This window comes from Quercus lobata, chromosome 9 (genome assembly GCF_001633185.2).
Source record: "Quercus lobata isolate SW786 chromosome 9, ValleyOak3.0 Primary Assembly, whole genome shotgun sequence".
Classification (NCBI taxonomy): domain Eukaryota; kingdom Viridiplantae; phylum Streptophyta; class Magnoliopsida; order Fagales; family Fagaceae; genus Quercus; species Quercus lobata.
This window is the reverse complement of record NC_044912.1, coordinates 30,829,968-30,902,056: the sequence shown is the minus strand read 5'-3', so window position 1 is coordinate 30,902,056 and position 72,089 is coordinate 30,829,968. Positions and strand designations below refer to the sequence as shown.

General features: G+C 34.7%; 3 protein-coding genes and 1 pseudogene across 3 annotated transcripts; 3 read left to right on the top strand and 1 right to left on the bottom strand.

The window, feature by feature from the left end:
• The first annotated feature begins 34,024 nt into the window (after window positions 1–34,024).
• LOC115961570 lies at window positions 34,025–35,392 on the top strand (annotated as a pseudogene).
• A 4,004-nt stretch (window positions 35,393–39,396) lies between these two features.
• On the bottom strand, window positions 39,397–58,693 carry LOC115962313 (wall-associated receptor kinase 1-like). Its single transcript, XM_031081225.1, has 3 exons — window positions 57,766–58,693; window positions 57,210–57,407; window positions 39,397–40,932 (listed from the first exon to the last, which is right to left on the bottom strand). Exons 1-3 carry the CDS (start codon window positions 58,166–58,168, stop codon window positions 39,719–39,721), a joined length of 1,815 nt encoding a protein of 604 aa, XP_030937085.1. The 5' UTR covers window positions 58,169–58,693; the 3' UTR covers window positions 39,397–39,718.
• LOC115961569 (wall-associated receptor kinase 1-like) lies at window positions 58,352–64,767 on the top strand. Its single transcript, XM_031080530.1, has 4 exons — window positions 58,352–58,420; window positions 58,553–58,691; window positions 63,782–64,582; window positions 64,703–64,767. Exons 1-4 carry the CDS (start codon window positions 58,352–58,354, stop codon window positions 64,765–64,767), a joined length of 1,074 nt encoding a protein of 357 aa, XP_030936390.1.
• A 988-nt stretch (window positions 64,768–65,755) lies between these two features.
• Window positions 65,756–66,241, top strand: LOC115961568 (wall-associated receptor kinase 3-like). Its single transcript, XM_031080529.1, has one exon. It carries the CDS (start codon window positions 65,756–65,758, stop codon window positions 66,239–66,241), a length of 486 nt encoding a protein of 161 aa, XP_030936389.1.
• The last annotated feature ends 5,848 nt before the right edge of the window (window positions 66,242–72,089 follow it).

Sequence of the window (72,089 nt, the reverse complement as noted above, 5' to 3'; positions counted from 1 at the left end):
TATGAGATATTCATGTTAGGGGGAGTTTTATGTTTTGTTGGTACTTTATTTGTTTCTCGTTTCAAACTGCTTATTGATTTATATTTATGAGTTATTCATTGATATATGTCTTTATTTGTGTGTTGTTTGAAATCAAGAAGTTATTTGTTTACCTGTATTGTTTCCACACATGCGGTTATGCATTTTGTTTAGTGTTTCAGGAAATATACAGGTTGATTCAATTAAGCTGCTATCTACACTTGCAACTGATGGATAGTAGTTAGCATTGAATTTGCTTTATGAGCATTATTTTGTAAAGGGCTTTTTATTTTGTAAACTTTGAGCTTCTAATTGTGTTTTGTTACGGATTGCCAAAGGGGGAGTTTGTTAGGTTCTAAAGTTTAGGATTTTATGTATTTAGAACTCTAATTTGTATTGTTGGCAAACCATGATCAAAACAATGTGTTTAGAAGTGTTTAAGGCTAGCTCAAAGTTGTGCGTCTATGTAAAGTTGGAATCGAGTTAAAGCAGGAAAGGATTGTGCCTTTCAGCCTGGCTCGATCGATCGAAAGACGGGCTCGATCGATCGAAGCTCGGGCAGAATGTTTTTCTGCAGATTCGTCCAACTCAGGCCTAAGTATTTTAAAACGTTTTTAGGGTTTCTTATTTGTCCTAAGTATAAAAGGCAAACCCTAGCCACGTTTTAGTGTTGCTCATAATTGCGGTTTATGTAAATCTCTTGTGAGATCTAGAGAAGCTTTCCTTTACACAAACTTAGGGTTTTCAAGGAGAAGATTTATCTACGCCTTGATGATCAATTCAGTTGCTGCCATTGAAGCTTAAAGAAAATACAAGTGAGTGTGCTTGTATTTGGTGGTGAATCCAAGAAAGAAGGAGTTCGTGGATTCGGAGCTTGCATGTGGTCGTGTCAGTAAGTTCTACTGGTTGATAGCAATAAGAAGTCGAGCGTGGGGGCTTGTAAGTCTTATTGTATGAACTTCGATTCTTTCAAGATAGTGGATTCAAGTTTACCTTGAGGATAGCTAGGTCAAATCCTCCCCAGGTTTTTACCGGTTTGGTTTCCTAGGTGATCATATCTTGTGTTATTCATTTTCTGCTGCTTTGCATGATTTGATCTTTTATATTGTGATAAACCTAGACTTGTTTAATTGGACTAAGTAACAACTTGGCTAATTACCTAGGTTTAATCAATTGTTTAAGGGGTCTAAAAACTATCATGGAGTAATTAGGGTGGAACCGCCTTTTGTAATTAGGGTTTTTTAGTGTGGAGTCGGTTGTCGTGTTTCATATATAGAGAAAATATTGTAGCCGCATGTTGTATTGTATTCTTCCCTGAAAATAGTGAAATCCCTGCAACTCCGTGGACGTAGGCAAATTGCTGAACCACGTAAATATTGTCTTGTACGTGTGATTGTTTTTCTTTGGCGTGTGTTTTTTTTCTATTTTTTTTGTTTTTCACAGGTTGGGAATTTGGTGTAATTCCCTACAGAGTGGGCTAGCAAAGAGTTGATGGACCTGATTGAAGCAAGTCCCTTACCATCAACAATTCATCCACTCATTTGAAGAAGCTATGCCTCGTGGTCAAATAGATAGAATTTTCTTATATCAGTTTCTCTACAAAACTGAAACCGGGAGTTAGTCATTTTCCTTTAGCTTGCTTAGATCGTGTATACATAGGAGTAGTTATGTATTCTTTCATTCATTGGATTCATTTTTTCATCAATCAATAAAATCAGAGTTCTATTTAGAGAGAGAGAGAAAGTTCTAGAAATTTATAGAGTAGCATATGTGTTCATCCCAGCTACGGGTCTGGGTACCGTTGTGAGTGCAAGAAGGGTTACCGGGGGAACCCATACCTCAAATATGGTTGTCAAGGTATTCAATTTTGTTACTACTAATTTACAACAAATTTTTTCAGAAAAAATAAAACATATTTTGACGAATTTCTACTAGATTATGATGCCTCATTTTGGTGACAGAAAAATTGTTACAATTTTTTTAAAACAATTGTTTAAAGTTTAAACTGATAGATTGTGATTTATGCATAATAATAATAGTGGGTTTATGTATAAGTTTTGCACCGATTTTAGTCTCTAATATTACTATTGCGAGGCAATAGGTTCATTTTTGTTTCAGTCAATGCTTTTGGTTATAATTGTTTCTATTTCTTTTTTAATTTTTTGGATTAATTCTTCTTCTTTACTCTAAAATGAACTTTACAAATACAGATATTGACGAATGTAAAGAGCACAATAATTGCATGACCAAACAAAGATGTGTTAATAAAACCCGGGAGTTATGATTGTTTGTGCAAAAAAGGATACCATACGGACGAACCCGAAAGGGTATGTGTCCCTAATCAACCAGCTATTTCACTATCTAGTCCACCAACTGGTCAATCGTCACTAGCAATTTACCTCGCAGTTGGTGAGTATATTTACTGTATGTTTGTATTGTCGCCCTTTGATTCTCCTCACAGATCAAGATCCTGTGCAATAGTAAGTTAGTGCATGAGGTGCAATACCTTATCGATGGATGGGAGCAAAAATGAAATTTTACTTTTGCTGATGTATTGTATCTCGTCATCCACTCATATAGAGGATTCTATCATATCATCAAGTCGGATTAATCGATCATGATTAATGATTTGAAATCACTGCCATTTCCATATTTCATAAAAATATTTTCTGGGATTAATTTCTGGATATAAGGTCCTAGCATTACTCATAAACATTATGATTTTTTGAGATTTATTACATGCATTGGGTGCATGTATTTGTGTGGGGTCTACCCCGTTGTGTGAGAGGAGGGAGGCTATATATACATGCACTCATTGCATAGTAAATTTTCCTAATTAAAAAAGGTCACAGTGATTAAAAAATTCAATTAGGGTCTGATTAGTTAGAGAGATTTTAGGGGGTGGAGATGGAGGAGAGAAAAGTGGAGAGAAAATGAATTTTTAGAGTGTTTGGTAAAGGGATTTTTAGAAAGGAAAATTGGTAAGGCTCATGTGTTTTCTTCCCAGATTTACCAAATTTCAATCTTCCCAAATTGGAGAGAAAATCAGAAGGAAAACAAGGAGCTTTGTTCTTTTTATATTTTAGACAAAATTACCCCCAACACCAACTTTCAACTTATGGTTTTATCTTTTCTTTCATTTTTGGACTTTTTTTCTTTTTATTTTTATTTTCTTTATACAAGATAGAAATTCTATTCTAACCTAATCTAAATGTATATATGTGCAGATAAGTTTGAATTCAACTTGTGGTTGAGTTCTCCTCGCGTAGGAGCTTTCTCTCTCGACTAGTTAAGAGACTTCTCCCTCCCTTAGGTCCCTAAGGGCTTGTCTTTTCTTCTCTCTTTGTTTTAGGGTTCTAAATTGTCTACCATGGCAGAAGATGTGATTAACGGCTTGGAGAATATGAGGCTGACAACAGAAGAAGAAGAATTTATTACGATTTCGGATGAAGGTCGGAAGGAGGAAATTCAAAGCTGCTTTCTAAGTCTGCTTGGCAAGTTTCTTACTTGTAAACCATTCAATAAACGGGTAGCTCAGAACATGTTGAGACGAGCTTAGGCTTTGGAGCAGGGGGTACAGATTGTGGAAGTAGGTTCGAATCTATTCCAGTTCAAGTTCAGTAGAGAATTTGATATGGATAGAGTTCTCAAAAGGCGTCCCTGGTCCTTTGATAACCAAGTTCTTCTGCTACGAAGATGGCAACCTAGTATGACAGCGTTGAATGTCAAGTTTGATTCGGTGGCTCTCTGGGTTCAGATTTGGGGGGCACCCTTTGATATGTCATCACCTAAAGTAGTTTCTGAGATTGGTAGTCATTTGTGGGAGGTGGTGGAGGTAGAAAAGAGGAAAAATTTAGATGCTCAGAATTTGTTTATGTGAGTTAAGGTGGCAATCCCAACATCCAAACCTTTTCGATGGGGAGGTTTCATTGGAGGATCAGATGGACAACGTTCATAGGTTCATTTCAAATATGAACGTCTTCCTTTGTTTTGCCACGATCTCAAACACTGTGCCGAACACTTTGCATGAAGTAAGAATGGGGACGAGGTGGTTTGCCAATATGGGGAGTGGTTAAAATTTGCAAGAGGACATCCTCATTCTCCCTCGAGGATGGGCTCAACCATGAATAAGCACCCAATCAACGAAGCTAGGATTGAGGCATAGGTCAGGAATAATAGTCCATAGGTGCCAGCGACGGAGTACGAAACCATGAAGGAAAACCCTACTGAGGATGACTCACATGCAATTGGAAAGAACGTGAGATCAGGGATTTTCCCGGTTTGCAAGGAGAGTGTTTCCGAAACTGAAGGGATAATTATGGAAATTTTGGGACCACCTTCTTTGGTGAGAAACACAGAGGTGCCAAGTTCAAATGGGGAGAGTATCTCACATGATCTTGTTCCACAACACGTGGATGTTATGTTAGGCACATGGGAAGGAAGGAGCAAGCTGGGCTTCATGGTTTAAAACAAAAGCCCACTTGGACAAGGCTTATACGGATGAAGTGTGGGCTGAGGATAGAAAAAACAGAAACAAGCGCACATAAGCTAGGCAAGAGAAGGCTGCAATAAGCTGAGTTAGAATTAGATACAGAGAATAAAGGCAAGGTGGGGAAACGTGGGAGACATCAGGAAGAGGTTCAAAAGGATGAAATGGTGGGGGTGTAGAAGCACTCTTGCTGAGCACAATGAGGCTATTAATTTGGAACTGCTAAAGGCTTGGGAACTCTTGGACAGTTTGTAGCCTTCACAAGTTGGTGAGGGATCAAGCTCCCACAGAGTGTTTTTTAATGGAGACACATTTAGATAGAAAGGGTTTTGATAATCATTGTAGAGAACTACCGTTTCCGAACAAGTTTGTAGTGAAGAAGCCACATGGTGGAGGAGGTTTGGCTCTCATTTGGAAAGTAGAGGTTAAGATGGAGGTTATAAATTTTACGGATCACCATATTTTAGCAAGGGTGGTGGAGGAAGATGGTTTTGCATGGATGTTGACCTGTTTCTATGGATGGCCCAAAGCAAGCCAAAAACACAAATTGTGGGCCCTTTTTAATCATTTGTGCACCTTTGTTGATGGCCCATGGTGTTGCATAGGGGATTTTAATGCTAAACTACACTTCTTTGAGAAACAAAGTAAGTTTCCTCCTCCGTTTAAATAGATGGATGACTTTCGTAGTTTACTGGATGGTTGTAGCTTAGCAGACTTGGGTTTTGTGGGATATCCTTTCACGTGGAATAATAAAAGGCCAGGGTTGGAAAATACAAAGGAAAAGTTAGATAGAGTTGTGGCTAACACGGGTTAGAGGGAAAATTTTCAAGGAAGCTCAGTCACCCACCTCTTTTCCCATGCATCTAATCATCTGATCACTAGCTCTGAAATTGCAGATGACTCATTATTATTTTGTCAGGCTTCTCAAGAGGAAGTGCAGATTCATCTGGCCAGTGCATTAATTTTGAAAAATCATCTATGTACTTTAGTAACAACACGAATGTTGGACAAAGAGAAACCATAAAAACTATGTTGGTGGTGAAGGAGGTGGAAAGGTTTGAGTCTTATTTGGGGCTACCCATGCTTCTAGGTCGATCAAAATATCAAGCTTTCTCTTTTTTGAAGGATAGAGTCTAGAAAAAGATGCAATGATGGAAAGGGAAAATGTTATCAAGAGCGAGCAAAGAGGTGTTGATTAAGGCCGTAGCCCAATCCATTCCTACATATACGATGGGGGTATTTTTGTTACCTACTAAGCTTTGTAATGAACTCAATGCTTTGTATGCAAGATTTTGGTGGGGTCAAACAGGAGATGAAAGGAAAATCCATTGGAAGAATTGGGGAGGGCTGTTATCTCAGCCAAAAAAAAAAAAGGTGGAATGGGCTTTCGTGACTTGAAGGATTTTAATTTGGCTATGTTAGCCAAACAAGGGTGGAGGTTGATTCAAGAAAAGGAATCCTTGTTCTATAATTGCTTTAAGGCACAATACATCCCACGATTCAACTTTCTAGATGCCTCGGATGTCCCTAATAGCTCTTACATGTGGAAAAGCTTAATGGCACCCCAACCAATTCTAAAACAGGGATGTTGCTGAAGGGTGGGGGATGGGTCTGCAATTCAATTTACAGCTGACAAGTGGATACCGAATCAAGTCACAAACTGTGTACTTCATCCACTGATGGAAGAGGAATGGGATTGGTGGGTCTTAGACCTCATTATTGGAGGACAAACTCTTGGGACCGTGAGGTGGTTGAGTCTAAATTTCAGAGGTCAGATGCAAAAGCTATTCTTCACATCCCCTTAAGCCATAGACAAGTCCCTGATGTGTTATTTTGGCTACATACTAAGAGTGGTGATTACTCGGTGAAATCTGGATATCATACGGCAGGGCTAATCTCAAAGTAGGAAGCTGATAAGGGCGAAAGTTCAGGGGTGGTAATTGGAAGCTCGATTTGGGCGAAGTTGTGGAAACTTCAGATTCCAAACAAAATAAAAGTGTTCGGCTGGAGAGCTTGCCTTGATATTTTGCCTACTTGTGTGAATTTGGCATAGAGGAAAATCCTTAAGGATGACAGGTGTAGGGTGTGTTTACTGGCCAAGGAATCTAGATATCATGTATTGTGAGAATATGGGTTGGCCCAAGATATAAGGGCTGGTTGCCCAAGTCGCTTGCAGAAGGGAATGTCTAGGCATGATGTTATGATGTAGCTGGTTGAACACATGTAGCACCAATTGACTGATGAAGAGCTGGAACTATTTTGGGTCCAATGTTGATTATTTTGGAACCGATGAAACTCTGTAGTGCATGGGGGCATCATCCAAGATCTAGGCAGACTGAACCAACGAGCTAAAGATTATCTAGAGTAGTTTCGGGTGGCACAGATTCATTTGACCATTTCGGACACTATAGCTTCAGTGCAGGCATGGTGACGTCCATCAGGTTAATCATACAAATTGAATTTCGATGCCACGGTGTTCACCAATACAAGTTCCTCGAGGTTTGGGGTGATTATCCGAAACAATATGGGGGAGGTTATGGTTGCCATGTCAGCCAAAAGGCCTATGTGTCGGAGAGCTCTTGAGTTCGCTGTGGATGCTAGTTTTGAGGAGCTGGTGATAGAGGGTGATAATGCCATAGTCATGAAATCCATTGCCTCCCTATGGGCCTTATGGTCTAGATTGGGCAACATTTATGTGGATATCTGTTTGCTAGCTACAGGATGTAGATGTCAGTCCTTTAGTTGTGTTAAATGAAATGCTAATACTGTAGCCCACTCCTTTGCTCGCTATGTTAGGTTGATAAATGAGGATATTATTTGGATGGAGGAGTCTCCACCTCCAACCCTTGAGGCATTGTACTTGGACTCTATTTCTCTCAATGAATGAAAATGCTTGGTTCGGTTTCAAAACAAATGTATATGTGTGCGAAGCTCCATCTTGGAGACTTGAATCTCGATTCTTATCCCCCACACCCCACACCCTACCAGCACTTATACTTGTGGAGTGACCATTGCACCAAGGGTGTGTAGTAGTAACTTTTTTTTTTTTTTTTTTCTTTTTAAATGTTGTCTCTTTTTTTTTTCTTTTTTTGTTTTTTCGATGTTGTCTGAATCTCACGTTTCTTTTATTTCTTTCTTTTTAATTTTTTTTTTTTTTTGGTGCTCACCTGTTTCTTTTCTCACCAGTTTTGGCTTTTTCAGAAGAAAAAAAAAAATGTTTTGCATTCTTGAATTTTTTTTGTGCAATGTTTAAAAAAAAATAATAATAATAAAGTGTCCATTTGATCATACACTATTTTTTTAATAAATATATAATGTGCTACTTTTTTCTTTTCTTTTTTTATATCTAATAGGGATATAATGGTAAATTTATACAAACTTTTTTTTTCTCAACCAAATAAATTTGTTTTTCATCCCTCAACTTTTTCACTACCCCCAACCAAATACAAATGAAAAAACACTAAAATCTCTTCTATATTCTCACCTTTCCACTCTTCCAACCAAATGGACTCTTAAAGATTGTTCACTAAGGCTAAGCTTAGCAATCAACTGTACTACCTTTTTTTAAAGAAAAAGATATTAAGCTAATTAAACTTAAATGTTTGTGCTTTAAAGTTATTAATCTTTACTGTAATGCTTCAAAGTTTACTTAATTTCATCTCTCTATACATTCAAATTAAAATAAATTTTATGCTTATAAGTTTAAATTGTTATAACTAAAGATAAGATTGATTTAGTTCTGAAATTAAATTGAACTATGAAATTAACACAATTAATAATTAAGGCACAGAAGTAAATATGATGACAAAGAAATTGATTCAGACCGTAAGTATATAAAATTGGCCAACAAAAGGTCTCTAGTTAGTGATCGCTGCAGAACTATTCGGTTCAAATCTTTAATTAGTCAATCCATATGCTAAGCACTAATTAAAGTTAGACATTCTCTTTAACTTATTCTTCCTATCATACGCATTCACGACTATTTAATACATTTATAAACACTTCACTTTCTCTACCAAAAAAGAAACACAGATTTGCCCTACCAAAACGTCTACTGCTCAAAAAGGAGAAATATAATGACCCTTTTTTAGTCTTTTTTTTAACTCACATTGGACTTTTTGGAATTGATAGGCCAAAAACGAATTGACCCCTTGTGATAAATTAATTGATTAATTAGTCAAGTTTATTAATTAATCAAATTAACATGCAAAGCGCGTGGTAACACAAACAAATCACCAATAAACTAAATATGCAACGGAAAATAAATAACACGGTGATTTGTTTACGAATGGGGAAAACCTAACGGCAAAAACCCTACCAAGTGATTTTTAGGTCACCACTCCCGAAATTCCACTATTATCACAACAAGCGGTTACAAGTAAAGGAATCCCAGTACTTTATACCAACCTACAGTTGAATCCTTACTCCAATACCCAATTGGACTTGTTCTGTAGTGACAATTTCCCTTTTCGATGCACAGCTCCCAAGTACGTGACTAACCAATTGCGCGAATCCCAGTACGTGACTTCAATCACCAACTAGAGAAGGTTGTTGGCTTCATAGTTCTTCAGTTCATCCACACAATAAAGATCAAGAAGATGCTTGGTCACAAAGCCCTAAGGTGCACATATACAGCAACTTCTTCAGAAGAAATGAACAAGGGCGAAACTTTGTCTCCGGTTACAATTTGCTTGAACAAACTATTCTTAAAGCTTTTGCAACTTGTGAACACTTTGACATCCCTTAAAATAATCTTTTTATATGTTTAGGGTTATAAGAAAAGAAAGCCCAAACACATAAAATCATATTAGAGTCAAAATAGAACTGGAATTCTGTTTTTCATAAAGCTCGACAGATAGCTATCTGTCGAGGTGCTGTCAAGCAGCTGTCGAGCTTTAATGAACAACACTTCTTCAACTTGAATCTTGGATAGACTTGCATGTCTTCAACACTTGATCTTGAAATACAGTTTCTTAAAGTATTAAACACCTCCTAGATATACCCAAATACAAGTAAAGTGCGTTTTGTCAAAGGATAAGCCAATTACATAAAATAATGACATATGTTCCTAACAAGTGAATCACATATGTCCTAACAATCTCCCCCTTTGGCAATTCGTGACAAAACCACAATAAACAAATGAACATATGAGAGAAGTCATAAATCACTCAACTTATATTCACTTGTTGAATACAATAAAATCTATCCTAACACAAACTCTTGAAAAACTTTGCAAGAAGAGAGTTTATGGTAAGAAGACTTTGACAACCTGTATTTCTAAAACACTTTAAACAAAACTCATCAAGGCATCTTTGTGTGAAACAGAAATAATAGATTACATACAAGTAATAAGAAGCATGTGCATAAAGAGAGAAAAGAAACAACACATGTAAGGGTAGGTGAAAGACACATACATCACATATAAAAAGAAGATAAGTACAATGTATGTCAAAAATGGTCACAAGACCCATGTACAAGAAAAAAGATATCTAAAATAGAGAAAGAAAAAAAAAAAGATACATGTAATCCTCACTACATCCCTCAGATAACAACACTCCCCCTAACAAAATGTCCTATACTATCTCTCCCCCTAAGAATGACTACTCTCATATATCCAAAACTACTTTCTCTTTTTGTCACGAGTGACAAAAGGTAAGAGTGTCAAGTAGACATCTCATCGGTAAAGCTAGCATCTCCATCATCATCATCACCAGCATTATCATCATCATCCTTAGACTCAGACGCCTCTGGAGGAGGTAGTGGAGGAGAAGCCTCAGGGGTAAAACCGCCCATGGTCACTTGTTGTCGTGCAATACAACCGACACGAACGTTCACCTGATACGACTCCGTAGAGAGAGTATCAAGGCGAGCATCCATGCGCTGTAACTATGCCATGATGTCTCCTAGAGTCACATCGCCCGTAGAAGAGGAGGGTGCGGATGTGGATGGAGTAGAACGAGATAGAGTAGAACGGGAAGGAGGAGCTGCTGAATCTGACTGTCGAGACCTAAACTATACCTCGCTATGTTTAATGGTAGCATAGTCTGTGGCACACATGACAGGAAAATGGTCAGAAGAGGGAAAAGGAACAGAAAAATGGCATAGAATCCTCGTGATAGTCAAAGGGAAAATGAGCTTATCACGGGTAGTCGTATCTCTATATACATCTAAGATAGAAAGAATAAAGTGTGAAGGAAAATCTATAGTGAAGTGCTCTAACAAAGAAAGCAAAAATCGAGCACCAGGCTCTGTGATATAGTTATAGTGAGAGAGTGGGTGCAAAAAAAAAGTCATCACCATGTTCATGAATCTAGGCAAAAGGACGACATGGTGTAAACTGACAATCACCCCAATCTGCGGGATGCTCGCAGAAAGCGAAAATCATCTCATCTTTGGACACAGTCGTCAGACGCTCACAGCCGGGGTAGTTAGGATGCTCTACCCTCGGAACATGAAGCACATCCGTAACAAGCTGCGGTGTGACAACAATATCCGTACCTCAAACACGAGTAGAAAAGAGAGGTACTGAAAAATCGAAACCATGCATGTTGGAGTAAAACTTCTGGATCAACACGGTAGGATAAGTGACCGAGACGTCACACAGTGACTCCCATCCCTGACTGTGAATGATAGTGGGAAGGTTAGTGTCGGCTAAGTCCGCCAAAATTGCGTTCCGAATGAACACCTTGTTGAGAAAAGTTCTCCGAGAAGTCCTTTCGAGCATCCTCATCACTGAACCGAATGTGAGAAGGAGTAGGATTAGACGAAGACAATGCCCTAAAACGCAAAGGGTTCTGGGACGGAGCTGACTTACGCTTAGGTACCATAGACATGACTAACGTAAACAAGAGAGAGAGGGGGAAGAAAGAGACAATCAGAAAAGCTCCAAACAATTCAAAATATAGCAAAGTATATTGAAAAGAAAGTACGTATGCATAGGGAATACATGAACATGTGATATGCAAAAGAAATTGCATCATGGGCTCAGCCCAATCCAATCCTACCAGCACACACTCAATTGCACACATCTAAAATGCATGATGATATTGTTATTATGCTAATGTGATGCAATGCATGAGATTTTAAACTCATTTAATCATAAACCTATCCCAAAATTTCAACAATAACTCATCAATTTTGAAAAACCCCAAATTTTTCAAAAACCCTAAAACCTAGGTTTCAAAAACATGAATGCATGTAAATGAAGGAGATTAGAAGTTTACCAAGTGAAAGAAAACTTGAAAAAGCTTGAAAAATCACTTGGGAAGTGGTTTGAAGTGAGAGAGAAGGTGTTTGGGAGAGGAACAAGTGGGGACAGATCGAGAGAGATTGAATAAGTGAGAACTGGATCGCAAGGAACGAATATATAGCTCCTCAGTAATTCTCGACAGATAGAGGTGTCGAGCCATCTATCGAGAAGGTGTCGAGAAAAACAATGTCGACAGATACAGCTGTCGAGAAGGTGTTGAGAAACAAAGCAAAGACACAAGAAGAGAAGCTCGATCTGACAGTTTTTAAACCCCTTAAAACAATTTATTTAACCTAGGTAATTAGTCAAGATGTTACTTAGTCCAAATTCCAAGTCTAGGTTATCACAATCAAACAATCATATCATGCATAGCAGCAGAAAATAAATAAGACAATGATATGATCACCCAAGAAAACCAAACCGGTAAAAAACCTGGGGAGGATTTAACCTAACTATCCTCAAGGTAAAAAGCAAATCCACTAGAAAGAATCGAAGTTCATACAAAAGGACTTACAAGCACCCCTGCTTGACTTCCTAATGCTACCAACCAGTAGAACTTACTGACACGACCACGTGCAAACTCCGAATCCATGGACTCCTTCTTTCTTTGTCCTTTGCAAAACACAAACACCCCCGTTTGTGACTTTGAGATCTCACTCAAAGGTTTTGCAACACAAACTCTCCTGTTTGTGACTCCAAGACCACCCTTGAAGGTTTAGATCATCAACACCTTTGATGACAAGAGAAGGTAGCAACTTCTACAATACCGGATCTTGAGATTCTTCAAGGAATAGCACCGGTAGAAGACATAAGAGAGATTTTTAGGAACAAAACCCTAAATACAAAAGAGGCACACTCTTTTCTCTTTCAAAAGCCACACAAAAACGTGCTTAGGGTTTTCTTTATATAGTGGGAGAAGTAGATTAGAAACCCTAATCCTAAATGAGCTTGGACTGCTGTTTGGGTTTAATTAAAATTCTGCAGATACGACTTTCGATCGGTCGAGCCTTTCTTTCGATCGATCGAAACAGACAAATTATGAAATCTTCTTCCTGCAGCTTGTATGTTCTTGAATCTTGACTTGAATCACATTGAGCATTGTCTAATAAAATCTATAGACTCTAAGATCTATATCTAGACAAGTTTTTGTTCACGATTTGCCAATTGTTCTAAACATTTAGAACCTAACAAACTCCCCCTTTGGCAATTCGTGACAAAACTTTCATACAAAATGAAATGCTCAAATACAAGAACAACCCAATACAATAAAATGCCCAATTACATCACAAATCCCAATCTAAGACTCCTAACCTAGAAGTTGCAAGAAGAGGTAGAAGGTCTTGATCAGAATGCACCTGTCTTTCCTGAAACACTCAACAAACACATCACCGCATGTGTGGAAAGAAAGACATATAAACAATAATATAAACAGAATATAAAAAACAAAAGTAAATTCTAACTCTCCCCCTAAGTTAGATACATCAAAAAGTTTTTATATTCTCCCCCTAAATAAAACAAACAAGTCATCTCCCCCTTTTTGTCACGTATTGACAAAGACTACCTGATCAGAAGGTAGACAGAAAACATACGCAACAGAGTAAGAAAAAATAGAGACAACTCCCCCTATGAAGAGCAACAACTCCCCCTAAGAACCACAAAGGTTAAAAAAAATTTCTCCCCCTATAAAAATAGGAAGAACAAAACAAGTTTTGGGAAAAATAAAGGGGTTGGGGAAAAATAAAAAGACACAAACCAAGTTTAAAAAAAAAACTAAGTTAAGGATACAGATGAAAAAAAAAATTCTCTCTTTCAATAAAATGCAAACATGGCACTATATGACCCATAAACAATTGCATGAGTAGAGAAAATATTTGCACATTGATTATCCATCATATCTCTTAAGAAAATAATTTTCTACAATTCACACATAAAAATAGCATATACTAGAAAGTACATAATTCAAAAATTAATCAATCAATTTTTAAATCAAGTTAAGTACCCAATGTAGCAAAGTGTATGCATGTTATGTGTGAAAACAATGAGAGATATGACTGCAAAACTGCAAGATGGATACAAAAACAATGCAATGCATGTGAATCCTAAACACAAATGATGCATGGAAAAATCAACTTTTTGAAAAACAAAATAATTTAATGTAGAAACTCCTCAAAGCACAATATTTCATGAATGAAATGCATGAGTATGAGATTAAAAGTTTTTCAAAAACACTTGAATGCAACCCAGATTTTCCAAAAACAATTTTTTCAACCAATTGTCCTCAAAAACTCAAACATTAAGCACATTTTGCATCAAAATCAAGGAACTTTAATCTTGGATGGCCACAACAAGATCACACACAATATAATGTACCAAGTTTAATAAAGAGTAACTTGTGTAGTGTGTGCAACTAGCAAAAACTTGAGATACATGTGAGGTGATATGTGAATAGCAATCAATCACAAAGTCTACAAAATTCATCACAAAAAATTTAAAAGAGACTATCACCTAAAAAGTTACATCATATAACTCTCACATCTCCTAGAAAACAAGCTTGCAATCATGTAAGTTTCTTGATTTGCCTCATAATATACACACCAATTTTAAGTCATGTGAGTTTGGCATCAAGCCTAATAGTACACACCAATTTTAAGCATTAGGCAATTAAACCGAGGCTACACCTTATGTTCTTTTTATGCATGTGCTACACTTTCTCGAGCACAAAATCTTATGATATGCACTAAGGTGTTCATGATTGGCTAGTGAACAGTGGTGAGATGATTATTTATGCCTTTCTCAAAAGGTTCAAGTCCGACAATTAAAGACATGTGAATTCAAGATTAAGACAAAGTGATCAAAACCATAAACATCTTTCCCACACAACATGCACTACAAATCTTCAACTAGTAGAGTGCAATAAATAAGCTCATCAAAGCTAAACAAGGTACATAAGCTTGTTATGTAAAGATAATATGACCAATCCTTGATTATAAATCCAAGATGTGAATGTGAGAGACCGCGCCCCCGGCCCGTTTTTATGGGAAGTTGGGCCAAACCCATGTGAATGGGTGGAGTCGTGTTATTGCCTCTCAAAATGGAGGTTCGACTAGTTATATTTTCCCCTTTAGATTAAGGGTTTTACAATGGAGTCGCCACTTATTTAATTATTGGAATAAATAAGAAAACCAAAAATTGAAAAATTCCTCATTTTATTAATCTGTAATTCACTTTACATTGATCATAGGAAAATTACATGGCTTTAGTCCTAGATACAATCTAAGATAAAGTACATGGCTTTATTTCCTAGTTACAATCTAAAAATCGAAAATTACATGGATAAGAATTTGATCTACTAACCCTTGATCTAAGCTCGGAGGCTATGTTACAAGGTGGGAAAGTGTTAGGCACCCACCTTGCCCGGTAAAACCGGTCTTCTAGACTATGGTGACCAACATTCATATTACATCATCTAATATGTTAATCAATTTGTATGTTGAATTTAATGTGTGTGCATGTGATAAACCCTAATTCAATTTATTAAGCATGACGTTTGGATTAAAAAATGAACTCTAGTGAATGTGTGTGGATAGTGATAACCTAGATTCAAGGATTTGAAAGAATTACTAAACAAACATGTTTTTCATATTTTTGATGTGGATTTAAGATTTAGATCTAGTGATATGCATGAACATATGATGAACACCTAAGAACATGTGAAGAACACATAAGAACATTCAAACATATTCAAGAGAATTATCATGCTTTAATCTTAAATTTTCATCATGGTAACATAAACAAATAGTTAGGAAAGGGGATTATACCTTCATGCAAGATCCATATGGTGGAGGAGGGGTCTTTTGATGGAGGTCCTAGGGTGGAGGAAAAGAAGAGTTAGGAGAGGGAGAGTGAGTCTCACTCAATACCTTGAGTCTCAGGAAGACCAAGATATGACAAGACTACTCAACTTCACTAGAACTCAAGAGAGGAGAAGAGATGAGGTTTCTTGTCTTTGGAATGAAGGAGAGAGGGGTTTATATAGTAGTGGTGGAGGAAATATGAATGGAAGGCCATTTAATGAGAGTTGACAAGGAATCATGAACCTAGACCTCATTTTAACCTTTGGGAAAATCTGGTGCATTAAATGGAAAGATTGGTGGGAGTGAGGAGCAAGCCAAAATTCGGTTTTCCCGTAGCTGCTGTCACAGCCTATAGAGCCAACTTTGAAAAATCATATCTGCCTCAATTCTAATCGGAATTGTCTCATTCTTGTGCTCAAATTGAAGCCCCGGATGTCTAGTTTCTGGGAAAAATAACCTCATTCATAGATTCAAAATATTATGAGAGATATCAATGAAATGGTAAGCAGAGGTCATTTGTTAGAAAATGGTTTCAGCACAATTAACATTAATAGGTCCCCAAATTAGCTCCCAATTAACATTAAATGGCTCGAATCACTCCTATTTCAGACTTAATTGGCTCTAAATTTACTCTAATTAAAAGATAATTGCACAAATCACTCATTGAATAATTAATGTTTAACTATCTAGTTAATTAGGTGTATGCAACTCTACCATAAAATGTAGTCCTAACCAATCAAATTATGACACATCATCGATCTCAAATTGATTATATTTATAACCAATTGAAATCAATTGTTCATAATCACATATAGTCAGACTCAATTTGTAATAGTGCATCTCAACCATTAAAACTTGATTTGATAATAACTTTCAATCTAATAGTCCGATTAGGGCTCATGACGAGTTGATTTGATCGTTACAACATCAAGATCATTTTGGTGAAATGAGATTAAGGATCTAATGACCAGAATCAAGATGCATATTTCCAGTGTAAAATTACTCTTTTACCCTTCATGTGAGGTTAAATACGGGTTGCAAAATAGGGTGTCAACAGAATGCCCCTCATTGGAAGAGCTTGAAAAGCGAATGCCAATGTATGAAAGAGACACCTAACTTTGCAATCAGTATTTAACCGTGGTGAATGTATGATGCATGTAAATAAAAATGTAGACGATTATGTTCTGGATCAAAATGTGGACCGAATCTCGAGGGAGATTGCCGACATACCTCTTAGTGGGAGGATCAGGTCTAAACGTAGTTCATGCATGCAATTTTTTTTTTTTTTTTTTTTTTTTTTTTGTATGAGTACAAGATATGCTTACCTGGAGGACGACGGATTTGGGCTTTGGCTCATGCTTTCAGAGGACCAAAAGTTCTGGATCCTGGCTCATGTTTTTAGAGGCCTAGGATTTTTGGATCTTGGCTTATGTTTTTAGAGGACCAAGGGTTTTTGGGCTTTGGCTCATGCTTTCAGAGGACCAAAGGTTCCAGATCCTGGTTCATGTTTTCAGAGACCTAGGATTTTTGGATCTTGGTTCATGTTTTCAGAGGACCAAGGGTTTTTGGGCTTTGGCTCATGTTTTCAGAGGACCAAAGGTTCTGGATCCTGGCTTATGTTTTCAGAGGCCTAAGATTTTTGGATCTAGGCTCATGTTTTCAGAGGACCAAGGGTTTTTTGGGCTTTGGCTCATGCTTTCAAAGGACCAAAGGTTCTGGATCCTGGCTCATGTTTTCAGAGACCTAGGATTTTTGGATCTTGGCTCATGTTTTCAGAGGACCAAGGGTTTTTTGGGCTTTGGCTCATGTTTTCAGAGGACCAAAGGTTCTGGATCCTGGCTCATGTTTTCAGAGGCCTAGGATTTTTGGATCTTGGCTCATGTTTTCAGAGGACCAAGGGTTTTTTGGGCTTTGGCTCATGCTTTCAGAGGACCAAAGGTTCTGGATCCTGGCTCATGTTTTCAGAGACCTAGGATTTTTGGATCTTGGCTCATGTTTTCAGAGGACCAAGGGTTTTTTGGGGGGGCTTTGGCTCATGTTTTCAGAGGACCAAAGGTTCCGGATCCTAGCTCAAGTTTTCAGAAGCCTAGGATTTTTGGATCTTGGCTCATGTTTTTAGAGGACCAAGGGTTCTTTAGGCTTTAGCTCATGTTTTCAGAGGACCAAAGGTTCCAGATCCTGGTTCATGTTTTCAGAGGCCTAGGATTTTTGGATCTTGGCTCATGTTTTTAGAGGACCAAGGGTTTTTTGGGTTTTGACTCATGTTTTCAGAGGACCAAAGGTTCCGAATCCTGGCTCATGTTTTCAGAGACCTAGGATTTTTGAATCTTGGCTCATGCCGATGTGTGTGGCCTTTTACACTAGTACCTGCAAAATAAACGTTTTCAATTAGTAACGGAGTTATTCATTGAAAAGAAGTTGGCATACCTGGCGAATGCCCCTAGTTTTGGACATATTCCATGCTTCAATGAATGCTGAGGGTGGACAGTTGTCTTGATGTTGCACCACTGGAAAATGTGGAAGAAGATCATAGCTTTCTGTTCCTGGAGAAGAATTTAATGAAGTTTTTTTTTTTTTTTTGAAAAATTTGGAAATTTTGAATTTTTTCAAGGAATTGAAAATTTTGTTTGATGATTTTTTTTTTTTTTTTTTTTTTTTTTTTTTAAAGAAGTACGAGCCCAATGCCCCTAGTCCCAAGGCCCTTTTGAAAATTTCCTTCTTCTTTTTTTTTTTTTTTTTGGTTGAAAGAATTAGAAAGATTGATTTTTTTTTTTTTTTTTTGAAATATGAAGATTTGTTCATTATCAAAAAGTGAAGAAGATGAAGATGGAGTAAAAGTGATGAAGATTTATTCATGATGATGTTTTTTGAAAAACCTATCCTTTGAATGAGAACAACTTTGGTTGGGAGTTGATGCAGATTACTGGATAAGTCCTTGCTTAATTCCTGTAAAAAGATAATTTCAATTAGCAATGGATTTATTCATTGAAATGAATTGAAAGTATTTAGCCAATGCCCCTAGTTTGAGGCATATTCCATGCTTAAATTGAAGTTGAGTTCATTTGATGTTGCAACAATTGGGGAACATGAAAGAAGATCACGGTCCGTCATCATTGGTTCCTACAAAAAGGCTTTCTTTCTCTAGCTTGTTAGAAACCAATTATCATGAAAACTTGCATACAATATAAATAGGCCAATGCTCTAAGTTTAAACATGCTTAATGCAAAACAAATGAGTTTAGCCTAACATGCACCCAAACAATTTTGTCACATTATTTTGACTTTGTTCTCCAAGGTTGTTTGAGTGAAAGGGATCGAGCCTTTGCAAGGTTGCCTATGTACCTCTGTCACAGAGGATCAGGTCAAGACGTAGTTCAAGAGAACTGGATTTTGAAAAAGATTGATTTTTTTTTTTGAAAAAAAGCAAATTTCCATTTTTTTTTTGAACAAGATGTGATCCTTTGAACAACCATTTTGGAAAATCAATGTGTTTAAGAACCAAACAAATCTCTTTGATTAGGAAGGATCAAGATCATTAAACTCATGTAATCAAATTTCCTACATCCTTTTGAACATCGTCAGATTAAGTCTCCAAAGGCAATCAAGAAATGAAATGTGATAATATTTATGAATCACATTGTTGAGTGCAAACAAGGAGAGTGCTCCAGGTTTGGAAGTTCTTTTGAGGATTTGAGAATTTGAGAAATTTTGTCTTCGGACATATCATCCTGTGGGGTTTGACAATTTTAAGCATTTTTCCTTTTTAATTCAAGAGAAAGATATTATTAGAGTTTAAGATGCGCCTACAACTAGCAAGACTTCAAGGAGGTCTTTACTCATGGGTTGAAATGTAGGCCGAGTTCAGGTTATGAAATGAAGGATATAAAAAGGCTCAAAATTCCCTATGATGTTCCCCCAAGTATGCATTACTCAAAAATCAAGTATTGGAGGAGTTGTCACATTTCTTCTTTGTCATCTTCTCACTAGTCTTCATTGGTCACTTGTATCAACATTTGTTTTTATGCTCATTCATCTTGAATCATACCTCTAGACTTTTATCTTGTAAAATCCTTTTCTTTTTAGATTACATTTTCAAGTTTCCAATTTGCTAGGATTTTACCTTTTTTTTTTTCTTTTCTTTGGCCCTAGCTTTTGCCTAGGCCGCCCTTTTGGGTTTTCAGCCTAACGGGCTTTCTTTTCTTTTCTTTCCCTTTTGGCCCTAACTTTTGCCTAGACCGCCCTTTTGGGTTTTCAGCCTAGCAGGCTCCTTTTTTTTTTTTTGTCTTTCATCTCTTGATTGAATGAACTTTTGGGGACCTTTTGCCCTACTTGTATTTCTCAGCTTAATGATTTTTGGTCATTTTGATGCACTCTTTAGACTTCTTTATTGCCTCAATGCACTTGCACCTTTCTGTGCTTGATGAATCTTTTCCTTTTTTGATGAACTTTCTTTTGGACGAACCTTCTTTTGGATGAACCTTCTACTCTTCTTGGCATGATGAATTTCAGGTTCTTCAAACTTGATGCACATTTTGTTTTCTCTCACATTGATGGAATTTCATTTCTCTATCCTTGATTGAGTGAAAAATCCTTTTACTTTGATGATCTCTTATCTTTAACTAAATGAATTCTCTACTTGTCTTTCATGTCTTCTAGGAGCGCTTTATCAATTAGTTTCAAAACTACAAGGTCAACTCCTCCTTAACATGAGATTTAAGCATGCATACTTTGAATTTTCCCACCCTAGGTTTAGATTTTAGTGGGTTTATGCAAAAAAGAGGCTAAGTGTTTAAAGGCTCAAATGGGCTAGCAATGGATGATGAACATTCTAGGTCATAGGAAATAATTTGGTTTAACCAAAGATGGCCTCCTATCCCTAGTAATGCTTGCTTGTAGGCACAGTGATTCAAGCTCTTTTAATAAATTCATCTTAAAAGAAAAAGTATGAATGCTCTAATGATGTGAAACAAAAGACTTTTGAAAATTGGATCAAGTGCATGGATTCTCGAGATTTTTCAATGGATGGATTTTTTGATTGCCTTTTAAGACCATTTCTTCTTATATTCTAAGTCAAGTAGCAAAAGTCTTTACATGGATCAAATGAAATTAATCATTCCTTGGTACAAGTTGATTGCTCAAGCTTTTAAACATCAAGATTCTAAAAATGTTTTGTCCAAGGGATCCTCATGTACCATTTTGAAAAGGAGACTTCTTTTTTTTTCTTTTTTCTTTTTAATCTTGAAAGAAACAAAAAAAATTGGGTCTTTTTTTAAAAAGTCACTAGGAAGTTCAATGCCCCTAGTTCAAGGAATTTTTTTTTTTTAAATGACTTAAGGGCTCAATGCCCCTTGTCCAAAGGCTTTTTTCATTTGGAAATTTTTCTCTTTTTTTTGGGAAATTTGGAAATCTTGAATTGTTTTTTTTTATTATATATATACACAAACAAAGCTCATTAAATGCTACATGAAGAATTTGAATTCAAAGAAACATAGAAACATGGAATAAACAATCAAACTTTAAGCTTAACCATGATGTTGCAAACCAAATGCAGAGTGAGGCAAAGTTGGGCCACTTGCTTCCTCTTGGTCCATTTAGGATGCTTGAGGCTTGGTGTGCTTGAACCTTGATTATGATGAAATGGCTTGGGCTTTCACTTGGAAGGCTTGAACATTGATTATGATCTCTTGGTATCTGCTTGAAATGGCTTGGGCTTACACTTGGAAGGCATGCATCTTGTGAGCTTTTGGCCTTTGATGTTGATCATGAATATACACCTTTGATGGGCTCAAGTGTTGGGCTTAGACTCATTCAAGAAACAAATTGGGCTTCCATTTCAAGTAGAGTTCAATCTTAGGCTTTTGGGTTTGAGTTCATTCACAACATGCAATGCTCAAACAATCATGATGGGCTCAAGCGTTGGACTTGAGTCATCATGGTTCAAACAACGGCCAAACAAATGCGTAATGAAATGCAATTTACATGGACCGACCTAAAGGTAGGTTCTATGGGTCATTACAACATGGGTAGATAGTAGGTTAAAGGTCCCCACAAGCTAGGACGTCGTACCTCCCAACTTGTGACGCCAGGAGCGCCGCGTTGGTTCGAACGGTACAGTTTGTCCCTATAAACCACCATGGCATAACCATGATGATCCTTGTCGTGGTGGGTGGTAGGTTCACCGCTGGGTATGTGAGTCTCAGGAAGACCACAATCCACGGCTAATACTACCGGGCTTCCGGGCTAGCACACAAATAAAATGAATTTCATTCAAGCAAATGATGCATGACATGCAATATAATGACATATTAGATATATTATTTACAAAAAGTAATAAACAAACAATGACATGGTTGGCCACCATAACCTAATTGAAGCTTAGCCCTCAATATCCCTAGTGGAGTCGCCACTGTGAGAGACCGCACCCCCGGCCCGTTTTTATGGGATGTTGGGCCAAACCCATGTGAATGGGTGGAGTCGTGTTATTGCCTCTCAAAATGGAGATTCGACTAGTTATATTTTCCCCTTTACATTAAGGGTTTTACAATGGAGTTGCCACTTATTTAATTATTGGAATAAATAAGAAAACCAAAAATTGAAAAATTCCTCATTTTATTAATCTGTAATTCACTTTACATTGATCATAGGAAAATTACATGGCTTTAGTCCTAGATACAATCTAAGATAAAGTACATGGCTTTATTTCCTAGTTACAATCTAAAAATCAAAAATTACATGGATAAGCATTTGATCTACTAACCCTTGATCTAAACTCGGAGGCTATGTTACAAGGTGGGAAGGTGTTAGGCACCCACGTTGCCCGGTAAAACCGGTCTTCTAGACTATGGTGGCCAACATTCATATCACATCATCCAATATGTCAATCAATTTGTATGTTGAATTTAATGTGTGTGCATGTGATAAACCCTAATTCAATTTATTAAGCATGACGTTTGGATTAAAAAATGAACTCTAGTGAATGTGTGTGGATAGTGATAACCTAGATTCAAGGATTTGAAAGAATTACTAAACAAACATGTTTTTCATATTTTTGATGTGGATTTAAGATTTAGATCTAGTGATACGCATGAATATGTGATGAACACCTAAGAACATGTGAAGAACACATAAGAACATTCAAACATATTCAAGAGAATTATCATGCTTTAATCTTAAATTTTCATCATGGTAACATAAACAAACAGTTAGGAAAGGGGATTATACCTTCATGCAAGATCCATATGGTGGAGGAGGGGTCTTTTGATGGAGGTCCTAGGGTGGAGGAAAAGAAGAGTTAGGAGAGGGAGAGTGAGTCTCACTCAATACCTTGAGTCTCAGGAAGACCAAGATATGACAAGACTACTCAACTTCACTAGAACTCAAGAGAGGAGAAGAGATGAGGTTTCTTGTCTTTGGAATGAAGGAGATGGGGGTTTATATAGTAGTGGTGGAGGAAATATGAATGGAAGGCCATTTAATGAGTGTTGACAAGGAATTATGAACCTAGACCTCATTTTAGCCTTTGGGAAAATCTGATGCATTAAATGGAAAGATTGGTGGGAGTGAGGAGCAAGCCAAAATTCGGTTTTCCCGTAGCTGCTGTCACAGCCTATAGAGCCAACTTTGAAAAATCATATCTGCCTCAATTCTAATCGGAATTGTCTCATTCTTGTGCTCAAATTGAAGCCCCGGATGTCTAGTTTCTGGGAAAAATAACCTCATTCACAGATTCAAAATATTATGAGAGATATCAATGAAATGGTAAGCAGAGGTCATTTGTTAGAAAATGGTTTCAGCACAATTAACATTAATAGGTCCCCAAATTAGCTCCCAATTAACATTAAATGGCTCGAATCACTCCCATTTCAGACTTAATTGGCTCTAAATTTACTCTAATTAAAAGATAATTGCACAAATCACTCATTGAATAATTAATGTTTAACTATCTAGTTAATTAGGTGTATGCAACTCTACCATAAAATGTAGTCCTAACCAATCAAATTATGACACATCATCGATCTCAAATTGATTATATTTATAACCAATTGAAATCAATTGTTCATAATCACATATAGTCAGACTCAATTTGTAATAGTGCATCTCAACTATTAAAACTTGATTTGATGATAACTTTCAATCTAATAGTCCGATTAGGGCTCATGACGAGTTGATTTGATCGTTACAACATCAAGATCATTTTGGTGAAATGAGATTAAGGATCTAATGACCAGAATCAAGATGCATATTTCCAATGTGAAATTACCCTTTTACCCTTCATGTGAGGTTAAATACGGGTTGCAAAATAGGGTATCAACAGTGAAATACAGAACACAAAAATCTTTTTGGTTTTAAAAAAAATTTATGACCAAAAACAAAAAAAGCACATATTATACTAAATGAACAATGCAAATGCAATGCATGACAGTGCTTAACTAAGCTATAGTGGGTACACAAATAAGAAATATCAATTTCTTAATTAATCCATGAGTACATGTACAAACTAGTACATACTCACATAAAATTAGAAATAGCTTAGCACTTATAGAACACATACTATTCAAGTTTCTCCACAATGTCAAGCATGTTCTAAATCAAGAGAGAGATATCATAATTCATGTAATCCTCAAGAAAAATAAAACAAGACTCAAAATAAAATATTTTTCTCTTTTTGAAATTTTTCAATGTTTTTGGATTTTTTTTTTTAAAAAAAAACTAAAAAACAAAACAACAAAAACAAAACATGTCCACAAATAATTGAAAGAATTAAATCAAGGACAAGTCAGCAACACTCACCTTGGAGAATCTTTTCTCACCCATCTAGCACGAGTCTTCGGCTTTGTAGGTGAAAATTCGTGTGAAGCAGAGTGTATTTGAGGGATTACACTAATCTTCTGAGAAAAACTAAAATCCTGCAAATTCCTTTCACAAGCCAACAAGCTTAAATTTTTCAAAATAATATGAAACAATTTATATGGACTTATGGCAGGAGAAATATCATCACAAATCCTAGATTGAAACATACAATGCTTAAATTTCAGTTTATGACAATTAGGACGAATGTGACCAGAGACACCACAAAAGTGACAAACAGGAACAAATTTAGGAACATCAGTATTCCTAACAACAAATCTAGTCTCAGATTTTGGTTTTTACCTCAACAAAGAACAATTTGGTCTAATATGACCAACAACACCACAAAGGTGACAAATAGGCACAAAAACAGATTTATTATGCTCTCTAACAATAGGTTTAAACTTAGGTTTAGAAACTTCAGCGTCAACATCAAAATTTTTACCTTTGTCTAACCGAGCAAAATAAGTCTTTTCTTTATTATTCCTCTTGAAATGAGGGATATAAACTTTCTCAGTTTTAGGCTTAAGAGAAATAGAAACAATTCTGAAAGTTCAAAAACGTGTATACACACCCTTGAACGTTTAGACCCCCAAAATTCAACTTAACCAATTCAAGCAATATGTCATACAACTAGTGTGCGGAAACTTAACATATGCTATAATATGAAATTGGTTAAAAACTATCTAAGCCAACACAAAATAAAGTCCACAGCAGATAATAAAAAAGGCAAAGATAGAGAGGAAGGAAGATGCAAACACAAAGACAACACGCGATGTGTTATCGAAGAGGAAACCGAAGCCCTCGGCGTAAAACCTCTCCGCCGCCCTCCAAGCGGTAAACAATCCACTAGAAAATACAGTTGGGATACATGGACAGCAATAGACCCTCCAAGCCTAATCTACCCAGTGCACCTAAGCCCTCCAAGCTTCTTGCTCCAACGAGGTTGCGCCGAACCTTTTTCTTTTCTAGCTTCCCGGATTCTGCTACTAGACCGTAGCATCAACCAATGAAGATTGGTTCCTTCCTAACTGCTTCCCAGAAATCCAAACAGCGGTCTCACAATGATGATGATGGTGAGAAACAGGTTTGGTATAATGCCTCTCAAGGATTTGACAATGGAGAGGAAGAGAGTTGAGGAATTTGAAGAGACTCTAAGGTATAGATTGTGGGTGAATCAATCTTGTTTTTCTTTAGGGTTTCTCTCTCAAAATTCTCTCTGGAAGCTCTCTTTCAATCGTGGGTAAAAGGGGTATTTATATTGGAGTGGGAGAGGAATGTGAAACGTCAGGTTTTACAAAACAGGGGTGGCTCGCGGCTTGACCTCGCAGCTTGACCAAGTCGCGAGATCCAGTCGCGAGATAACCGTATGGCCAGTTGTCCTATTTTGTCCTGTAGTGCTCCAGCTTGCATGACTGTTCATCTTCCAGCATACTTGGCACGTGTGCTGCGTCTGGCGGCTTGCAGCCGCGAGTCTCTGTTTTCTTGCACACTCTTGAGCAATCTTCACTCTAACTCACTCACTACCCTTACATCAAACCCACCTAAATACAGGGTTACTAAATGCTGAATTACAAGCAAATTTGGTAGGAATAAAGCTAATTAGATGGTTGAATAAATTCAACCTTACAAATTCTGTTATCAATAGCAGACTTGGTACAAGTCAAATTTTCAATTTTAACTTTAGATTCAACTAACTCTTGTTCCAAGCTTTTCATCTTCTCATCTTGAGAGGAAATTTGATTTCTCAAAAATTCATTCTTTTTATTAGATTCATCTAATCTAACAACCAATTTATCTTTTCCAAGATTAGCCAATTTTAACTCTTCCTTGAATTTCTTAGCAATTTTCATAGATTTCAATAATTCCTTACGAAGAGTTTCACAGGCATCAATAAAATCAATAGAAGCATGAGCAGAAACATGATCAGAAAGACACTTCAAATTATCCATGACAACAGGGGTCAAGGATCAGCTCTTAGATCAAAAGATCTAAAACAAAAGAGCAACCTGCTCTGATACCACTTGTTAGTTTTTAGACCCCTTAAAACAATTGATTTAACCTAGGTAATTAGTCAAGTTGTTACTTAGTTCAAATTCCAAGTCTAGGTTATCACAATCAAACAATCATATCATGCATAGCAGCGGAAAATAAATAAGACAATGATATGATCACCTAGGAAAACCAAACCGGTAAAAAACCTGGAGAGGATTTAACCTAACTATTCTCAAGGTAAAAAGCAAATCCACTAGAAAGAATCGAAGTTCATACAAAAGGACTTACAAGCACCCCCGCTTGACTTCCTAATGCTACCAACCAGTAGAACTTAATGACATGACCACGTGCAAGCTCCGAATCCACGGACTCCTTCTTTCTTTGGCCTTTGCAAAACACAAACACCCCCGTTTGTGACTTTGAGATCCCACTCAAAGGTTTTGCAACACAAACTCTCCTGTTTATGACTCCAAGACCACCCTTGAAGGTTTAGATCATCAACACCTTTGATGACAAGAGAAGGTAGTAACTTCTACAATACCGGATCTTGAGATTCTTCAAGGAATAGCACCGGTAGAAGACATAAGAGAGATTTTTAGGAACAAAACCCTAAATACAAAAGAGGCACACTCTTTTCTCTTTCAAAAGCCACACAAAAACGTGCTTAGGGTTTCCTTTATATAGTGGGAGAAGTAGATTAGAAACCCTAATCCTAAATAGGCTTGGACTGCTGTTTGGGTTTAATTAAAATTCTGTAAATACGACTTTCGATCGGTCGAGCCTATCTTTCAATCGATCGAACCAGACAGATTATGAAATCTTCTTCCTGCAGCTTGTATGTTCTTGAATCTTGACTTGAATCACATTGAGCATTGTCTAATAAAACCTATAGACTCTAAGATCTATATCTAGACAAGTTTGTGTTCACGATTTGCCAATTGTTCTAAACATTTAAAACCTAACATGATCGATCTTCCAGCTGTCGAGAAGTTATTGAGGATCCAGGAACTTTCTCATTCAATCCACTAGTTGTTGAGAACCTGTTGAGATTGTTATAAGAATAGACCTTAAGAGCTCGACTGAAAGCCAGGTGTCGAGGAGGTATCGAGGAGGTGTCGAGATAGCTTAAAAACCGTTTTTCAAGAAGTGAAAAACACAGATATGAATGCAATCAAGCATGCAACTCAACCAAAACTCCATTCAACATTTTAAGCTCTCAAAATCATCTCTCAACAAAAAAATGTTAAGCACATAGATCCCAAAACACACACACATACACACACTAAACAAGTCTAACCAATTTTATATTTCAAAAACAAGTCAAGATAGTTTAGTGAGCATACATTAACACATGTAAAACCTTGTGATGACCAAATCACATTGTACCTGCACATGTATCAAGACTAACAATGAATATTGCGTGTTTTGTGTGAAAAACATCGCAAGATTGCATAAGTGTATACATGTTATGATGATTTGAGATATGAGAAAATCACTTTAACTCACACACAATCATAACTGTTTCATGGGGACTATCACCTTCGAGGTACATCCTATAACTCCCACATCTCCCAGAATACACACTTGCAACCATATTTAAAGCATTTTGATCTTTTTGCTTTTCATTTTCTTTGCATATTTTTATTTAGGCAAATCATGCATGGACATATAAGAGAGAGAAAAGAAAATACCCAATGATGGTAAGCATTTGACATTCCAATTTTGCTTTGTCGAAGCACACAAATGTCATTGACACTGCACTTTTGCTATGCCAAAGCATACAAGTGTCATATTATGATTGGTGGGCAACAGTGGTGAGATGGTTATTTATACCTTTCTCTTAGGATTTTCTAGTTTTTCCTGTCAAAAAGAGTGATACGAGTATTAAGTACAAGAGATCACTTAATCTTACTCATTACAAACAAGAGCCACAAAACTTACTTGCTTAGTTGTACATAGAGATGCTCATCTAGGCTACAAGAGATACAAAGTTTAGAAAACTTTGTTTCAATGGTCATCCAAGGTACACAAGTACCAATGTACACAAAACACACACTGTTTTTGTATTTTTCTTATTTTTCAATTTTTTATTTTATTTTTATATGAAAAATAAAACAAAACAAAACTGAAAAAATAATCAAACAAAAACATGTTAAACAAAGAAAAGTATAAAAACTAGATGCAAATGCATGAGGAAGAAGGAGGAAAGAAAGAGATCAATCCATGGAGATAACACCAATGTTTTGACGAAGGAATTTAAAATGTTTGCTGTCAAGAGGTTTGGTGAACAAGTCAGCCTTCTAAACATCGATGTGAATAAACTCAAGAGTGAGAATACCATCTTCGACAAGCTCCCTAATGAAGTGATGTCGAATCTCTATGTGTTTGGTTCGAGAATGTTGAACTGGATTCTTAGAGATGTTGATGGCACTGGTATTGTCACAATAGATGGTGAGATGCTCTTGACAAATACCATAATCATGGAGGAGTTTTTGCATCCATAGGAGTTGGGTGCAACAACTACCAGCAGCGATGTACTCAACTTCTGCAGTGGATAACGAGATGGAGTTCTACTTTTTGCTCATCCAAGAGACAAGATTGTTACCCACATAAAAACAACCCCCCCCCCTGAAGGACTCTTTCTATCATCAACATTCCCAACCTAATCAGTATTAGAATAACTAGCTAAGAAATCATTTGTGTCCTTGCTGTACCACACACTGAACTCAGCAGTGGTTTTGACATACTTTATAATTCTTTTTAAAGCAGTCATATGGGATTCTTTGGGATTTGCCTGATATCTAGCACACACTCCAACACTGTAACTAATGTCAGGTCTACTAGCAGTAAGATAAAGAAGACTACCTATCATGCTTCTATATAGAGAAGGATCTACACTTTTGCCTAACAAGTCCAAAGTGAGTTTAACATTGGGCTCATAGGGATTCTAACAGAACTAGTAGATTCCAAACCAAACTTTTTCACAAGATTCTTAGCATATTTAAATTGAGATAGGAATATACCTAAATCCTGTTGACGAATCTGCAATCCAAGGAAGTGAGTCAGCTCTCCAATCATGCTCATCTTGAACTCAGCTTGCATGAGTTTTGAGACGCCATGAGCAAGTTCATCCTTAGTTGACCCAAAGATGATATCATCAACATAGACTTGAGCAACTATCAACTCGCCATCTTCATTTTTGATGAAGAGAGTCTGATTAGCTTTTCCTTTTGTGTGATTAGCTTTTCCTTTTGTGAACCCATGTGACACCAAATATTGTGTGAGCCGATCATACCAAGCTCTAGAGGCTTGCTTTAAGCCATAAAGTGCCTTCTTGAGATACAATACATGGTCTGGAAAGTGGGGATCAATGAATCCTTTTGGTTGAGCCACATAGACATCTTCTTTAAGTCGTCCATTCAAGAAAGCAGTATTTACATCCATCTGATAGAGTTTGAACTTCAAATGACATGCTAAGGCAAGGAGATTTCTGATGGACTTCATATGAGCAACTGGGGAAAATGTCTCATCATAGTCTACTCCTTCCATTTGTAAGTATCCTTGAGCTACAAGCCGAGCTTTGCTGCGAATCACATTGCCCTCCTCATCGGTCTTATTGCGGAATATCCACTTTGTGCCGATGATCTGCTTGCCCTCCGGTCTAGATACTAAGGTCTAGACATCATTCCTCTGAAATTGAAGGAGTTCATCATGCATTGCTTCAACCCAACTTTCATCTTGAAGAGCTTCCTTAACTTTTGTGGGTTCAACTTGTGACAGATAACAAGAATAAGACATAAAGTTAGCAACACATTTATCAACTGTCTGTTTCCTTAATGTGAGTTCATTCATATTTCCCACAATAACTTCTGGAGGATGATTTAATTTAATACTGGATGAAGGTCCTTTCTCTTCATGAGATTTAGAATTTGGTGAAGTAGATATATCTGCAGAATCTTCCACAACACTAGGAGTACCGGGAGCACTTGGAGATGCAGGTTCTGTTCAACAATTTCTTCAACTTCCTTAGGCTCAGGAGAAAGGATTCCTTTGGAGAATTCCTCAATACCTTTCTTAGAACCGGAATCTAAAGACTCATCAATAACAACATTCACTATCTCCATTACCTTCATGGTTCTTTTGTTGTATACCCGATAAGCCTTACTTGTGGAGGAGTAGCCTAGAAATATACCTTCATCACTTCGGGAATCAAACTTTTCCACATTCTCTCTATCCTTGAGGATGAAACAAGTATTTCCAAAGATTCTGAAATACTTCACATTAGGCTTCCTACCTTTCCATAACTCATATGGAGTCTTCTTGGTACTAGGTTTGAAGTACACTTTATTAACCATATGACAGCCAATGTTAACTGCTTCTCCCCACAAGTTTCTAGCCACATCCTTGTTGTGTAACATGGCTCTGGCCATCTCCTGAATAACCCTGTTCTTCCTTTCTACTACACCATTCTGCTGAGGAGTAATAGGAGCAGAGAATTCTTGAGATATACCTGATCTTGTGCAAAAGGACTCCATATACGAGTTCTCAAATTCTTTACCATGGTCACTTCAAATTCGATCAATCTTCAAACTCTTTTCATTCTGCAGTCTTGTGCATAAAGCTTCAATGTGCTCAGGAGCATCAGACTTGGATAGTAGGAGAATGACCCAATTATACCTAATGAAGTCATCTACCACAACCATGATGTATCTCTTACCACAAAAAGATTCGATTCTAGTTGGACCCATCAAATCCAGATGTCGAAGCTCCAATGGTCTAGATGTAACTAATGTTTGAGTGCCTGGATGCTTAGCTTTCATCTATTTCCCAAGCTGATATGGTCCACACACTACATTGCTTATTCTACTAAGCTTTGGTATTCCCAGGACTAATTCATGCTTAGATACAATAGAGAGATGTTTGTAACTAGCATGTCCCATCCGTTGATGCCATAGATCTTCGTTTGGCAAACGAATGCTATTGCACACAATATCAGCATCAGGAACCAATCCATAACAGTTGTTTAGAGTACGAACACTACTTATGAGTTTCTTTCCAAACTCATCTATGACAAGACACTTTCCTTTTGAGAATAGCACCATAAAGTCTTGATCACATATCTGACTTATGCTCAACAGATTCACCCTCAAGCCTTCCACATATAGAACATTTGCAATGTCTGGCAGTCCAGGTAGAGAGATGATTCCCTTTCCTTTAATCTGTAACTTTCTCCCATCACCAAAAGTGACATTGCCACCTTTCTTAGACTCGAAAACCTTGAAGAGAGATCAGTCTCCAGTCATGTGTCTTGAGCAACTGCTGTCAAGGTACTATAAACGCATGTCCATCACTTTAAATGTGGACTTCATCATAAAACACATTTCGTGCTTAGATGACAGATCAATAGGAACAGTGCTTTCTCTCATGTGCCTTTTACGAGCTAAACCCTTAATTTTCACTCTTCTCAGACGAACTCCTTTGCGCATTTTCATTCTGAGACAGTCTAGTTTTTTCTTAGGAAAACTGAGATCTTTTAAAATGGTCATCACAAGTGAATTCAAATAACTTTTAGACTTGTACTTTCTAAAACACTTAAACAAGCAAAGATTAGAAAAACAATACGTATTTGAATTAAAAGATCTCTTCAAGCCAGTTGCAACCATGACAACAGGGGTCAATGGATCAACACAACAAAGATTAAAGCCAAATCAGAGTGTGCCTGCTCTGATACCACTTGATAGGCCAAAAACAAATTGATCCCTTGTGATAAATTAATTAAATAATTAGCCAAGTTTATTAATTAATCAAATTAACATGCAAAGCACGTGGTAGCACAAACAAATCACCAATAAACTAAATATGCAGCGGAAAATAAATAACACAGTGATTTGTTTACGAATGAGGAAAACCTAACGGTAAAAACCCCATTGGGTGATTTTTAGGTCACCACTCCCGAAATTTCACTATTATCACAACAAGTGATTACAAGTAAATGAATCCTAGTACCTTATACCAACCTACAGTTGAACCCTTACCCTAATACCCAATTGGACTTGTTCTGTAGTGACAATTTCCCTTTTCAATGCAAGGCTCCCAAATACGTGACTAACCAATTGCACGGATCCCAGTACGCGATTTCAATCACCAACTAGAGAAGGTTGCTGGCTACAAAGTTCTTCAGTTCATCCACACGATGAAGATCAAGAAGATGCTTGGTCACAAAACCTTAAGGTGCACATACACAGCAACTTCTTCAGAAGAATGAACAAGGGCGAAACTTTGTCTTCTGTCACAATTTGCTTGAACAAACTATTCTCAAAGCTTGTGCAACTTGTGAACACTTTGACGGCCCTTAAAATAATCTTTTTATATATCTAGGGTTAGAAGAAAAGAAAGCCCAAACACATAAAATCGGATTAGAGTCAAAACAAAATTGGAATTCTGTTTTTCATAAAGCTCGACAAATAGCTATTTGTCAAGGTGTTGTCGAACAGCTGTCGAGTTTTAATGAATAGCACTTCTTCAGCTTGAATCTTGGACAGACTTGCATGTCTTCAACACTTAATCTTGAAACACGGTTTCTTGAAATATTAAACGCATCCTAGATCTACCTAAATACAAGTAAAGTGCGTTTTGTCAAAGGATAAGCCAATTACATAAAACAGTGACATATGTTCCTAACAAGTGAATCACATATGTCCTAACAGGAATGCCATTGCCATATATGTTTGGTCACGTAACTCACGTTGTCTGCAGGAGAAATATCATCGTTATCCTTTTTCTACTTCTTTTTCTTTTTATAATCTTTATTATCCTTCTTCTCTGTTGGAAAAGACGGAAGCAAATGACTGTGTTTGAAAAAGAACTTACTAATGTTAAAATTTTGAGCTAGGGTAAAGTAATTTAATGTAATACTCCTTATTTTTCAATGTCTTTCTATTTGGAGAGAGAACTACTGTTGACCATGATTTTAAAAAAATAATACTAAATATTAGCCATTAATTGCGCACTAATTAGTTTTTTTTTTTTTTTTTTTGGTTAATGCTTTTAAGTATGAAAATACAAAACACTATTATATACTCTTTTTATCATTTTCCATATGGAAAAACACTTTCTCAAGTTTTTTTTTTTTTTTTGAGAATCGTTGTCCATTTATAATTGAATAGAATACGAGCTTCAGCCTTCGAAGGACATTAACATTATAGTTTTGTCAATCATTTTAAACGTTAAAACTTTTTTTGGTTAGGACTTTCATCGCAAAAGGTCTACAACTAAACTAGTTTCGGTATCTCTGGGTGCAAAAACAAAATACGCATTGCATCTTAGTACATATTAGTAGGAGTTTCAAATTTTTGATATATGTGCCTTGATATTTTTAATGAAATTATATATTCTTGGCTAATTGTCTTCTTCTCAACTAACAAAGGAACATTGTGGTTTTAAAAAAAAGGTGTCAATTCAAAACTTGGTTCACCAGTCTCATTTAATTGTCCATATTTTTAGTTTTGATTTAATTTGATATGAGCCGGATTTTAAAGCCACTAGTATGTGTGAGCCACCACCTACGCTATAGATGAACTTGGTCGAATCATCTTTATATGATATGTATGATAAATATTTAGACTTTTACTATGTTTGCCATCAAAAAGGCAATGGTATTAACAAAAGTATAAAATTAAAACGTTGTAATTGGTGAAAATGCATGTTTGAATGTGTGCAGGTATTAGCCTTATTAGCCTCTTAGTACTGCTTATGGTATGTTCTTGGATATATTAAAGATTGAAAAGAAGAAAGCTCATCAAACTCAAGGAAAAATTCTTCCAACAAAATGGTGGCTTACTATTAAAACAACAACTCTCTAATCACCAAAAGTCTGTTGAGACAACCAAAATCTTTACCATAGAAGAGCTCAAAAAGGCCACCAATAACTACGATGAAAGTAGAGTCCTTGGTCAAGGAGGCTATGGAATTGTGTATAGAGGAGTATTATCAAATAACACAATGGTTGCCATTAAGAAGTCCAAAATTGATGATCAGAGCCAAATCGAGCAATTCATAAATGAAACGATTGTGCTTACCCAAATTAACCATAGGAACATGGTTAAGCTATTTGGTTGTTGTTTGGAAACTGAAGTTCCCTTACTAGTTTACGAATTCATCACAAACGAGACTCTTTCTAACCACATTCATGATAAAGGCCTCTCAACCTTACTCTCATGGGAAAAACGTTTGAAAATTGCAACAGAAACTGCAAGAGCACTTGCATATTTGCATTCATCAGCTTCTATGCCAATTATACACAGATGTGAAAACTGCAAATATTCTATTGGATGATAACTACGCAGAAAAAGTGGCTGACTTAAGAGCTTCAAGGCTAGTTCCTCTCGATCAAACAGAATTGAACACATTGGTGCAAGGAATTTTGGGGTACTTGGACCTAGAATACATGCAAACTAGCCAACTAACAGAAAAAAGTGATGTATATAGATTTGGTGTTGTTATGGCAGAGTTATTGACAAGTAAGAAGGAACTTTCTTTTGATAGGCCAGAAATTGGTAGAAATCTAGCAATATCCTTTGTTTTTGCCATAAAAGAGGATCGTTTACTTCAAATTCTTGAAGATCACATTGTCAATGAGAATAATATTGAGCAACTAAAGGAATTTGCTAATCTTGCAAAAAGGTGCCTAAGTTTGAGAGGGGAGGATAGGTCTTCTATGAAAGAGGTGGTAGCGGAGCTAGAGAGATTGAGAATTATGGGAAAACATTCATTAGGAAACAATGATGTCTATGCAAAAAAGACTGAGTACTTTCTGAGTGCAACTAGTCACTCTTTCAATGTTGATGTTGAAACTAGTTGTTCTACTAGCACAACTGCTAAGTATGATAGCATCAAAAGCATCAAAGACCAAGTATTGAAACCTGTGGAAGATGGGAGATAATTACTTAGTTCTCGGTAATATATTGGTATCAATTGATAATTGAATTTGATATGGTATTATGATGATCCATGCAATTTTGAAGTAACTATTCAACTCATAAATTGGAAGTTTTAAAGTTGTTTGGAAGTGTAGTAATTTGCGTTTGTTTTGTGAGTTGTGTTTTGAGTCTTGACTGTTGGATGTAGTAATTATGAGAGAGGTTGTATGTTAAGATTTGTTATATATGTATTAATGGTAGAAATGTAGGAGTCCTAATCAAGTCTTTTGTATTGATTTTTAAATGGTTGTCATCATTTCGTTGAGCATAGCTTTCATTTATCCATTTCTTTTTCATTGTTGTGCCTCTGAAATTTCCCAATTTTTTGTTCCTTCCTCCTTTAGCCACATTAGAATTATTGATATATATCTCTTGATAAGCAAGAATCAATTAGACTATTTGATAGAAGTGGAGCTGCAATTGCATTTCTGTATGGAATTATTTTTGGGGTTTCTCTATTATATAAGATCCTTCCATTCTTTCTTATTTTCATTTGGATGTAAGAAACATGACTAATAAGGAATTTAGAAGTTAATTCACATACTCCCTCTATAATGCTATAGCTACAATATATTTTACTACCATTTTATAAACTATTGTTAAAGCAAATTTTTATTGGTTCTCATCTGAGCCTATTACTAACAACATTTTTTCACTTACTAATATTCACTCACCACATCAGTAGTTTGTAAAATAGTTTATAGCTCTAGCATTTTCCATCTCACAAATAGTGAATTTTTAGGGGAGAGGGAGAGAGAGAGGGATGGAAGAAGAAGCAGAAGATGATTCAAAAACCTATAAGAAGATTAGGGACAAAAAAGCTAATGTTTTTCTCCATAATAATTGGGCTCACAACTCACAACATTACCAAATCACATTACCAAGTCACACCATTCATGGCCTATATCTGTCTACATATGGATTATATGATTAATTAAAGCTCAAGTTTTTTCTTCTCACGAAATTAAGACTTACACAAAATGGACCTTGAAAGATACTTGTTCAATTAAAGGTTGATCTCATCACTTGGGCTTATTAAAATGACAAATCCGATGCATATATTTTGAAGACCCAATACCAAGTTGGTAAAATTTCCATTTGGTCACAACTATCAAAGGCAACCCAACTTGCCAAGTCCATTTCACCAGAATGCAAAAGGCATCACGGGAGTGGGCACTGAAGCACATGTGATCCATTGAAAAAGAAGCTAATTTGGTTCCTTGAGGAAAACCATATTTACAAAGGCAATTTCTCCATATTATAAGGTAAAAAGAGTAGAACCAAACCAAGTATAAAGTCGTTTCAACAATGATGTTTTTTAGAAAATGAGTCATTTTCCAAGAAGCATTTTCTATAAAATTATCTCATTTTTCAATGTTTGGTAACAATTTTAAATGAGTTGAAAAACAACCTCTTAACTTTCCTTATTTAGCTTGTTGTGAGATATAATTGTTTTCCAAAAAAAATTTAATGGAAAACAATCTCTAAAAATAAGCCATACTTTTTATATTGACCAAAGATAGTTTTCATTTGACTCATCTTTTTTTATGCTACCAAACACTGGAAAATAAGGAAAACTATCTTCACATAAGGTTTTCCATTGAAACAAACGAAGTGTAGCTAAACACTGGTTTATTCAGATACGTCTCATTTGTTCAATAGTTGGTTGCCGTTTGCCAAGGAAAAGTACGGAGAATAGTGGTAAAGCCAAAAAAAAATTCATGGGGGGGCCAAACTATCTTCTTTTTTTTCTTTTTTTTTCTTTTTTTTTTTGAGAAATAATTACAATATGCTGCTAATCTCACAGCTGGAACTCTTTCCCCCCTAGACCCCCAAGCACTTTGTGCATGAGAAGGTGTCAATTTAGCTACAAGGCCTTTAGCAGGGCCGAACTATCAAGACTGAAGAATACTTTATTTCATTAACTTTAAGTCAACAATTTATCTAAGAAAAAAAAAACTTTAATTCACCAAAATTGTGCATACTAAAGTAATTTATAATTGATTTTGAACTAATTCTTTTGACAATTGTGAGTAGTAAAGAAAAAACTAACCTCTAAATTGTATGAACAATGAAGTGTAACTACAGTTTAGAATTGGGTCAACAATGTTAGTATTCAATATTCACTATTCAGTTATTAATGTCACGATAAAAGTAGGTAATATGTATAATATCAATAATATATAAGAGCATTCTCATCAAGTGTGTCAAATGCCAAATATTTGGCATTTGGCACGCTAAACACCAAAAACCAACCCTCATCAACTCTTCCAAATCCTAAAAAATTTGACACATAGTTACAGTACCATCTCAAATATGAGATGATACGGATATCAATGCCAAAAATATTTTAGCTTATTTAATTCATTTTTCTCTCTCCTCCTATCAGATATCTCTCTCCGTCTACAACACACCTCTCTCTCTCTCTCTCTCTCTCTCTCTCTCTCTCTCTCTCTCTCTGGCATTCTCATCGCCCTCTCGCCATGCCAAGAGACAGAGACCGCCCAGGCTCGCCACTGATCACTGACCCACTTTGCAACGAAGAGGAACTCCAATGTGAAGAACATGGTGGTCGGAAGTGAAAACTTCCATTAGCGACGGTGACGGAGGCGGTTGTTCGGATTTGACTGTCGCTCTTGAAAGGTAACAAACACTGAAGGAGGAGAGAAAAAAAAAAAAATGTCTCAGTGTATGTCTAGCTTAAACCCACCCAAAATGTCTCGGTGTATGTCCGATTCAATTTATGATTTTATTGTAAATTGTAATTAATTTTATAATTGATTTGGTGGATTTGGGATGTGGGTTTGTGCCGGTGGTGGGTTTGGAATGTGGGTTAATTTGTGCCAATCTCTTTGGTTGTGTGTGTGTGTTTTTTTTTTTTTTTTTTTTTAGAGGTGGCGTTGGTGGATGTGGGTTTGTGCCGGTGGTGGCTGTCGGTGTTGTTGTGGCAGTGGTTGTTGGTGGCCGTGGTTGTGGCAATGGTGGTTGTGCCGTTGTTGTTCTTGTTGATGATGATGATGATAGGGAGTAGTTAATATATTATTTTAATGTATAGAATTGAAAAATAAAACATCTAATAAATGGGATATTATAAAATGATGTGGTAAAATAATAAAGTAAGATTTTGGTGTGTCAAAATGGCATTTTTTTTAAAACAGTTGATGAGAGTGCTCTAAAAGTTATGAACCGGGACAGCCACACTCCATCCAAAAAATAAAAAGAACTAAAAAAATGATAGCCACCAATTTTGAAACTCAGCAAAGTTACTGCAGCAGAGAAAGAGAGACAGGGAAAGCGAGAGATCTGTACCAGTGGCGGTCATTGCAGGCTTGGATTGTATTCGGAGGCTGGACGACCACATACTCACGGTAAGGTGACTGGCAGCACAAAGGGGAAAGCAGGTGCACGACAAACACATAGTAACTAGACATATTTGATTTGGTTTTTTTTTTCCTCCTAAAATTGATCTATTTTGATTTGGAATGTTTTAAAGGAGAATTAAGTTTAATTGGTATTGGAGGGCCATAGGCAAATGGGCCATTTGATGTATTATTTTTATTTGTACCAATTAAATGTTTTTTTTTTACACACCAATTTATTTGGGTTTTTTTTTTTTTTTTTTTTTTTGTGGGGGGGGGGGTGTGGGGGTTTGAGGAGCCAAATGAGTTGTAGATCTAAATTTTAAATTTTGAGAGGTAAAAATCGAAGTTTCGGGGGAGGCAGTATTCATATTTTCATCTGAGTTTGAAGTTTTTTTTTTTTTTTTGATAAGAAGTTTGAAGTTTTATATAATAGAGAAACCCCAAAAATAATGCCATACAACAAAAGTGCAATTGCACCTCCACTACTATCAAATAGTCTAATTGTTCTTGCTTATCAAGAGATATATATCAATAATTCTAATGTGGGTGAAAGAGGAAGGAACAAAAAATTGGGAAATTTCAAAGGCGCAATTAAGAAAAATAAATAGATAAATGAGAGCTATGCTCAACCAAATGATAACAACCATTTAAAAAATCAATACAAAAGACTTGATTAGGACTCCAACATTTCTACCATTAATACATATATAACAAGCCTTAACATACAACCTCTCCCATAATTACTACACTTCAAATAGTCAAGACTCAAAACACAACTCACAAAACAAACACAAATTACTACACTTCCAAACAACTTTAAAACTTCCAACTTTATGAGTTGAGTACTTCGAAATTACATAGACCATTGTAATACCATATCAAATTCAATTATTAATTGATGCCAATATATTACCGAGGACTAAGTAATTATCTCCCATCTTCCACAGGTTTCAATTCTTGGCCTTTGATGCTATCATACTCAGCAGTTGTACTAGTAGAACAACCAATGTCAACATCAACATTGAAAGAGTGACTAGTTGCACTAAGTAAGTACTCAGTCTTTTTTGTATAGACATCAATGTTTCCCAATGAATGTTTTCCCATAATTCTCAATCTCTCTAGCTCTGCTGCCACTTCTTTCATAGAAGGCCTATCCTCCCCTCTCAAACTTAGGCACCTTTTTGCAAGATTAGCAACTTCCTTTAGTTGTTCAATATTACCCTCATTGACAATGTGATTTTCAAGAATTTGAAGTAGGCGATCCTCTTTTATAGCAGAAACAAAGGATATTGCTAGATTTCTATCAATTTCTGGCCTATCAAAAGAAAGTGCCTTCTTACCTGTCAACAGCTCTGCCATAACAACACCAAAACTGTATACATCACTTTTTTCTGTTAGTTGGCTAGTTTGCATGTATTCTGGATCCAAGTACCCCAAAGTTCCTTGCACCAAAGTGTTCAATTCTGTTTGATCAAGAGGAACTAGCCTTGAAGCTCCAAAGTCGGCCACTTTTGCTGTGTAGTTATCATCCAATAGAATATTTGCAGTTTTCACATCTCTGTGTATAATTGGCATAGAAGCTGATGAATGCAAGTATGCAAGTGCTCCTGCAGTTTCTGTTGCAATTTTCAAACGTTTTTCCCATGAAAGTAAGATTGAAAGGCCTTTATCATGAATGTGGTTAGAAAGAGTCCCATTTGTGATGAATTCATAAACTAGTAAGGGAACTTCTGTTTCCAAACAACAACCAAATAGCTTAACCACGTTCCTGTGGTTAATTTGGGTAAGCACAATCATTTCATTTATGAATTGCTCGATTTGGCTCTGATCACCAATTTTGGACTTCTTTATGGCAACCATTGTGTTATCTAATAATACTCCTCTATACACAGTTCCATAGCCTCCTTGACCAAGGACTCTACTTTCGTCGTAGTTGTTGGTGGCCTTTTTGAGCTCTTCTGTAGTAAAGATTCTAGTTGTCTCGACAGACTTTTGATGATTAGAGAGTTGTTGTTTTAATAGTAAGCCACCATTTTGTTGGAAGAAATTTTCCTTGAGTTTGATGAGCTTTCTTCTTTTCAATCCCCAATATATCCAAGAACATCCCAGAAGCAGCACTAAGAGGCTAATAAGGCTAATACCTGCACACATTCAAACATGCATTTTCACCAAGTATAACGTTTTAATTTTATACTTTTGTTAATACCATTGCCTTTTTTATGGTAAGCATGGTAAAAGTCTAAATATTTATCATACATATCATATAAAGATGATTCGACCAAGTTCATTTATAGCGTAGGTGGTGGCTGCCACATAAATATATATCTCCTACGAGTGGCTCTAAAATCCGGCTCATGTCAAATTATATCAAAATTAAAAATATAGACAATTAAATGAGACTGGTGAACCAAGTTTTGAATTGACACCTTTTTTAAAACCACAATGTTCCTTTGTTAGTTGAGAAGAAGACAATTAGCCAAGAATATATAATTTCATCCAAAATATCAGGGCATATATATCAAAGATTTGAAACTCCTACTAATATGTACTAAGATGCAATCCATATTTTTTTTGCACCTTGAGATACCGAACCTACTTTAGTTATAGACCTTTTGCGTTAAAAGTCCTAACCAAAAAGAGTTTTAAGGTTTAAAATGATTGACAAAACTATTATGTTAATATCCTTTGATGCCCGTATTCTGTTCAATAATAAATTGACAACTTGAGAAAGTGTGTACCTAAAAATAATAATAAAAAACTTGAGATCGTGTTTTTCGATATGAAAAATGGTAAAAAGAGAATATAATAAAAGTGTTTTGTATTTTCATACTTAAACAGTTAAACATTAACAAGAAATAAATAAATAAATAAACTAATTAGTGCGCAATTAATGGCTAATATTTAGTATTATTTTTTTTTAAATCATGGTCAACAGTAGTTCTCTCTCCAAATAGAAAGACATTGAAAAATAAGGAGTATTACACTAAATTACTTTACCCTAGCTCAAAATTTTAACATTAGTAAGTTCTTTTCCAAACACTGTCATTTGCTTCCATCATTACCAACAGAGAAAAAGGATAATAAAGATTATAAAAAGAAAAAGAAATAGAAAAAGGATAACGATGATATTTCTCCTGCAGACAACGTGAGTTACGTGACCAAACATATATGGCAATGGCATTCCAAAAAGGCCAACGTGAGTTTAAAAAAAGACTAAAAAAGGGTCATGATATTTCTCCTTTTTGAGCAGTAGACGTTGGGTAGGGTAAATATGTGTTTGTCTTTTGGTAGAGAAAGTGAAGTATAAATTTATTAAATAATCGTGAGTGCGTCTGATAGGAAGAAAAAGTTAAAGAGAATGTCTACCTTTAATTAGTGCTTAGCATATGGATTGACTAATTAAAGATTTAAACCGAATAGTTCTGCAGCAATAACTAACTAGAGAAAGTGAAGTATAAATTTATTAAATAATCGTGAGTGCGTCTGATAGGAAGAACAAGTTAAAGAGAATGTCTACCTTTAATTAGTGCTTAGCATATGGATTGACTAATTAAAGATTTAAACCGAATAGTTCTGCAGCAATCACTAACTAGAGACCTTTTGTTGGCCAATTTTATATACTTACGGTCTGAATCAATTTCTTTGTCATCATATTTACTTCTATGCTTTAATTATTAATTGTGTTACTAAATCAATCTTATCTTTAATTTTAACAACTTAAACATATTCCCCTCAAAAAAAAAAAAAAAAAAAAAAAAACCTTAAACTTATAAGCATAAAATTAATTATAATTTGAATGTATAGAGAGATGAAATTAAGTAAACTTTGAAGCATCACAGTAAAGATTAATAACTTTAAAGCACAAACATCCAAGTTTGGTTAGCTTAATCCCACTGGGTCTTATAGCTTGAGAGTTCTGTCCCCCTCATTTACCCAGCCAAAAAAAAAAAAAAAAAAGTTTGGTTAGCTTAATTTCTTTTTCTTTTAAAAAAGGTAGTACAGTAGATCGCAAGGCTTAGCCTTAGTGAACAATCTTTTAGAGTCCATTTGGTTGGAATGGTAGAAAAAATAAAAAGATAAAAAAGATTTTAGTTTTTTTCTTTTGTGTTTGGTTGGGAGTAGTGAAAATATGGAAAGATGAAAAACAAATTTATTTGGTTGAGAAAAAAAAATGAGAGTATAAAAGATTGAGTATCTATAAATTTACCATTATATCCCTATTTGATAAAAAAAATAACATATTATATTTTTATTAAAAATATAGTGTATGATCCAATGGACACTTTATTATTATTATTTTTAAAAAAAAAAATTCAAGAATGCAATTTTTTTTTAAAAAAAAAAAAAAGCCAAAATTGGTGAGAAAAGAAACAGATGAGCACCAAAAAAAGAAAATAAAGAAAATAAAACAAACGTGAGATTCAAACAACATTGAAAAAAAAAAAAAATGAGACAACATTTAAAAAGAAAAAAAAAAAGTCCAAAAATGAAAGAAAAGATAAAACCAACAGTTAACGTTGGTGTTGGTATTGGTGTCTAAAACATAAAAAGAACAAATCTCCTTGTTTTACTTCATATTTTCTCTTCAATATGAGGATATTGAAATATGGTAGATCCGGAAAGAAAACACGAGCCTTACCAATTTTTCTCTCTAAAAATCACTTCAACCAAACATTCCAAAAATTCAATATTACTACATAGCCACTACTTGCTCCTTGTTAGCGTTGGTCAGCCTAGAGACTCGTTGGCAAACCATAGTTTCGCGTTGGTCAGCCCCATTGTTGTAGCCGACGGACAGGCGTTGTTTGGGTGGTCCCGCAATGGAGTTTCCCGAGGAGGTGGTCTCGATAGCAAGGATACCAGTGGTTAGTAATAGTTCCGCCAGTAATCATTAATTGCTTAGAAAGAGAATAAATACATTTATCAGCTCATCATCTGTTTGCTTGTTCACACTTAGGCTAGGCACACACTAATTGAAACATGGACTATGATGATATAGTTTATGATGAAGGTTATAGCATGACAGATATAGATGATAATTGGTCAAATAGTGATATGGAATATGAAACAGATTCTGATTCTGACAGAAAAATGGATAATTATAACTATAATGGTAACACAAATAATTGGTGTAATTTCACAAATGATAAAATCAACCGACAGACTAATAACCACAATAATAGTTTTTTAGACAGAATTAATAGAAAATTGGAGTCCTTGGAAAATATTGACAGATTTGCTATATATACTAAAGTTGAAAAGAAAAATGATAGCTTTTTGGACCTCTATGAAAGAATGAAAGCCTTAAATTCACATTTTGAAAAAGATATAGAATTTGGACCCCATCATAGATCATCTTTTACAGAAACTATGATAGATAATTGGTATTTAAATAATAGCTTAAAAGAAGTTGTCGATAAGAATTTACAGACATTAAAAGTAACTGACAGATTAGTTGATGAAAAAACTGACCCAATTAAGGAAAGAGTAACACGTGTAGAAGATAAAATAAAAGATCTTACAAAAGATAGAAGTACTATAGAAAATGACAGACTAAAAGAAATTTCTAGTTCGGTACTAGACACAGATAGACAAAAGAGCCTAATAGAGACAGACAAGAAAGAATCTCTACATGAGAAGTTGATAGATAATGAGAAAGAAATAATAAAAAAAGGAATGGTAAAAGAGATAAAAGAAATGTTTGAAAGACAGAATAGTGAAGATGTAGAGAAAGTGATAAAGACAAATGATAGAAAAAGAATTGAAAGACATAAAGATGAAGATGTTATACGTAGAAAGCTAGAAAAAGAAATAGGAAAAGATGATAGTCCTAGAAATTATGATTATAGTTTGAAAGAATTGCATGAAAAACAAAATAGGAAAGATGTAGGGAAAGTAAAGGACATGCAAAAACCAAAAACAAATAGTAGTGAAGAATCCCTACGTAGGAAGATAGAAATAGAGGAAAAGATGAAACATGAAAGACAAAAAGAAAAAGTCAACAATGGTGGAAAAAATAGTTATGGTAATTTAAAAGAAAATAATGATAGTGTAGTAAAAGTGGAAGTAGACAAAAAGTGTAATGGTTTAAAAGAAATGGTAGATGAAAGACTAAAATTAATTGAAAGATCTATAATAGAAACCCAAAATGACAGTTTGACAGAATTAACTGAAAAAATGAAAATTTTAAATACACCCTTACAGACAGACAGAAATAGATATATAACAGTTCTAAATACAACTAAGTCTTCAGATAATGAAAAAATTGACAGACATGTTAGTAATAATACTATTTGTCATAAATCTAAAAAATATGGACACCAAGTTACGGATTATAGAAAGAAAGAAAAGATGAAAATGAAAATAAAACAAGTAAATCTACAAGACTTAATGACAGAAGCAAAAATGGTAAAAGAGGAAATTAAAGAGATTAAGGAAGAAAACTCCACAGACATAAATGAGCGAAATATTGCAGAATTAATTAACTTAAAAGAATTTTCTAATCCCCCAGACAGAAAATTTGATGATAATAACAATAGACAGAATTTCTTAAGTTTAATTGACAGAGTAATTTTCCAAAAATGGCATACAGAAATTACCTTGGTAATTAATAAAGAGTTTTCTTTGACAGAAATTGCTTTAATAGATTCAGGTGCTGACATGAACTGCATACAAGAAGGATTAATACCTTTAAAGTATTATGAAAAATCATCTGAAAGACTAGCTCAAGCTAATGGAGAAAAATTAATAATTAATTATAAAATACCTAGTGTTCACATATGTAATGATGGAGTTTGCTTTGAAACAGTTTTTGTTTTAATTAAAGACCTTTCTTCTAAAATCATTCTAGGAAACCCCTTTATGACTTTACTTTACCCCTTTTTAACGACAGAAGAAGGTATTAAAACTAATGTCCTAGGGAAAGATATACTTTTTAAATTTATCTTGCCACCAATTCCAAAAGATATTTATTCACTTAATAACATAGTAAAGGAAATTGATAGAGAAAGAATTGACAGAAAGAATAGACATTTGGAATCTTTAAAGACAGAAATAAAATACAAAAGAATAACTGATCAATTAACTGACCCTATACTAAATAATAAAATAAATTTATTTAGACAACAGATTGAGACAGAGATTTGTTCTAGTCTACCCACTGCCTTTTGGCACAGGCATCGACATATAGTACAGTTACCTTATGAGAAAGATTTTAATGAAAGACAGATACCTACTAAAGCTAGGCCAATACAAATGAATAATGAATTATTAGAACATTGTAAGAAAGAAATTGAAGATCTGTTAACTAAAGGATTAATCAGAAAGAGCAAGTCTCCTTGGAGTTGTGCTGCTTTTTATGTTAATAAACAGGCAGAATTGGAGCGAGGAGTTCCAAGATTAGTCATAAACTATAAACCTTTAAATAAAGCATTACAATGGATAAGATATCCTATTCCCAATAAGAAAGATCTTCTTGACAGACTTCATGAAGCAACCATATTTTCTAAATTTGACATGAAAAGTGGATTTTGGCAGATACAGATAGATGAGACAGATAGATATAAAACTGCTTTTACAGTTCCTTTTGGTCATTATGAATGGAATGTTATGCCTTTTGGTTTGAAGAATGCACCCAGTGAATTTCAAAATATAATGAATGACATATTTACACCTTTCACAGACTTTTCCATTGTTTATATAGATGATGTTCTAATCTTTTCTAAAACAATAGATGACCATTGGAAACACTTGAATATATTTGTTAGAGTAATCAAACAAAATGGTTTAGTTGTTTCAGCCTCTAAAATAAGTCTTTTTCAAGATAAAATTCGATTTTTAGGCCATAATATTTATAAGGGAACTTTAAGCCCTATTGACAGAGCTATTCAATTTGCAGATAAATTCCCAGATGAGATAAAAGATAAAAATCAATTACAGAGATTTCTTGGCAGTTTAAATTATGTTTCAGATTATTTTCAAGGATTAAGAAAAATATGCAGACCCTTGTATAAGAGATTAGAAAAGAATCCTCCACCTTGGACAGACAGACATACTATGATAGTCAGACAGATTAAAAAATATGTTAAGCAACTTCCTTGTATTGTTATTCCCTCTCCTAATACTTTTAAAATTGTTGAGACAGATGCTTCTGACATAGGTTATGGTGGAATCCTAAAACAGGTAGCAACAAATGATGCTAAAGAACAAATTGTTAGATTTCATTCTGGCTCTTGGTCAGCTACCCAGCAGAATTACAGCACTATTAAGAAAGAAATTTTATCTATCATACTATGTATTTCAAAATTCCAAAATGATCTTTTTAATCAAAAGTTTTTAATCAGAGTTGATTGTAAAAGTGCTAAAGAAGTTTTACAGAAAGATGTTCAAAATCTTGTTTCCAAACAGAGTTTTGCTCGATGGCAGGCTATTTTAAGTGTTTTTGACTTTGACATTGAATATATTAAAGGAGAAACTAATTCAATTCCTGATTTTTTAACCCGTGAATTTCTACAGGGAAGATGAGCTCCCCTGCAGATAAGAGCAAATCCCCAAAACCCAGAACCAGACAGTCTTATGCTGCTCCCCCAATTCCTCCTCCCCCTAGCAGATTCCTCCCTTGCCCCTCTTTCACTTCACCCACTTTCTCTTCAAATAAATCTCTAGACAGATCCCCATTAATCTGTAGCCCAAACCCTTTCCAACCACTCTCCCCCAGCCCCAATCCAACATCCAAACAGACTTATGCCATACCCTCAACCTCCTCAACCCCTCCTTTAAAGAAACCATTTAATGTAGTTGCATCTTCTTTTCCTCCTTTGGCCTCTCCTTCCAACCAACCAAAATACAGATCCTCTACCTCTCCAGAAACTCAGACCCAAATCCCAAAAGAAGATCACAGCATTGAGATCCCAAAAGACTCATGGAATTTTATTTTGTGGATTGAACCAGAATACCAGCACATAAAAGACACCACATAAAAGACACCCTCTCCCTTGTCCGACAGCTCATACCCCCAGGATGGGAACATCCTAAGACAGAAACTTTTAAGACCCAGACATTTTATGAGCATATTTTAGTAGATACAGACTCAATTTTAGTTACACATATGCCTTGTTCCCAGGAACCAAACAGAATTGGTTATTCTAAAGTTGTTATAAAACAGATTCTAACCCCTTCTCAGTGGAAAGCACAACCCTGGATCACAAGGAACTTTTCTGTACCTTTTGAGCCCCAGTTTTATAATTATTATGACTATATGGAAGCTTGGGACAGATTCCTTTTATTTCAAAATAATATTAACAGGCATACTTGGTTTTTCCGGTTTGATATGTACAGAAAGAAAGACATGATGATTCCAAGATGGTTCATTGACTGGTGGAATTCCTATGGTCCTGAAGCTATGATTCTTCCTCCTAATCTTTTAAAAGCCTATGAGACTTTCAAGAAAGAACCTAACATACTGCATCTTAGGGATTTCCCACATCTTTTACAGTTCTTTTACAGGTTTCCAGATCTCCCATGGATCATCAGATGGGAATACAAGATAGAAAAGCATCCCCAGTATCCTTTTCCTATGCTCGCCAGAAAGTTTAAATTAAAATGGTGGAATAAGTTTAATTTTGATCATATTTGCCAAGAATTACAGAAAAAGACCTCTTCCTCCCAGACAGAAAGTTCTAATTTCTTTTTAGAAAAGAGTCAAGTTCAGTGCCAGCTTGCCTCTGTTTCAGACAGAAGACAGCTCAAAAAGCAACTGCTTGAAGCTGCATCACAAATATCAGATGATGAAGATGACACAGTAATGGAATCCTCTTCTCCAAACTACAGAACTCATCAAGAAGCATTTCAAGATTCCCAAGACCCTTATGACATGTGACAGATAAGACAAAAGACAGAGAGATGCAAAAGAAGACAAAAGACAGACCGACAGACCAAAAGATAAAATGATAGAATGCAGACAGACCAGAAAGATATTTTAGCAGAATATTTTCGTACAAAGATTCTCACAAATAGAAAAGTTACTATTCACCAGTATGCGTACCCAGACAGACTGCCAGATAGACTTTTACTGTTCAAGATTCTACCGACAGATAGACTATTATTGTTCAAGATAGACTTTTACTGTTCAAAACTCTACCGACAGATTAACTTGAGTTCACTTCACTTAACTTAAGTTACTTTTGAAGACTTACCATGGTTCACTTTATCTATAAATAGACAGACTTCGAAGACAGAAGACAGGTCCAGAATTGAGGTCCATTTCCAAGGTCCAAAATTACAGGTTCAAATTCTAGGTCCAGTTTTAAGGTCTAAGTTTCCTTTTCAATTCCAAGGTCCAATCCTCAGAAAGACTTTTAGCTTTTCTTTTTCCCTTTCCCCGAAAGACTTTTGTATTCTCCCTTAGAAAGACTTTTGTACTTTACTTTCTTTTTGTAATCTTGTAACCTTCCTCCAGACAGACAACCTTATAACCCTTTACAGATTTTACTTTGTAATCTTGTAACTCTTCAGACAGCTCTTATTTTCAAAGCTTGTAAGAAAGACAGTTTGTTTTCAAGTTTAATCAAAGACAGAAGTATTTTCAAGTAAGATTTTATTTGTTTCAGTTTTATATTCCATACCCTGTTTTAATCTATTTTTGACTATATCTATTTTGCTATTTTCTTCTTTATCAACTATTTTATCATTGTTTATGCTTCTATATTACTGCTGTGCTCACTCCTGGGTAGTCAATGGTATCAGAGCCATGGATGGTAGGTGTATGAGTTTTATTTCTTTGCAATTAAGAAGTTACTAGGAACTTATATTACTACATAGCCACTACTTGCTCCTTGTTAGCGTTGGTCAGCCTAGAGACTCGTTGGCAAACCATAGTTTCGCGTTGGTCAGCCCCTTTGTTGTAGCCGACGGACAGGCGTTGTTTGGGTGGTCCCGCAATGGAGTTTCCCGAGGAGGTGGTCCCGATAGCAAGGATACCAGTGGTTAGTAATAGTTCCGCCAGTAATTATTAATTGCTTAGAAAGAGAATAAATACATTTATCAGCTCATCATCTGTTTGCTTGTTCACACTTAGGCTAGGCACACACTAATTGAAACATGGACTATGATGATATAGTTTATGATGAAGGTTATAGCATGACAGATATAGATGATAATTGGTCAAATAGTGATATGGAATATGAAACAGATTCTGATTCTGACAGAAAAATGGATAATTATAACTATAATGGTAACACAAATAATTGGTGTAATTTCACAAATGATAAAATCAACCGACAGACTAATAACCACAATAATAGTTTTTTAGACAGAATTAATAGAAAATTGGAGTCCTTGGAAAATATTGACAGATTTGCTATATATACTAAAGTTGAAAAGAAAAATGATAGCTTTTTGGACCTCTATGAAAGAATGAAAGCTTTAAATTCACATTTTGAAAAAGATATAGAATTTGGACCCCATCATAGATCATCTTTTACAGAAACTGTGACAGATAATTGGTATATAAATAGTAATTCAAAAGATATAGATAAGAATTTACAAATGTTAAAAGCAACTGACAGATTAGAAAGTGGCCCTATTACGGAAAGAGTAACACGTATAAGAGATAGAAGTACTATAGAAAATGACAGACTAAAAGAAATTTCTAGTTCAGTACTAGACACAGATAAACAAAGAAGCCTAATAGAGACAGACAAGAAAGAATCTCTACATGAGAAGTTGATAGATAATGAGAAAGAAATAATAAGAAAAGGAATGGTAAAAGAGATGAAAGAAATATTTGAAAGACAGAATAGTGAAGATGTAGAGAAAGTGATAAAGACAAATGATAGAAGAAGAATTGAAAGACATAAAGATGAAGGTGTTATACGTAGAAAGCTAGAAAAAGAAATAGTGATAGATGATAGTTTTAGAAATAATGATGATAGTTTGAAAGAATTGCATGAAAAACAAAATAGGAAAGATGTAGGGAAAGTAAAGGACATGCAAAAACCAAAAACAAATAGTAGTGAAGAATCCCTACGTAGGAAGATAGAAATAGAAGAAAAGATGAGACATGAAAGAGAAAAAGTCAAAGTCCACAATAGTAGGCAAAATAATTATGGCAATAGTGATAGTGTAGGGAAAGTAAAGATGGAAGTAAAAGACAAAAAGAGTAATAGTTTTAAAGAAGAAATTGACGAGAGACTTAAAATAATTGACAGAACTGAAAACCACAGTTTAATAGAATTGGCTAAAAAGATAGAACTTTTAAGTTTACCTTTAGAAACAGACAGATTAAGAGACATAAAAGTTTTAAATACTACAGAGTTATCAGATAATGAGAAAACTGACAGACAGGTTAATAATACTATTTGTCATAAATGCAAAAAATATGGACATACTAAAAAACAATGTGACAAACATAATAGAATTATTAAACAAATTAGTAAATTAGAATTTGAGAAAGATATTATAAAAGAATTAACGGAAATATTTAATGTTAGTCAAAAAGAAATAGACCAAGTAAAGAAAGAGTTAAAATCAACCAACCCACTTAAAATTAATAAAAGAAAGAGAAAACAAAAAGACATAATAATAAAACTAATAGACAATCTACCAAATCACCATAAAGAGAAAAAAGAATATTTATTAAAATTAAAAGACTCTATAGAAATACCTATTGCTTGCATTAGGTGCAGGAAATATGGTCACCATGTTACGGATTGTAGAAAGAAAGAAAAAGACAAGAAAGAAAAGGTAAAAATGAAATTAAAACAAGATGGTGTAGAGATAAAAATAGCTCTACTGACAGAAGACGAAATGGTAAAAAAGGAAATTAAAGAAGAAAATCTGACAGACATAAATGAACATAATATTGTAAAAGAATTTTCTAATTCCATGATAGACCCCTTTGATCCTCCTACAGATAAAGAAGTTACAGATATTAATGTTTCAAACAATAGTAATAAATTTGATAGACAAAATTTCTTAAGTTCAGTTGACAGAGTAATTTTCAAAAAATGGCATACAAAAATTACTTTAGAGTTTTCTTTGACAGAAATTGCTTGGACAGATTCAGGTGCTGATATAAATTGTATACAAGAAAGATTAATACCCTTAAAGTATTATGATAAATCATCTGAAAGATTAATTCAGGACAATAGAGAAAAACTGATAATTAATTATAAAATAACTAATGATCATATATGCCATGACAGAATATATTTTGAGACAGCTTTTGTTTTAATTAAAGACTTTCCTTCTAAAATTATTTTAGGAACTCCTTTTATGAATTCAATTTATCCCTTTTTAGTGACAGATGAAGGAATTAAAATTAATATATGGAAAAAAGATATATTCTTTAAGTTGATTTTATCACTTGTCTTGACAGAAATACACTCTTCCAAAAAGGTTATTATTTTAACAGATATCAACGAAAGAGGGATCTATAGAACTGAAAGAAGTTTGTCATCTTTAAAGACAGAAATGCTACTTGTTAATCAATTGACAGAAAATGACAAAAAGAATGATAAGCAAGACAAAGAGACAGAGATATGTTCTTATTCTTCTATTGCTTTCTTACATAAAGTCCAATCTACAGAAGAATTCACGAAAGATGGAAATATGAATATATGGACTAATAGTATATGGACTGACAGATGGCAATTTGAGACTATTGCCCCCACACAGAATATAGATGGTAAAATTATTATTTCTTTTAATAATAATGACAGACATACTGATAAACTGATAGAAGTACTAAATGACAAATGTACACCCTTTATAGCATTTTTAAATATTCATATAACAGATATTTTAATAAAAGAATCTTTGACAGACTCTTCTTTATTAAACATTAATATTAATTGTAATAATCTCTTGAATAATGACAGATTTAATCTCCCTATAGACAAAATTAATCCCCTAATAGATTGTCCTATTAATGAAAGACTTTACGAAGAGATATATAGTAATATATGCATGGATAGAATCATACTAGCTTTTAGAAATATTCTGAATATCACTTTTCCTGATAGATCCCATCATCACTACTCTAATACCGTTGCTACTCAGCAAGAGCACGAAAGTGTCCAAAGAAATGTTTGTTTTATAAATATTGTTTATTTTATAAATGCTTTTCTTGTTTTAAAATATTTCAAAAGAATTTCACAGAAAGACATTGACAGAAGAATTTCAAAAGAAGTTTTTATCTATTCCAAATATAATCCTTTTCCAAAAACCCAATTGCAGACTACCATGAGTAAAAGATTCTCTCAGAAAGACAAGGGCAAGGCACCAGCGGTGCAACCCAAAGGTACCCGAAAACCTTCAGTAAAAATTTCGGAAATGCATGAAGGCGTCTCGAAAGAGACAATATCCCTTCAGGATACACTGCTAACAGAGGCAATGTATTCATGTGGTGATAAAAGTGTAATTCTGCAAAAAGTGCCCGACAGTGAATTTATGTTTCAAGATGGAGAATTTACAGACCTTTTTCATATTAAACTACTTCTTGATAATTTACAGGCAGTCTTTACCCTCAGACAGAAACCCTTATTCCAAATGACCCTTCAGGCTTTGGAATTACATCTTGTTAACACTGGTGCAGTTATTGAAGCACTTAGTTGTCAACTCCCTGGCAAGGAGGATGGAGATTCAAGCTCCACAATGACAGAATCACAGTCTCTAAAAAGCTATCTTATGGGAACAAGCTTTTCAAGGCTCCACCCTAAGATTCAGCAAAATACGAGACTTGCCATCACAGCTTTACTTCCTGAAATTCAACAGAAAATATTGACTCATAAAGCCCTAACAAGTTCTTATGACAGATGGATTCATCTTTTCACAGTATTAGTTTCTACAGCAATTATCAGGACAGAAGATATGACAGACGATACATGGCTATCTCATAAAGCTACATGGTATGAAAGTTTTGGAAACGCAGACAGAGTTTATGAAGGACTAGGAGACAGATACAATCCTTACCCGGGATTACTTATCAATACAGAGACAGAAGATCTAGTAATTTGTGATCCTTTCTGGCTATCTGAAATGCTAGAAGCTGGGTTTATCAGCAAATTAACCATAACTTCTGCAGATCAGATCAGTTTATTTCCTAATGTCATCCGAGAAGCAGCCATACAGATTGGAGGACTTAATTATATGAAATTACTAGTCTGGAGTACTCTTCCAGCCTGGAATAATAGCTATTATATGGAAGTTCAACCAGCTCACATTTTAGTTCTTATCCATGATTGGGGTTGTATCCCTGAACATAATTGGTATACAGGAGATATTTATTTATCACTTGATGATCCAGGTACTCTGGCTCAAGAATGGTCTAATTTTATGAGTAACAAGATTAATGATGTACAGAAAGAATTAGACAGAGAAGGCTTCCACTTATATGGCTACACCAACAGGATAGCTGTATATGGTCCAAGACCTTTAGCAAGAAAGCTTATTGGGCAAAGAAAGATTGTTAAGGATCCCAGACTAATGACAGCAAAGGATCGTGGTCCTATTTACCGTCTTATTTCATATTGTGCCCTATGAAATAGTTATGGAGTATACCACGAGCATGATGAGGACAACTCTGATCTGCTAGATTATGATAACTACGCAGATACAGATTGATAGACAGAAGGCACAGACAGACAGAATTCTTTTCCGACAGACAACGGTGACAGATCACTATTCACCGACGACAGATCACTATTCACCAACGACAGATCACTATTCACTAGAGACAGATCACTATTCACCGACATGCATGAATAGCTTCCAGACAGATTCATTACAGTTCAGACAGATACAGACAGATCCAGAAAGATATTTTGAAAGATATTTTGACAGAATATTATTCACATACAGACAAACTATTACTGTTCAAGATTCTACCGACAGATTAACTTGAGTTCACCTCATTTAACTCAGGTTACTTTTGAAGACTTATCATGGTTCACTTTATCTATAAATAGACAGACTTCGAAGACAGAAGATAGGTCCAGTTCTGAGGTCCAGATTTTAGGTCCAAATTTCAGGTCCAAAATTACAGGTTCAAATTCTAGGTCCAGTTTTAAGGTCTAAGTTTCCTTTTCAATTCCAAGGTCCAATCCTCAGAAAGACTTTTAGCTTTTCTTTTTCCCTTTCCCCGAAAGACTTTTGTATTCTCCCTTAGAAAGACTTTTGTACTTTACTTTCTTTTTGTAATCTTGTAACCTTTCCTCCAGACAGATAACCTTGTAACCCTTTACAGATTTTACTTTGTAATCTTGTAACTCTTCAGACAGCTCTTATTTTCAAAGCTTGTAAGAAAGACAGTTTGTTTTCAAGTTTAATCAAAGACAGAAGTATTTTCAAGTAAGATTTTATTTGTTTCAGTTTTATATTCCATACCCTGTTTTAATTTATTTTTGACTATATCTATTTTGCTATTATCTTCCTTATCAACTATTTTATCATTGTTTATGCTTCTATATTACTGCTGTGCTCACTCCTGGGTAGTCAATTTAATCAAAGACAGAAGTATTTTCAAGTAAGATTTTATTTGTTTCAGTTTTCATATTCCATACCCTGTTTTAATCTATTTTTGACTATATCTATTTTGCTATCTTCTTCTTTATCAACTATTTTATCATTGTTTATGCTTCTATATTACTGCTGTGCTCACTCCTGGGTAGTCAATGGAGGTCCAAAATTACAAGTTCAAATTCTAGGTCCAGTTTTAAGGTCTAAGTTTCCTTTTCAATTCCAAGGTCCAATCCTCAGAAAGACTTTTAGCTTTTCTTTTTCCCTTTCCCCGAAAGACTTTTGTATTCTCCCTTAGAAAGACTTTTGTACTTTACTTTCTTTTTGTAATCTTGTAACCTTCCTCCAGACAGACAACCTTATAACCCTTTACAGATTTTATTTTGTAATCTTGTAACTCTTTAGACAGCTCTTATTTTCAAAGCTTGTAAGAAAGACAGTTTGTTTTCAAGTTTAATCAAAGACAGAAGTATTTTCAAGTAAGATTTTATTTGTTTCAGTTTTATATTCCATACCCTGTTTTAATCTATTTTTGACTATATCTATTTTGCTATTATCTTCCTTATCAACTATTTTATCATTGTTTATGCTTCTATATTACTGCTGTGCTCACTCCTGGGTAGTCAAAGTTTGGTTAGCTTAATTTCTTTTTCTTTTAAAAAAGGTAGTACAGTAGATCGCAAGGCTTAGCCTTAGTGAACAATCTTTTAGAGTCCATTTGGTTGGAATGGTAGAAAAAATAAAAAGATAAAAAAGATTTTAGTTTTTTTCTTTTGTGTTTGGTTGGGAGCAGTGAAAATATGGAAAGATGAAAAACAAATTTATTTGGTTGAGAAAAAAAAATGAGAGTATAAAAGATTGAGTATCTATAAATTTACCATTATATCCCTATTTGATAAAAAAAATAACATATTATTATTTTATTAAAAATATAGTGTATGATCCAATGGACACTTTATTATTATTATTTTTTTAAAAAAAAAATTCAAGAATGCAATTTTTTTTTAAAAAAAAAAAAAGCCAAAATTGGTGAGAAAAGAAACAGATGAGCACCAAAAAAAGAAAATAAAGAAAATAAAACAAACGTGAGATTCAGACAACATTGAAAAAAAAAAAAATGAGACAACATTTAAAAAGAAAAAAAAAAAGTCCAAAAATGAAAGAAAAGATAAAATCAACAGTTAACGTTGGTGTTGGTATTGGTGTCTAAAACATAAAAAGAACAAATCTCCTTGTTTTACTTCATATTTTCTCTTCAATATGAGGATATTGAAATATGGTAGATCCGGAAAGAAAACACGAGCCTTACCAATTTTTCTCTCTAAAAATCACTTCAACCAAACATTCCAAAAATTCATTCCCTCCACTTTTCTCCCCTCCATTTTCACCCTTAAAATCTCTCTAACTAATCAGATCCTAATTGAATTTTTAAATCACTGACACCTTTTTTAAGTAGGAAAATTTACCATGCAATGAGTGCATGTATATAGCATCCCTCCTCTCACACTACGGGGTAGACGCCCACACAAATACATGCACCCAATGCATGTAATAAATCTCAGAAATTACCTCAGAAAATCATAATGTTTATGAGTAATGCTAGGACCTTATCTCTAGAAATTAATCTCAGAAAATATTTTTATGAAATATGAAAATAGCACTGATTTCAAATCATTAATCATAATCGATTAATCCCACTAGATGATTTCATAGAATCCTCTATATGAGAGGATGACGAGATACAATACCTCATCGATCTTTCAGAGCAAAAGTAAAATTTCATTTTTGCTCCCTTCCATTGTTAAGGTATTGCACCTCATGCACTAACTTATTATTGCACAGGATCTTGATCTGTGAGGAAAATCTGAGGGCACAAATACAAACATACAATATATATACTCACCAACTGCGAGGTAAATTGCTAGTGATGATTGACCAGTTGATGGACTAGACGGTGGAATAGCTGGTTGATCGCGGACACATTCCCTTTCGAGTTTGTCCATATGGTATCCTTTTTTGCACAAACAATCATAACTCCCGGGTTTATTAACACATCTTTGTTTGTTCGTGCAATTATTGTGCTCTTTACATTCGTCAATATCTGTATTTGTAAAGTTCATTTTAGAGTAAATAAGAAGAATTAATCCAAAAAATTAAAAAAGAAACAGAAAAAATGTAACTAAAAGCATTGACTGAAACGAAAATGAACCTATTGCAATAGTAATTTTAGAGACTAAAATTGGTACATAACTTATACATAGACCCACTATTATTATTATTATTATTATTATGCATAAATCACAATCTATCAGTTTAAACTTTAAATAATTGTTTTAAAAAAATTGTTAAAAATTTTCTGTCGCCAAAATAAGGCATCATAATACAGTAGAAATTCATCAAAATATGTTTTATTTTTTCTGAAAAAATTGTTGTAAATTAGTAGTAACTAAATTGAATACCTTGGCAACCATATTTGAGGTATGGGTTCCCACGGTAACCGTACTTGCACTCGCAACGGTACCCAGACCCGTACATGGGATTAACACATTCGCTATTCTCTCCACATATGTAATTCGATTTGTTCCCAGAAAGATCGCACTTCTCACTACCAATTGTCCAATCAAGAACCATCGGAAGGGTTATATTATTTTGCAGAGTGGTAAGATAAGCTGGGGAGAATTTGAACTTGTCTTCTCTGATAATAAAGGCATAGCTGCATGGATTGAAATCAAAGACAAAACTGTGTTTCTTAAAACTATATGCTTCCAAAGTAATATTTTTCAATCCTCCAGGAATCTGCATCTGGCAACACCCAATTCCGGAGCATTTTTCCCTTTGACTACATTGCTTATGTTTTGACATCTGGATAGGCAGCCGATGGAGAAGGGTTGATCGTTCTGAAACCCATTAAGGTAAGCGTAAGTGTCACAGCCAACGGCCACGAACGTGTTTTGAGTCTCAGAAATTGTGAAAATTGGGTTATAGAGCCTTCGCTGCCACTGCCACTTGGAACTCAAACGCGTACCCAACTCATTGTAACAGTCCATGGCGTTATACATCAAGATGTCAATCTGGCCTTGGATAATGGAAATGTTTGTAACAGTGACATTTCCAGTAAGTGGCAGAGGTTCTCCTCTCGAATTGAGTGTACAATTGATGAAAAAACTTGTAATTCCTTTCAGATAACAACCTTCAGTTAAGCCAAATGGATATGGAATTTGTATTTCTCCACATTTGTCGGGGCAGTCAGGCAGGGCTGATGGAAATGCTGTTGCTGTTGCTGTTGCTGGGGCTGCCATGTCTGATAATATCACACCAGCCCAAGTGAGTTGCACAAGCATCCTATGGAAACCCATAGCACCACTATTTTTGAGAAGTGTTTACTGTAGTGTGTGGAGAACTTCATAGATGCCGGACTTTTTAAAAGCACACAGAAAGACTCAACAATGCATTGGCCTTTGTGTTACAACTTTACAGCTATCAGTGCATGTGTTGCGTGAAGTAGACTTTGATAAGGTCCTAATAACGACTAATAACTTGTACTATTGACTGATTAATAATCGTATAATACAGTAAAGTACTTGTTTTAAAAGAATAATACCCTTTGAGCCAGTGATAAAATATTGTTTTATCTGTTGCCTCTGATTGAGTCATTACTCGATGGTGACGCTTGCTACTAATAGAGCACGCCATACTATTTTTACAACCTAGATGCTCTACTATCTACATAGAAAACAATATTTATAGAGTGAGAATTCGCATATAATGATTATCATTATGAGCGCATTTATAACAGTAGAGTTAAAATTTTAGTTATTTTACATCATATAAAATTATTTTATTTATTTTACCTATATATTGTAACAGTAAATCTATTTTAACTTTTAACATAATAAAATAATAAAAATATCACAATAAAATAAGATATCTATTATAATAAAATAATATATCTACTACACACAACCATCATAGTCACACACAACCAGACAGAGAATAAATTTTCCTTTCTTTTTTTTTCCTCTAAGCTACAGTGCATATCTATAGATATGCACTGTAACAATAAAGATAAAAAATAAAAAATAGGTTTAACTTCCCCGTTGTATATTTTTTTTGATAGAGCTAAAATAGCTTTTTAACTTTTTAGTTTCACTATTATAAATGCTCTATGCTTAGTCATTCATTTTAAGTTATATTTTTTTGGACTTAACTTCTCTTGAATGATACTGACCATTGGACACGTTAGATATGTGACATGTGTCTAATCTGGACATATGTCACGTATCCAACGCATTCAGTGACACTGACTGGACAGAAATTTTACCCATATTTTATAATCTACTTAATTGAAAGGACAAAGACAATACGCTGAGTTTGCTTTTATCTGCTCACACACCACAGCACTAATGCCACTGCACAGTGACAGTGCACACTGTACAAAGCTTGATACTTGATAAAGTGACAGGACTTAGCACTGCACAGGCACAGTGTATAGTTGTTGAGTATATAATATTTTATAATCTAAAAAAAGTGGAAAACAATTATAGCCCCCACCAACACAGTTACAAACTCCTTAATCCACCCACACGGACCACACCCAATGAATACCCACTCAAAATAATATATATATATATATATTTTTTTTTTCAAGTTTTTACTTTATTAATTATTATACCAATTAATAATTTGATGTATATTATATTAACTCGTTTATATTTTAATAATACTCATTTATTAAATTATATAATAAATAAAAATAAAAAATAAATTTTAATTAAAAATAAAAATTTTAATTAATATTATTTAATTATTATTTAAATATAAAAAAATTTCAATTAAAATTTTCACCTAAAACCTTCAAAGTTATTGAGCAACTCGTAGCGTAGCATACCACCAAAAGATGAAAAAGAATATTAAGGTAAACTTAGAATTTTGGCTATAACATTAATAATCTTTACTTGGATGTTTCAACTTTTAATTAATAAAAATAATTGACTGTCATAGACAATCTATACTTATTTTTCAAAATGAAATGTAATATTCACCCATCTACAAAATGACCACTTAATCTTATTAATTAAATAAAACAAAAAATTAAATTCAAAAAAATATATTTCACTTACAAAAAAAAAAAATACATTGAAAACTTAATAATCCCAAAAAAAATTTATTAATTGACTTTGTTAATTTTTTTTTTTTTTTTGGTAGAACTCTCATAATTTATTGTTAAAAAAAATTAACTTAGCATTGTTTGGTAAGAATTATAGGTTTGGCAGAAGAAAATAAACCTTACATTAAATTTCTATTATATTCTTATACTAAATTGTTTTTAATAAATTTTGTGATAAATTTTTTTTTTCTCTATGCAAAAGATCAAAATTAACAAATCTGGATAGAATATAACCATAACTCATTATATTTTCATTCTTACATTGTTTACTTTAACCAAAAAAAAGTTGTAACACTTTCAATTCAGTTCTTATACATTGAATTGTATAATTTTCTTTCTTGAAATTTCAAATTAAAACTTCTTAAATATTAATTGTGTCAATCTTATCCTTTAATTTTAAAAATTTACTCAATTTTATCCCTAAACTTTCAAATTAAAGTCAATTTTATGCTTGTAAGTTAAAGGTGACATAATTAAAGATAAATTTGATTTAAGTTTGAGAAGTGAAATACAAAATTAACACAGTTAATAATTAAAGGACAGAATTAAATATATGAGGAAAAAAAAATTGAAACAGGCCTAAAGTACAATTTGGCAATCAAATTATTGATCTACTTTTATTTTCTCTGAATTTGATCTCTTCCTCACTCTTTCATTTTTTTTTTTTTTTTTGTGGGGGGGGGGGCACGCTCTGTTTAACTTTTTCTTACCTATCAAAACGCACTCACAATTAAAAGTCAATTTCTTTCAACCAAAAGAGAAACACAGACGGCCCTACCAAATGGACTTATTCGTCTTAATTTTCTTTTGCTTGCTGAATTTACACTACTTTTTCAATTAAGGTTGTGTTTGAATTGACTTCAAACTGATTCTGGAAATGATTTTCTGAAAAATTGGGTATTTGGTTGTTACTTCAAATTTGGTCAAACTGAAAAGCATTTCCAGTTGACCGAAAATGAGAGCCAAAACAACGGAAAATCATTTCCGTTTTCATTTTCACTTCAAATGATTTCCGGCCTTGGAAAATAAAAGAGAGAAAGAGAGAGAGAAAGAGCAAGAAGATCGCCGACGTCAGAGCAAGAAGATCGCATCGGAGCAAGACGATCGTTCAAACCCACCCTCGTCGAACCCAGTCACTGATCATCGAGATCGTCTCACCATTTTCGGACCACGCGTGAAGAGAGAGACAGAGAGAGTAGAGAGATCGTCGCACCACAAACCCACTCGCACCGACAAACCCCGACGAACCCACTCGCACCGTGAACCCACTCGCACCGACGAACCCACTCACACTGCGAACCCGCTCACACTGACGAACCCCGACGAATCCACTCGCACCGACGAACCCACTCGCACCGATTCGTTCTCGTTCTCGTTTGAAATTTTTGTAATAAAATTTGTTTGTGATTTTGATTTTTTACTTTCTCTCTTTGATCTCTGATTTTGTTGTTGTTGTTGTGGCGGCGTGGGTGGTGGTGTTTTGGTGGTTTTCCTGTTGTGTGGTGGTGGGTTTTGTGAGGGTGGTGGTGGAAAATAGCATTTTCAGAGTGTTACCAAACACATAAAATTATTTTCTAGAAAAATTTTCATAATACAACCAAATACTTGAAAAAAATTTTCTTTTCGAAAAATAATATTTTCAAAAAATAAATATTTTTCGAAAAATATTTTACATGAATCAAACGCAACCTAAATGACAAACGTCTAGTTTTCAAAACGGAGAAATATCTCGACACTTTTTTAGTCTTTGTCAACTGACGTTGGCCTTTTTGGAATTATCCCCTTGCCATGTTTCACTTATCGTTACCCCTTTTTTTCTAAAAAAAAGATTTTATAATCTTTATTATCTTTTTCTCTGTTGACCTGATTACAGTAAAACAAACCATTGTTAGGTTAAAAGAATGTCACCAACGATTTGAAAATTCAAAGATAAAGACGTACGGAAGCAAATTACACTGTTTGGTAGTGCCTAGCCCTAGCACCCTACCTTTATGCTATGTTTGGATAAACTCCCTCCTCTTCCCTATCCAAAAACATAGGATTAAAATGTCTGTACCCCTTACAACCGCATAAGAACTTTGTAGTGTTGAAATACCTTTTAATTTTTTATAATTTGACAGTAACAACAGAAGAGGGAGGTTTAAATTTAAGAGGTTATGAAAACATAAGAAATTGTCAATTAACTGAGTTATAATGCTCTTAGTTTAATTTTAAAAAATTTAACGAATGATAAATTTATTTAGTCTAATACTCCTTATTTTTCATAATAATACACAATGTCTATCAATTTGGAGACAGAACTACTGATGACCATGAGGATAAAAAATAATAGTAAATGTTAGACATTAATTGAACTAAGTAGGTTCTGTTTTTTTTTTAAAGGTTTAAGTATGAAAATACAAAACACTTTTATTAGTATATACTCTTTTATCATTTTCTATATTGAAAAGCACTTTCTCAATTTCTGGATTTGGTTATTGAACAGAATAACAATTTCAAAGCACTTTAACATATATATATTATTGTCAATAATTTTAAACGTTAAAACTCTTTTTAGTTATAACTTTTATCGCAAAAGGTATGCAACTAAAACTCAAGAGTGTACTTCTTAGGATATGCGTAACAGACCCTCAATATTAAATATAAGAGTTTTTATTTTTATTTTTTTTTAGTAGGTGACGAGTTGAGCTCTTCAGTGGAAGAAATGTTATTAACCCGATGTTTTATTCTTGTTTATTATCTATTTAATTTAAACTACAATAAAAAATTTAGACATATTCAACCAAGAAAAAGAGAAAAATAAATTTTAGGACTTTTCTGCATTGCTTATATAAACGAGGCTATTGATTCTCAACTAGTTTCGCTACCCCAAAGTGCAAGAACAATATGGATTGCCTCATAGTACTACTAATGGGAGGTTCAATTCTTTGATATATGTACCGTCATATTTTTGAAGAAATTATAGCTTCATGGCTAATTGTCTTCTTCTCAACTAAGAAAGGAACGTTGTGGTTTTTAAAAAGGATGTCAATTCAAAACAATTGGTTTATATTTTTGTTTTTAATATAATTTAACATGAACCAGATTTTAGAGCCACTCATAGGAAATTTATATTTATGTGCCACTGTGGCAGTCACCATCTACGCTATAAATGAAATCTTGATCGAGTCATCTTCATATGATATGTAAGTTATATATGAAGACTTTTTACTTATCATAATGTTTGCCATCAAAAAGGAAATGGCATTAAGAAGAGTATAAAGTTAAAACGTTTTACTTAGTGAAAGTGCATGTTTGAATATGCGCAGGTATCAGCATAATAGGCCTCTTAATACTGCTTCTGCGATGTTCTTGGATATATTGGGGATTGAAAAAAGGAAAGCTCATCAAACTCAAAGAAAAATTCTTTCAACAAAATGGTGGCTTACTGTTAAAACAACAACTCTCTAATCACCAAAAGTCTGTGGAGACAACCAAAATCTTTACTACAGAAAAGCTCAAGAAGGCTACCAACAACTACGATGAGAGTAGTGTTCTTGGCCAAGGAGGTTATGGAGCTGTGTATAGAGGAGTATTGTCGGATAAAATAGTGGTTGCCATTAAGAAATCCAAGATTGGTGATCAGAGCCAAATCGAGCAATTCATAAATGAAATGATTGTTCTTTCCCAAATTAACCATAGGAATGTGGTTAAGCTATTTGGTTGTTGTCTAGAAACAAAAGTTCCTTTACTAGTTTATGAATTCATCACAAACGAAACTCTTTCTACCCATGTTCATGATAAAGGTCTATCACCCTTACTTACATGGGAAAAACGTCTGAAGATTGCAACAGAAACTGCTGGGGCACTTGCATATTTGCATTCTTCAGCTTCAATGCCAATTATACATAGAGATGTGAAGACTATGAATATACTATTGGATGATAACTACACAGCAAAAGTGGCTGACTTCGGAGCTTCAAGGCTAGTTCCTCTTGATCAAACAGAATTGAACACTTTGGTGCAAGGAACTTTGGGGTACTTGAACCCAGAATACATGCAAACTAGCCAACTAACAGAAAAAAGTGATGTCTATAGCTTTGGTGTTGTTATGACAGAGTTGTTGACAGGTAAAAATGCACTTTCTTTCTTTTTTTTTTTTTTTTTTTTGATCTTCAACATATAATTTCATTAAACCGAAATGGGAGCCATACAACTTACATCATTTAGCACTTGATTAACAATCATAGGTGGGATATCTTCCACCCATATATCACATTCGTTTACAAACTTGGCATGTCTTGCCATAAAATGAGCCGCTAAGTTGCAGCTTCTACATGTGTGAGCCACCTCCCACACATCAAAACATCGCAATCCCAGTCTTGTGCCTTCAATCACTTTTTGGACACTACTTTGCATCAGACCTTGTTTGCATAATGAGCTGACCACAATCTGAGAGTCACATTCAATAACTATCTGACCCAGGCTAAGGTCCCTTGCAAATTGGACCCCTTCTTCCATAGCTTTTGCCTCTACCTCCAACGCTCCCAAAGGCAGCTCCAGTCTTCTGCACAGAGCTCCCATGATTTGGCCCTTTTCATTCTTGACCACCACACCAATACCACAGCTTCCTGTCTCCCTGAATACTGCCCCATCCGTGTTGACTTTATACCATCCTTGCTTCGGTGGAGTCCACAATTGTGCAGCACTTTGGTGAGCTCTCCTCTGTGTTATCTTCTCTTCTTTAGTCTCTTCAATATACGCAATCACAAACTTGATAAGCCCCCCCTGCCCTTTGCTTTGACCACCATGAATCACCGTATTTCTATTATTCCACAAGCTCCACACTGTCACAGCAAAAAGCACCCAATTAATATTTGATGAGAATCCATAACCTCCCACACTAGATTTAAAAACTCAGGCACTGGTTCAAGCAAAGCAGGGAGTTTGATTTTTGTTCTACTCCACACTTCCTTAGCAAATTTGCAATCCCAAAGGATATGCCCCGATGTCTCACTAGACCCACACAAAGCACAGCAGTCCTCACAACTAACTCCCTTCACCTTTAGCCTATTCCTAGAAGGAAGAATGTTCTTGCACGCCCTCCACATGAAATGTTTTATTTTGTTTGGACAATCCAACTTCCAAACCATTTTCCAAATAGCTTTCATCTTCGCATTATCAGAGCAGCTACCTGGATCAGGTCTTGTTAACCCCTCTTTTAAACATCTCTGTGCTACCCCATAGGCACTCTTCACTGTAAATTTTCCGTTTGAGGTCCAGACCCATATGACCTAGAATACATGCAAACTAGCCAACTAATAGAAAAAAGTGATGTCTATAGCTTTGGTGTTGTTATGGCAAAGTTGCTGACAGGTAAAAAGGCACTTTCTTTTGATAGACCAGAAATTGATAGAAATCTAGCAATATCCTTTGTGACTGCCATAAAAGAGGATCGCCTACTTCAAATTCTTGAAAATCACATTGTCAATGAGGATAATATTGAGCAACTAAAGGAATTTGCTAATCTTGCAAAAAGGTGCCTAGGATTGAGAGGGGAGGATAGGCCTTCAATGAAAGTGGTGGCAATGGAGTTGGAGAGATTGAGAAGTATGGGAAAACATCCATTGGGAAACATTGATGTCTGTGCAAAAAAGACTGAATACTTACTTGGTGCAAGTAGTCACTCTTTCAACATTGATGTTGGCACTGGTTGTTCTACTAGTACAACTGCTAAGTATGATAGCATTAGAGATCAAGTATTGAAACCGGAGGAAGATGGAAGATAATTACTTAATCCTTGGTAATATATTTGTTATCACTTGATAATTAAAATTTATATGGTATTATAATGGGCTATGTAATTTTGAAGCAAATATTCAACTCACAAAGTTGGAAGTTTAAATGTTGTTTGGAACTGTAGTAATTGTGTTTGTTTTGTGAGTTGTGTTTTGTATATTGGAAGTGTAGCAGTCGTGGGAGTTGTATGTTAAAAGGATTTTTATATATGTATTAATGGTGGAGATATTGAAGACCTAATCAAGTCTTTGGTATTGATTTTAAAGTAATCATTTGGTTGGGTGTAGCTCTCATTTATCCATTTATTTCTCTTGTTGTGCTATTGAAATTTTCAATTTTTTGTTTATTCCTAGTTCACCCACATAAGAATTATTGATATATATTTTTTGGTAAGCAAGAATCAATTAGACTTTGATAGAAGTGGAGTTGCAATTGAACTTTTTTATGGCATTGTTTTTGGGGTTACACCCTTCTATTATTTATAGGACATTTTCTCTCCAAATTAGTTTGAAGAGAAATCTTTCGAACTACTTTTAAATGGTGAGATGTGTTCTTTCCACTTGACCCAAATAAACCCCACACCACCTATGATTAAGTTGGGTTAGTTGGATTTTATTATAATAAAAAAATTCTCAAACCATAGGTAGAATCAAAAGATGCTCGAAAAATATAGATGGAAATTAGGGACAAAGAAGCTAATGTTTGTCTCCTCAATAAGTGGGCTCAAAACCCACAACAAAATTACCAACATCAAATAGTGACTTATGGCCCATATCTATCTCCATGTAATTAAGATAAATGTATTTCTCTCCTCAAGAAATGCAGACGGAATTCTCTCTTCATATTTTTCAATGCTCTAGGAGCTCAAATTTATGCAAAATGAACCTTGAAATAGACTTACTCAATTAAAGGTTAATCTAATCACCTCAACTATTAAAATGCCAAATCTCATACATACATTCTGAAGACCCACTGACCCGGTGAAAATGGCCAAATACCATTGTTGGCCAAAATTATTAGTTTTTTACCATTTTTTGAGAAATATTTAGCAATGTACCACTTTTTTAAAACTCGAGTTTAAGAAACTCGAGTTTGACATGGAACTCAAGTTTCAAAAACTCGAGTTCTATAAAAAATTGCCACTAACGTGGATTATTTGAATTAAAAAATGCTAGAAAGAACTCGAGTTTAAGTAGCAATATGATACTCAAGTTTTACAAACTCGAGTACCATGTAAGAATGTATTCTGTATCCCTGCTTCAAGTTTTGTAAAAAATATTTTAATTGTTTGGCATTGGAAATCCAACTAGACTGTGCTTAAGCTAGTCAACACAAAAAAAGAGATGCAGATTCACATGAAAGGCTAGAAACAGAGCAGGCGTAAATGCTCTTTTCGTCCCTATATTTTGGGGTCATTTCTATTTTGGTCCCTACATTTATATTTTACCACTTTTAGTCCTTAATCCAATTAACGCTTGTTATGTTAGTCCTTTCCGTCACTCAACTAACAGAAAAAGTTGACGTGGCAAACGGAGTGTACTGTTGACACAGTAAATGCTGATGTGGCAAATAAAATAATAATAATAAATTATTTATTATTTAATAAATGCCAAGTCAGCATAAAATAATAATAAATGCCACCTCAAATCCATTTTAATTGATCAATTTAAAAAAAAAGAATTAAAAATAAAAAAACACATGAATTTAGATCTAACATCCTTTTCATTAAGAACACAGAAAAGCACAACCCAGAAAAAATCATACAAACCCAGAAAATCAAACACAAAGAACACAAGAAAATCAAACTCAGAAAAATCATAAATGAATATTGTACAAAACAAAATCAATCCACATATATACATAAAACAAATTAAAAAAATAAATAAATAAAACTTGAATTTAGATCTGGTAATTCGTTGGTTTCTCCCTCTTCATCTCTCTCTCTCTCTCTCTCTCTTTCTCTCTCTCTCAAACACATAAAAGAAACAAAACAAATCTAAAGTTGGGCTTTGAATCTAAGGTGGAAACCCAGATCATTCACTCTCTCTTTCTTTTCCAAGAACTCCTTGTCTTCCTCTACCACAACTAGTTTCGAGCCAATCCAATCATTGGCCATGGATTGCTTCAACTCCTTAAACAACCTCAACAAGTCCCTCCCTCCTTTAGCCGACTGCACCACCTCGTGCGGTGCCAATACGGTGCTCTCCCCCATCAACTGCTTCGGCAGCTTCACCGCCCCATCGAGCATCCTCGAAGCCACATCAGTAGTCGTCAGCAATGGCAGCGAGTCTCCGGAGGTACTTCTCCAATGCCACCCTCCTCTACTCCACGAATTCCTGTTTCTGCATCACCTGGCTCTCCACCACGCCCTTGTCCAGCCGGGGCGGTATGAATAGCCCTCAGTACGACTCCGATAAGGAGTTCTTGAAATCGTTCTCGTCGAGACATTGCTTCTGGCACATCTGGCAGTACCATCGGAGCATCTGGAGCCCCTTCGCTTTGATCGGATTCGCGATCGCTTTTGGGGTTAGGAACTCGTTCTTCCCCATTCAGATTTGTAGCTATGTTGTACTGTGATGGATTTGATTTCTTTGCCCTCAATGGCGGAATCGAAAATCAACGAAGAAACCCTAAAATCCTAATCCAATTTCCCCAAATCTGGTTCCAAAAGAAGGAAAAAAAAAATTCAGAACCCAAATTTCGGAAAAAAAAATTTGGGTTTGGGTTCTGAAATTTTGTCCATGTAATTGTGGGTTATGATTTTGCTGATTTGGGTTTCCACCTTGTTCAGATTTGGTTGTAATTGTTGTATTCATGGTTTGCTGTTAGATTCAAATCCCAACTTTAGATTTGTTTTGTTTCTTTTCTGTGTTTGAGAGAGAGAGATGAAGATGGAGAAACCAACGAATTACCAAATCTGAATTCAAGTTTTATTTATTTATTTATTAATTAATTTGGTTTATGTATATATGTGGATTGATTTTGTTTTGTACAATATTTATATATGATTTTTATGAGTTTGATTTTCTTGTGTTCTTTGTGTTTGATATTCTGGGTTTGTATGATTTTTTCTGTGTTGTGCTCTTCTGTGTTCTTGATGAAGAGGATGTTAGATCTAAATTCATGTGTTTTTTATTTTTAATTCTTTTTTTTTAAAAATTGATCAATTAAAATGGATCTGAGGTGGCATTTATTATTATTTTATGTTGACTTGGCATTTATTAAATAATAAATAATTTTTTTATTATTATTTTATTCACCACGTCAACATTTACTGTGTTAACAGTACACTCCGTTTGCCACGTCAGCTTTTTCTGTTAGTTGAGTGACGGAAAAGACTAAAATAACAAGCGTTAATTGGATTAAGGACTAAAAGTGGTAAAATAAAAATGTAGGGACCAAAATAGAAATGACCCCAAAATGTAGGGATGAAAAGAGCATTTACGCCAAACAGAGCAGGCACAAATTATACAGTCTACACTATGCCTAGTCAACCAATAATCCAAAAGAGTAAAAAAATGGTGTTGGACAGCACCCATTAAGTCTGCATAGGAACTTTTTAAGTTAGCATGATTTTACTAAATTAGCCCTACTTTAATTGGGAAATCAAGAAAAACAACACCACCTTAATGATGTGTGTCAGGGGCATAGAAAATAACAAGGCGTAAATGCACTTTTATTTCTTACATTTTAGCTTTTTTTCATTTTGGTTTCAACATTTTAATTTTACCACTTTTAGTCCCTAAACCAATTAACACGTGTTATTTTTGTCATTTCCGTCAGTCAATCGACAGAAATATCTGAGGTGGTTGACAGAGGAATTAAAATATTATAAAAAATGCCACATCAGCATCTATTATTTTTTTAAAAAACACAAACTCAAATTTAAAAACACAAAGAACATAATAACAAACATAAACTATTTACTCTCAAAATAAATGCTAAGTCAAATCCAGAAAATCATACAAACCCATCAAGAACACACAAGAGCACAAACCCAAAAAAATTATACAAACCCAGAAATCAAACACAAAAAAAAAAAAAAAAAAAATCATAAAAGAATATAGTACCAAAAAAAAAAAAATTCAATCCATATATATACAAAAACCAAATTATCCAAAAGAAAAAATAGATTTAAATTTGAAAATTAAATCAATACAATCATTAACAAAATACCCACAAAATTGAACAAACCCAGCTCAATCCCTCAACTATACCAACACAAAGCAAAACATTTCAGCCTCTCTTTAAATCCACAATGGACCTAGCCGATCCAGACCTAAACCAAAAGTAGAAGAGGAAGACCAGGTCTTGTCGAAGATGTCACCAACCATGGAAGAAGTGGGACCGGAGTAAATGCCGGGGTGGGCTGGTGGGTCTAGGAGGGCTTGTTGGGCTGCCATGCGGGCTTGGGTTGTTGGGTGAAGGAAAACGAAGAGGTATAAGAAGAAGAAGAGGAATAAGAATGGTTTTTTCTGTTCATTTAGGGATTTGGGTTAGGAAGATCCGATTCCGAGATTGAAGTTAAAGCTGGATTTCCTGTAATTTGAATTCATGCTTTTTGGTTTTTCCTTTACTTGAAAGAAAATACAATTCAGATTGGAATGTGTAATAGTAAAAATTGAAAAGAGAGGGAAACGAAAGTGGGATTGGGGACGATTTGAGAGCGTGCGTACCTGAGACTGATAGATCGGAAAAAAGAGCAGAGAGAACCCGTAGAATCAAATCACAACAAGAGAGAGAGAGAGAGAGAGAGAGAGAGAGAGAGAGAGAGAGAGAGAGTTTGATTGAAGAAGAACATAGCAGGGTGTAGGTTTCGTCTAGCAAAATAGTTTGTTATTGTGTTTTGTTTTTAAATTTGAGTTTGTGTTTGGTTCTGGGTTTGTGATCTTATGTTCTTGTGTTGATATTTAAATATGTGATCATGTTCTTGTGTGTTCTTGTTCAAAATGAATTAGATCTAAATTTATGTATTTTATTGTTTTTAATTTTGTTTTTTCTTTTTTTATTTAGTTAAAATTGATAAATTATCTTTGAAAAAAATTAGATGCTGATGTGGCATTTTTTATAATATTTTAATTCTTCTGACAGCCACCTTAGACATTTCCGTCGGTTGACTGACGAAAAGGACGAAAATAACACGTGTTAATTGGTTTAGGGACTAAAAGAGGTAAAATTAAAATATAGGGACCAAAATGGAAAAAAGCCAAAAAATAGGGACTAAAAGTGCATTTATGCCAAATAACAAATGTTGCATGCTTTTACTTAAATATAGTAAATGGTCATTGTATAATTTTTCATTACATGAAGGTGCAAGAAGTAACATATTAATATACGAATGCAATTCTTACATGGTACTCGAGTACCACAAAGAACTCGAGTTTTTTAAGCTTGATTTTTGCGTGGTTAATTAAAATAATCCACGTTAGCAGCATTTTTTTTATCAAACTCGAGTTTTTGAAACTCGAGTTCCATGTCAAACTCGAGTTTCTCAAGCTCGAGTTTTAAAAAAAGTGATACATTGCTAAATATTTTTCAAACAATGGTAAAACACTAAGGGTCATGCTAACGAGTGCCCTTAGGGCACTCGTTAACAATCCATTTTAGAAAAGTTTTGACACCACTTTTATAAGAAATGAAAAAAATTGTCAAAACATTAATTTTTTTTTTCTTTCCTCATAAAAATTTTCTTTAATTGGATTTCCCAAACACTAATAATTTTGGCCTATAGTGGTATTTGGCCATTTTAGCCCCATTGATCCAATACCTAGTTGGGAAAATCCTCCATTTGGTCTTAAAGACAACCTAACTTGCCAAGCCCAATTCGCCAGAAGGCAA

Bases quoted from the DNA above. Each gene is read 5' to 3' on its own strand.
- LOC115962313 (XM_031081225.1), bottom strand. From the start codon at position 58,168: ATGTCAAAACATAAGCAATGTAGTCAAAGGGAAAAATGCTCCGGAATT. The intron at 57,408-57,765 runs GTATTCAATTTA...TTACAAATACAG, and splicing joins CCTCAAATATGGTTGCCAAG to ATATTGACGAATGTAAAGAG. The intron at 40,933-57,209 runs GTGAGTATATAT...GAATGTGTGCAG, and splicing joins AGCAATTTACCTCGCAGTTG to GTATTAGCCTTATTAGCCTC.
- LOC115961569 (XM_031080530.1), top strand. From the start codon at position 58,352: ATGGCGTTATACATCAAGATGTCAATCTGGCCTTGGATAATGGAAATG. The intron at 58,421-58,552 runs GTAAGTGGCAGA...TTGTCGGGGCAG, and splicing joins TTGTAACAGTGACATTTCCA to TCAGGCAGGGCTGATGGAAA. The intron at 58,692-63,781 runs GTAGTGTGTGGA...GAATATGCGCAG, and splicing joins ATTTTTGAGAAGTGTTTACT to GTATCAGCATAATAGGCCTC.
- LOC115961568 (XM_031080529.1), top strand. From the start codon at position 65,756: ATGCAAACTAGCCAACTAATAGAAAAAAGTGATGTCTATAGCTTTGGT.